General features: G+C 49.0%; 2 protein-coding genes across 3 annotated transcripts; one reads left to right on the top strand and one right to left on the bottom strand.

Moving 5' to 3' along the window:
* The first annotated feature begins 52433 nt into the window (after window positions 1-52433).
* On the top strand, window positions 52434-56223 carry LOC100273121 (uncharacterized). Its single transcript, NM_001147569.1, has 9 exons — window positions 52434-52923; window positions 53012-53180; window positions 53345-53464; window positions 54136-54279; window positions 54370-54520; window positions 54747-54835; window positions 54913-55171; window positions 55539-55672; window positions 55879-56223. The coding sequence occupies exons 1-9, from the start codon at window positions 52541-52543 to the stop codon at window positions 56005-56007; spliced, it is 1578 nt and encodes a 525-aa protein (NP_001141041.1). The 5' UTR covers window positions 52434-52540; the 3' UTR covers window positions 56008-56223.
* A 3800-nt stretch (window positions 56224-60023) lies between these two features.
* On the bottom strand, window positions 60024-63100 carry LOC100284483 (RING-H2 finger protein ATL2B). 2 transcript variants are annotated; one of them, NM_001157378.1, is given in 5 exon segments: window positions 60024-60410; window positions 60520-60687; window positions 61483-61566; window positions 61894-62072; window positions 62660-63100. In NM_001157378.1, coding segments are annotated over 5 exon segments (741 nt in total). In that variant the 5' UTR covers window positions 62826-63100; the 3' UTR covers window positions 60024-60266.
* Between the last annotated feature and the right edge of the window lie 8989 nt (window positions 63101-72089).

The raw sequence follows: 72089 nt of genomic DNA, 5'->3' as shown, positions 1-72089 counted from the left end.
GAGGGAAGGGTTGAAAGAGACCCGGCCTTTGTGGCCTCCTCAACGGGGAGTAGGTTTGCAAGAACCGAACCTCGGTAAAACAAATCTCCGTGTCTCACTTGCTTATTCGCTTGGGATTTGTTTTGCGCCCTCTCTCTCGGACTCGTTTATATTTCTAACGCTAACCCGGCTTGTAGTTGTGTTTATATTTGTAAATTTCAGTTTCGCCCTATTCACCCCCCCCCTCTAGGCGACTATCAGTTTTCTTTTCGTTTTTCTTAAAAAGGTTTTCTCTAAAAACATAGATCACAAATTAGATCTAATCCTCACCTTATGCTTCCATTCTCATCTTAACCCATCTCAAGAGAAAAGTGCCTTACCCAAGAAGATACCGAGAAGCTTACCCTTGAAGCCTGGAATAAGGTACAGAAGGAACATGTCCAACCGCTCAGTCAAAGGACCGACCACGAGAATCAAAGCACTACCCCTAAGTCAAAGTGAGCAGGAAAGAGGACAGAAGGAGTTATTACCATACAGAGAGGCAAAGATTCTTGGAACCAGAGACCACAAACATCAGGGTCATTGACCCCACCACTCACCTGTGCCCCTCGCACGCGTGCCTGCCTCCATGCGCACTACCACCGCCCACACCCCCTTTGCAGCGCACTACCGCCGCCCACCCCCCTTTTTGCAGCGCACCCACCGCCATTACCGCCAGAAACACCATCCCCCTCCATCGCACCTGCTGCCTCGTGTCATCTGCTCCGTCACTGCCACTCCACACCCGAGCACCACCTCGCATACCACTCGCCTATAAAACCCCCCACCAGCTCCCTCAATCCCCACGTAGCTCAAAGCAAAGCACACTCCAGATAAATCCCCTCTGCCAGTTCGCAAGCAACTCCATTTTCCACTCCCTCGCCCCTAAGATCACAATGCTTGGTGATTCTTGGGTTGAAGACTGTTGCACATGGTTCATAGTCTTTGGTTTCCTCCTCTGTATGATGGTAATACTCATCGATAGAATCCTTCAGTGGGAAGAGCAAAGAGAAAGAAAGAGGCAGTGAAAAGTGAAAAGTGAGAAGAAGATAAGTGAAGAGAAGATAAGAAGAAGGTTCTCCCAGAATCAACCGTGTGCCAGTCATCTCTCCGCATCCTGGTGAGAGCACCTAGAGGGGGGGGGGTGAATAGGTGATCCTGTAAAACTTCAAAACTTAAGCCACAAAAACTTGGTTAAGTGTTAGCACAATAATTGCCAAGTGGCTAGAGAGAAGTCTCAACAAAACACAATAACCACAAGAAATCAATCACAGAGATGGCACGGTGGTTATCCCGTGGTTCGGCCAAGACCAACGCTTGCCTACTCCACGTTGTGGCGTCCCAACGGACGAGGGTTGCAATCAACCCCTCTCAAGCGGTCCAAAGACTCACTTGAATACCACGGTGTTTTGCTTGCTTTTCTCAATCCCGTTTGCGAGGAATCTCCACAACTTGGAGCCTCTCGCCCTTACACTTGAAATTCACAAAGAAAGCACAGAGCAAGGGGGATTAGCAACGCACACAAGACACAAGAATCAAAGTGTCAACACGCACACAAGTCGCAACAAGAGCTCGCAACACAACCCAATGAGTTCACAACTCCACTAGAGCTCTATATGCTATCACAATGAAACAAATGCGCGGAATCGAGGTCTTGGTGCTTAGGAATGTTGTAGGAATGCTTGGTGTGCTCCTCCATGCGCCTAGGGGTCCCTTTTATAGCCCCAAGGCAGTTAGGAGTCGTTGAGAGCAATCTAGGAAGGCTGATCTTGCCTTCTGTCGACTGGCGCACCGGACAGTCCGGTGCACACCGGACACTGTCCGGTGCCCGATTTCCTTCCAAAAATGGCGCAGTCGACCGTTGGCAGCCTGAGAGCCGTTGGCGCACCGGACATGTCCGGTGCACACCAGACAGTCCGGTGCCCCCTTCTAGCCGTTGGCTCGGCCACGTGTCCCGCGCAGATCGCGCGGCCGACCGTTGGCCCTGCCGACCGTTGGCTCACCGGACAGTCCGGTGCACACCGGACAGTCCGGTGAATTATAGTCGTACGCCGCTAGTGAATTCCCGAGAGCGACCACTTCGCTCGAGCCAGCCTGGCGCACCGGACATCGTCCGGTGCACTACCGGACAGTCCGGTGCTCCCAGACTCAGCAGAGTCTTGGTTGCTCGAGCCAAGACATTTCCAATTGGATTTTTCCTGTTTCCAGCACTTAGACACAATACATTAGTCCATAAAACAATGTACTAAGTCTGAGAAACATACCTTTATCCTTGATTTGTACTTTGTCCACCTTTTTACACTTAGACACTTGTGTTGGACACTAAATCACCAACATACTTAGAAATGGCCCAAGGGCACATTTCCCTTTCAATCTCCCCCTTTTTGGTGTTTTATGCCAACACAACATAAAGCAAGTAGAACAAGTGCAAAATCAATTCAAATAAGAACTCAAAATTGTTTTGAATCAAATTTGACATATATGGATCATTCTATGCCACCACTTGGTTTGTTTTTGCAAATCAAACTCAAATTCCTATCTCTAAGTCAAACACACATGTTAAGACATAAAGAGAGTCATTCCAAGAGAAATTGATTCAAGATTTCAAAAACTCCCCTTTTTCCCATAATCAATACTTCTCCCCACAAGAAGCCAACTTTTGACAAGAGAGACACTAAAAGAGTTTTGACAAACCAAAAGCTCTATTCTACTATTTTCAAAATCTCTCAAGTGGTAGCTGATCCATTTATCGCTTTGGCCTTTATTTTCTCCCCCTTTGGCATCAAGCACCAAAACGGGATCAATCTTGGCCCTTTAACCCCATTGCCTCACCAAAATCTTCAAATAAGAGTACAAAGGCAATAAGAGGACGTGAGATGAACTTGGAATTAGTTACCCTCTCATCGGAGTGCAGTGGAAGTCTTTCATGGTCCAAGTCCACCTTTTCCCTTTCAAAACTCCTTTGAGACTAAATCAAGCAAACTCAAGCAAACGGTTAGTCTCAAAGGGTCAAGTTGTAGCACAACCCCCCCCCTAAATATGTGCATCACTTGCACAAGGACTTGTGAGGTCCGGGGAGTGTTTGTACAACTTGAGCACCACAATAAGCAACAAAATGCAGAATGAACATGATCAAAGGCATAAACACATGTATGCTACAATTCAATCCAAGTTCCGCGAATCTAAGACATTTAGCTCACTACGCAGCCTGCAAAAGGTCTTTTCATCTAAAGGCTTAGTGAAGATATCGGCTAGCTGGTTCTCGGTGCTAACATGAAACACTTCGATATCTCCCTTTTGCTGGTGGTCTCTCAAAAAGTGATGCCGGATGTCAATGTGCTTTGTGCGGCTGTGCTCAACAGGATTTTCCGCTATTCGGATAGCACTCTCATTATCACATAGGAGTGGGACTTTGCTCAGATTGTAGCCAAAGTCCCTGAGGGTTTGCCTCATCCAAAGTAGTTGTGCGCAACACTGTCCTGCGGCAACATACTCGGCCTCAGCGGTGGATAGGGCAACAGAAGTTTGTTTCTTAGAGTTCCACGATGTAGCATCCCAAAAATTCAAATCTTGAAATTTTCTCAAACTTGCTCTAAATTCAAAATGAATTTCAAATTTCGTTTCAAAATGTTTGTTTGCAAGTTGATATCAGCAAATAAAGTATAGTGGTCTATATTATCTCCAAAATCCCCCTCAAAATATCCTACAAATATTTCTCGAGTGATCCCCCTCAAATTCTTTCCAGAAATACTGCCCAAATATTCCACCGATATATCTTCGGATATTTTCCTCTTGAGAAATACCTTCAGAATCATTTTTCAAGGCCCTACAAATATTTTCTTCATAACTTTCATCATGCCCATACGTATACGTATGCCTCCAGTGTCATACGGTGAGCTCTACAAGCTAATCTCACTTATACAAGACAAATACATGCTAATCTCTCACTAATCCTCTCATCCTCCCACTAATCCTCTCATCCCTCCCCCTAATCCCCCCACCATGGCTATAAATAGAGGGGCAAGGGCCTCCTCTCATCCCACCCCAAGCCATTTCATGGCAACTCTCTTCCCCCCCCACACACACCCACTCCATGTTCCACACAAGCACACACTAGCACAAGGATCGTTCGATCGTTCTTCGATCGTTCGTCCCCCTGTTCTTAGTTTGTTCGTTCGTTCGTCCGATCGTTCGATCGTTCGTCCGATCGTTCATGGTTCGTTCGTCCGATCGTTCGATCGTTCATCCGTTCGTTCGTCCAAATAATCATTTTCCTACCGTTATGCTGCCGAAATTCCGATCGTTCGTTTGTTCGATCATTCGATCGTTCATCGTTCGTTCATAGTCCCTATTCATCGTTCTTCTAGATAATCTTTGTCCTGCCGTTATGCTGCCGAAATTCCGATCGTTCGTTCGATCATTCGATCGTTCATCGTTCGTTCATAGTCCCTATTCATCATTCATTGTTCGTTCATAGTCCCTATTCATCGTTCTTCCAGATAATCTTTGTCCTGCCGTTATGCTGCCGAAATTCCGATCGTTCGTTCGTCCGATCATTCGATCGTTCGTCCGTTCGTTCGTTCAAGTAATCTTCTTCTTGTCGTTATGCTGCCGAAATTCCGATCGTTCGTTCGTCCGATCATTCGATCGTTCGTCCGTTCGTTCGTTCAAGTAATCTTCTTCTTGTCGTTATGCTGCCGAAATTCCGATCGTTCGTTCGTCCGATCATTCGATCGTTCGTCCGTTCGTTCATAGTTCCTATTCATCGTTCATCGTTCGTTCATACGACTATTCACTATCACTATTCACCATTACTATTCACCATTACTATTCATCGTTACTATTCACATACACTATTCATCATCGTTACTATTTATCATTACTATTCATCATCGTTACTATTCATCAATGATATCTATAATTACTTTTCCATCGCCACTATTCATCGTTACTAATCATCGTTACTATTCATCGGTCATCTAGTCATCCCAAATTTCAACTACTCATCCATCATGTTGTCCAGTCCACCTAAGACCAGCCAGACCCATATTCCAGTCATACAAACTTCGGTGACTGTGATTTTCCTTCCAGTGGGAACTTCCCATCTGGTCACCCATCCCAGGTTTCTCCGAGTTGAACACGCTTAACTTTGAGATTCTTTCGAACCAGGCTTCCAAACTCAGATTCCAATAATTCTTGTTTCTAAATTCTTATCAAATTATTCCCTATCCAACCATGTCATCCCTTAAGCATGGTTCATGTTCAAAAAGACTCCCAAAATACTCTCGTCCCATATTCTGCCTATAACTCTCCTGTTCATACTAAGTCAGACGATTCATTCGTCACTATTCTCACCTACAGTGAACTTCACTGTGCTACACCACACACACCCAGCTATAAATACACCCAGCTACCCTCTCCCTCTCCACACACTCCACACCCTCAGCCAAGGAAAACTCCCACCCACACAGTTACTCCGCTGTGCCGGCTACACGCATAGTGTCGCTTCGCCTCCAGTCCACCCTCCTGGTAAGCACCTCCGCTCCACCACTAGTAATATCACAACACCACATGACACAGATTCTACTCAAGACTCTACCCATCCATATATCGCTATTCTGACCACTATACTAAATATTTGTTGGCATACTTGCTTGTTTGTATGTTTGTTTGTTCATGTTGCATAGTTATCGGAGCGTTCGTGCCGTCTCGTGGAGGCCAGATCTGCAAGTCTACGCCAGGCAGTGGAGCTAGAAGCCAGTTCTGCGAGCTCTCCTTCCCCCTTCGCCGAATAAGCACGGCAAGCTCACTGGATCCCTTTGATGCATAAATTACCTATGATTTTTCAACCACAACCCTCAGCCTGTTATTTTATGCATGATATGATTTTGAGACAAGTTATTATGGCCACCCAGCCGCTTGCCGCAATCAATCCCTGATATATATGTTCCAAATGATTTGAGAACAGGTGTGAGTTTTCAAAAGAAAATGCTTTTCAAAATGTGTGTGATGAAGGGTTTTCACCCTTATCACCTTGTGAGTGGGATAATCAGGGACTCCCTGGTTTAGGGGAGGGCCTAAGGTGTTGGCTCAGCTGGTTTAGGCGTGAGCAGAAGGATTGTCCCCTCATATAAGGACCGGTTTGTCATCTTCACTACCTGTACTCTTTAATAGTACAACCACTCGAGACTGTGTGGGCAGTCACTCAATCTGAACTCGTACGGTCCAACCCAGGGTTATGAAGGCTGGGGAGCACCGGGAGGATAAGGAGGGGGAAAGTTTTGTCCGGTTTGGACATGGTGGTGGCCTGACTCCTTCCGGATAACCGTTAAGGTTAGGACGTGCGGAGAAAGAAAGAGATTCGGATTCGGATCTCATTGATCATGAGATCGCAAAGCCGGACTAGTGGGTAAAGTGTACACCTCTGCGCAGAGTTTGAAAACCTATTCGAATAGTCTGTGTCCACAGGAATGGACGAGTCTGGTATGGTATGGCAATTAATGTTTTGTTTTCCAAAAAAAAGAGATGGTTTTGAGAAAAGTGGTTTTTAAAAAGGTTCGGCGGTTGAGCCGTGAGCTATGGTGGACGGGAAGTCCAGTAGCAGTTTTTGAAAAGGAAAACCAGTGGGAAACTGCTGAGATGCCTAGATGGTTTAGTCCAGGGGATTTTGTTATAATACTGAAAAACTTCCTGCTCCTTTTGGAGAGGATGCGCTTTGCAAAAATACAAAATGTTTTTCAAAACAACTCTGCATTAAATATTGTTGTTTCTGCAAAATATCCTGAGCTCCACATATTCCATGCATTATATCTGATTTCCCCATTCCGCGGGTGAAGGTGGGCTGCTGAGTACGTTTGTACTCACCCTTGCTTATTTGTTGTTTTTCAGAAAAAGGAGATCGGGTAAGAGTTACGACTGTTCCCAACCTTGCCTGTGGCTGTTGGACCGCTGACTTGCTTCGCTGCGTATATCGGGCTGCTTCAGCCCCACTCTGATGATATGTCTCGAGTTGTGGACCAACTCTTAAAGTTGACCGCCACCTTTATAGGTTTGTCTCGTTTAAGCAGATTTGGTATCATCTGATGTATAAATGTGTTTGCTAGCCTCCTGGGACTAGTAATTGTATCACATTTGAGTCCCAGAGGATTGGGGACGCTTCACACGACACCAGGGACCTTCCTAAGAATTGGCACGTCCCCGATGTACTCTTCCTATCGACCTTACATCCAGCATAGTCGGAATCTGAGTACCCAATCAAGTCAAAGTTAGACCCCTTTGGATACCAGATCCCGAAGCAAGGCGTAGCGACTAAATATTGAAGAATTCGCTTCACAGCCACTAAGTGACACTCCTTAGGATCGGATTGAAATCTAGCACACATGCATACGCTAAGCATAATATCCGGTCTACTAGCACACAAATAAAGTAAAGACCCTATCATAGACCGGTATACTTTTTGATCAACGGACTTACCTCCTTTGTTGAGGTCGGTGTGTCCGTCAGTTCCCATCGGCGTCTTTGCGGGCTTGGCGTCCTTCATCCCAAACCGCTTTAGCAAGTCTTGCGTGTACTTCGTTTGGGAGATGAAAGTGTCGTCCTTGAATTGCTTCACTTGGAACCCAAGGAAGTAGTTCAACTCGCCCATCATCGACATCTCGAATTTCTGCGTCATAACCCTGCTAAACTCTTCACAAGACTTTTGGTTAGTAGAACCAAATATTATGTCATCGACATAAATTTGGCACACAAAAAGATCACCATCGCAAGTCTTAGTAAAAAGAGTTGGATCGGCTTTCCCAACCTTGAAAGCATTAGCAATTAAAAAGTCTCTTAAGGCATTCATACCATGCTCTTGGGGCTTGCTTAAGTCCATAGAGCGCCTTAGAGAGCTTACACACGTGGTCGGGGTACCGTTCATCCTCGAAGCCAGGGGGTTGCTCCACGTACACCTCCTCTTTGATTGGCCCGTTGAGGAAAGCGCTCTTCACATCCATTTGGTACAACCTGAAAGAATGGTGAGCGGCATATGCTAGCAAGATACGGATTGATTCTAGCCTAGCCACAGGAGCAAAAGTCTCCTCAAAGTCCAAACCTGTGACTTGGACATAACCTTTTGCCACAAGTCGAGCCTTGTTCCTCGTCACCACCCTGTGCTCGTCCTGTTTGTTGCGGAACACCCACTTGGTTCCCACAACATTTTGCTTGGGGCGAGGCACCAGTGTCCAAACTTCATTGCGCTTGAAATTATTGAGTTCCTCCTGCATGGCCAACACCTAGTCCGGATCTAGCAAGGCCTCTTCTACCCTGAAAGGCTCAATAGAAGAGACAAAGGAGTAATGCTCACAGAAATTAACTAATCTTGAACGAGTAGTTACTCCCTTGCTAATATCACCCAGTATTTGGTCGACGGGATGATCCCTTTGGATCGTCGCTCGAACTTGGGTTGGAGGTGCCTGAGGTGCTTCTTCCTCTTCAACTTGATCATCCTGTGCTCCCCTTTGATCATGCGCCTCCACTTGAGGTACCTGTTCGTCATCTTGGGTTGGGGGATGCACCATAGTTGAGGAAGACGGTTGATCTTGCTCCAATTGTTCCTGAGGCCGTACATCTCCAATCACCATGGTGCGTATCGCGGCCGTTGGAACGTCTTCTTCATCTACATCATCAAGATCAACAACTTGCTCTCTTGGAGAGCCATTAGTCTCATCAAATACAACGTCGCTAGAGACTTCAACCAAACCCGATGATTTGTTGAAGACCCTATACGCCTTTGTATTTGAATCATAACCTAATAAAAACCCTTCTACAGCTTTGGGAGCAAATTTAGAGGTTCTACCTTTCTTCACAAGAATATAACACTTGCTCCCAAATACACGAAAATAAGATACATTGGGTTTGTTACCAGCCAGCAGCTCATATGAAGTCTTCTTGAGGAGGCGGTGAAGATAGACCCTGTTGATGGCGTGGCAAGCCGTGTTCACGGCTTCCGACCAAAAACGCTCGGGGGTCTTGAACTCTCCAAGCATAGTCCTCGCCATATCAATGAGCGTCCTGTTCTTCCTCTCTACCACACCATTTTGCTGAGGTGTGTAGGGGGCGGAGAACTCGTGCTTGATCCCCTCCTCCTCAAGGAACTCCTCCACTTGAAGATTCTTGAATTCGGACCCGTTGTCGCTTCTTATCTTCTTTACCTTGAGCTCAAACTCATTTTGAGCTCTCCTTAGGAAGCACTTGAGGGTCCCTTGGGTTTCAGACTTATCCTGCAAAAAGAACACCCAAGTGAAGCGGGAAAAGTCATCAACAATAACTAGACCATACTTACTTCCTCCTATGCTCAGATAGGCGACGGGTCCGAAGAGGTCCATATGCATCAGCTCCAGAGGTCTTGAAGTGGTCATCACATTCTTGCTGTGATGAGCTCCTCCCACCTGTTTACCTGCTTGACAAGCTGCACAAGGTCTATCTTTTTCGAAATGTACATTGGTTAGACCTATCACGTGTTCTCCCTTTAGAAGCTTGTGGAGGTTCTTCATCCCCACATGTGCTAAGCAGCGATGCCACAACCAGCCCATGCAAGTCTTAGCCATTAAGCATGCATCTAGACCGGCCTTTTCTTTTGCAAAATCAACTAAATAAAGTTTGCCGTCTAGTACACCCTTAAAAGCTAGTGAACCATCACATCTTCTAAAGACAGACACATCTACATTTGTAAATAGACAATTATATCCCATATTACATAATTGACTGACAGATAGTAAATTATATCCAAGAGACTCAACTAAAAACACATTAGAGATAGAGTGCTCATTAGATATTGCAATCTTGTCTAAACCTTTCACCTTGCCTTGGTTCCCATCACTGAATATGATTGAATCTTGGGAATCCTTATTCTTGACGTAGGAGGTGAACATCTTCTTCTCCCCTGTCATATGGTTTGTGCATCCGCTGTCGATAATCCAGCTTGAACCCCCGGATGCATAAACCTGCAAGGCAAATTTAGGCTTGGGTCTTAGGTACCCAACTCTTGTTGGGTCCTACAAGGTTAGTTACAATTTCCTTAGGGACCCAAATGCAAGTTTTATCACCCTTGCATTTTGCCCCTAATTTCCTAGCAACTATCTTCCTATCCTTTCTACAAATAGCAAAGGAAGTATTTAAAGCATGATAAATTGTAGAGGGACCATTCATAACTTTTCTAGGAACATGAACAATATTCTTCCTAGGCACATGATGAATATTTTTCCTAGGCATATGATGAATATTTTTCCTAGGCATATCTCTATCATGCATATAGGAGGAACTAGGAGCAAACATAGCATAAGAATCATAGGCATGTGAATCGAAAGCATTACAACTCCTATGAGACTCTCTTCTATCATTGTACATAAAAGCATGGTTCTTTTTAGTACTACTTGCCATAGGGGCCTTCCCTTTCTCCTTGGCGGAGATGGGAGCCTTATGGCTTGTTAAGTTCTTGGCTTCCCTCTTGAAGCCAAGCCCATCCTTAATTGAGGGGTGTCTACCAATCGTGTAGGCATCCCTAGCAAATTTTAGTTTATCAAAATCACTTTTGATAGCCTTAAGTTGGGCATTAAGACTAGCCATTTCATCATTTAACTTTGCAATAGAAGCTATGTGTTCACTACAAGCATCAATATCAAAATCTTTACATCTATTGCAAATAACAACATTTTCTACACAAGTTGTTGATTTACTAGCTATTTCTAACTTAGCATTCAAATCATCATTAATGCTCCTTAAGCTAGAAATCTTCTCATGGCAAGAAGATAATTCACAAGAAAGCATTTCATTTCTCTTAACTTCTAAGGCATGAGATTTTTGAGCTTCTACAAATTTGTCATGTTCTTCATACAACAAGTCCTCTTGTTTTTCTAAAAGCCTATTCTTATCATTCAAGGCATCAATCAATTCATTAATTTTATCTACCTTGGTTCTATCTAGGCCCTTAAATAAGCATGAATAATCTATTTCATCCTCATCACTAGATTCGTCCTCACTTGAAGAAGCATAAGTAGAGTTTCGAGTACATACCTTCTTCTCCCTTGCCATAAGGCATGTGTGACGCTCGTTGGGGAAGAGGGATGACTTGTTGAAGGCGGTGGCGGCGAGTCCTTCATTGTCGGAGTCGGACGAGGAGCAATCCGAATCTCACTCCTTGCCAAGATGTGCCTCGCCCTTTGCCTTCTTATAGTTCTTCTTCTTCTCCCTCTTGTTCCCTTGATCCTGATCACTATCATTGTCGGGACAGTTAGCAATAAAATGACCAATCTTACCGCATTTGAAGCATGAGCGCTTCCCCTTGGCTTTGGTCTTGCTTGGCTGTCCCTTGCGACCCTTTAGCGTCGTCTTGAATCTTTTGATGATGAGGGCCATCTCTTCATCATTAAGTCCGGCCGCCTCAATTTGTGCCACCTTGCTAGGTAGCGCCTCCTTGCTTCTTGTTGCCTTGAGAGCAAGGGGTTGAGGCTCGTTGATTGGACCATTCAATGCGTCGTCCACATACCTCGCCTCCTTGATCATCATTCGCCCGCTTACGAATTTTCCAAGGACTTCTTCGGGCGACATTTTGGTGTACCTGGGATTCTCACGAATATTATTCACCAAATGAGGATCAAGAACGGTAAAGGACCTTAGCATCAGTCGGACGACGTCGTGGTCCGTCCATCGCGTGCTTCCGTAGCTCCTTATTTTGTTGATAAGGGTCTTGAGCCGGTTGTATGTTTGGGTTGGCTCCTCGCCCCTTATCATCGCGAACCGTCCAAGCTCGCCCTCCACTAACTCCATCTTGGTGAGCAAGGTGACGTCGTTCCCCTCATGAGAAATCTTGAGGGTGTCCCAGATCTGCTTGGCGTTATCCAAGCCGCTCACTTTGTGGTATTCATCCCTGCACAATGAAGCTAGAAGAACAGTAGTAGCTTGTGCATTCTTATGAATTTGCTCATTAATGAACATGGGACTATCCGTACTATCAAAGTGCATTCCACTCTCTACAATCTCCCATATACTAGGATGGAGAGAGAATAGGTGACTACGCATTTTGTGGCTCCAAAATCCATAGTCCTCCCCATCAAAGTGTGGAGGCTTGCCGAGAGGAATGGAGAGCAAATGTGAATTTGAACTTTGCGGAATACGAGAGTAGTCAAAAGAAAAGTTCGAATTAACCGGTTTCCTTCTCTCGTAGTCGTTGTGGTCGTCGTCCTTTTGGGAAGAAGTAGACTCATCGCTGTCGTCGTAGTAGACGATCTCCTTGATGCGCCTCGTCTTCTTCTTCTTCCCATCTTTCCGTCTATGGCCCGAGCCCGAGTCGGTAGGCTTGTCATCCTTCGGCTCGTTGACGAAAGACTCCTTCTCTTTGTCGTTGATCACGATTCCCTTCCCCTTAGGATCCATCTCTTTGGGCGATTAGTCCCTTTGTGAAGAGAATGGCTCTGATACCAATTGAGAGCACCTAGAGGGGGGGTGAATAGGTGATCCTGTAAAACTTCAAAACTTAAGCCACAAAAACTTGGTTAAGTGTTAGCACAATAATTGCCAAGTGGCTAGAGAGAAGTCTCAACAAAACACAATAACCACAAGAAATCAATCACAGAGATGGCACGGTGGTTATCCCGTGGTTCGGCCAAGACCAACGCTTGCCTACTCCACGTTGTGGCGTCCCAACGGACGAGGGTTGCAATCAACCCCTCTCAAGCAGTCCAAAGACCCACTTGAATACCACGGTGTTTTGCTTGCTTTTCTCAATCCCGTTTGCGAGGAATCTCCACAACTTGGAGCCTCTCGCCCTTACACTTGAAATTCACAAAGAAAGCACAGAGCAAGGGGGGATTAGCAACGCACACAAGACACAAAAATCAAAGTGTCAACACGCACACAAGTCGCAACAAGAGCTCGCAACACAACCCAATGAGTTCACAACTCCACTAGAGCTCTATATGCTATCACAATGAAACAAATGCGCGGAATCGAGGTCTTGGTGCTTAGGAATGTTGTAGGAATGCTTGGTGTGCTCCTCCATGCGCCTAGGGGTCCCTTTTATAGCCCCAAGGCAGTTAGGAGCCGTTGAGAGCAATCTAGGAAGGCTGATCTTGCCTTCTGTCGACTGGCGCACCGGACAGTCCGGTGCACACCGGACACTGTCCGGTGCCCGATTTCCTTCCAAAAATGGCGCAGTCGACCGTTGGCAGCCTGAGAGCCGTTGGCGCACCGGACAGTCCGGTGCCCCCTTCTAGCCGTTGGCTCGGCCACGTGTCCCGCGCAGATCACGCGGCCGACCGTTGGCCCTACCGACCGTTGGCTCACCGGACAGTCCGGTGAATTATAGCCGTACGCCGCTGGTGAATTCTCGAGAGCGACCACTTCGCTCGAGCCAGCCTGGCGCACCGGACATCGTCCGGTGCACCACCGGACAGTCCGGTGCTCCCAGACTCAGCAGAGTCTTGGCTGCTCGAGCCAAGACATTTCCAATTGGATTTTTCCTATTTCGAGCACTTAGACACAATACATTAGTCCATAAAACAATGTACTAAGTCTGAGAAACATACCTTTATCCTTGATTTGTACTTTGTCCACCTTTTTACACTTAGACACTTGTGTTGGACACTAAATCACCAAAATACTTAGAAATGGCCCAAGGGCACATTTCCCTTTCACCTGGTCAAGCAGCAACAGCAGAAGAAGGCCCCGTAACACCCTTGTTATGAGGTACTTCAAGGAGTTCAAATCCCCAAGATTAAAGAGTTCTACCCTCATTCTTTTTAAGTGGGGTAGTGTTCCAGTAAAGTTCCTGCTGTGGAGAAAAAGAAGAAGGCCTGTAGCAAGCTTGTCGAGGACCAGATCATCGAAGCATATAAGTTTCTGGATGAGAAGTGATCACCCAAGTTCCATTGATGAAGCACCAGAAGACTAATCAAGGAAGGAATCCATGTGGGAGTTCGCAAGAGAAAGGTTTGCGTGTTGGCATCGATGCTTCTTCAATAAGCTAGCTGCCAAGCGAAACCTAGAAGCCTGAAGATGATCTTGAGTAGTCAGAATCAGCGTTTGCAATCGGTAACCAGATGCTCCTCAAGGCCAGATCTTGTTGAAGTTCCATCTCCTCGAAGATTTGCAAAGTGAAGATATGTAGCTGAAGTAAAGCTATACCCATAACCCTTCTAAGTCGAATCTCGAGGACGAGATTCATTTTAAGTGGGGTAGATTTGTAGCATCCCAAAAATTCAAATCCTAAAATTTTCTCAAACTCGCTCTAAATTCAAAATGAATTTCAAATTTCATTTCAAAATGTTTGTTCACGAGTTGATATCAGCAAATAAAATATAGTGGTCTATAATCTCTCCAAAATCCTCCTCAAAATATCCTACAAATATTTCCCCAGTGATCCCCCTCAAATTCTTCCAGAAATACCGCCCAGATATTTCCCGAGTAATCCCCTTCAAGTTCTTTCCAGAAATATTGCCCAAATATTCCACCAATATATCTCCAAGTATTTTCCTCTCGAGAAATACCTTCAGAATCATTTTTCAAGTCCCTATAAATATTTTCTTCATAACTTTCCTCATGCTCATACGTATACGTATGCCTCCAGTGTCATACGGTGAGCTCTACAAGCTAATCTCACTTATACAAGACAAATACATGCTAATCTCCCACTAATCCTCTCATCCCTCCCCCTAATCCCCCCACCATGGCTATAAATAGAGGGGCAAGGGCCTCCTCTCATCCCACCCCAAGCCATTTCATGGCAACTCTCTCCCCCCCACACACACCCACTCCATGTTCCACACAAGCACACACTAGCACAAGGATCGTTCGATCATTCTTCGATCGTTCGACCCCTGTTCTTAGTTTGTTCGTTCGTTCGTCCGATCGTTTGATCGTTCATCCGATCGTTCATGGTTCGTTCGTCCGTTCGTCCGATCGTTCGATCGTTCGTCCGTTCGTTCGTCCAAATAATCTTTTTCCTGCCGTTATGCTGCCGAAATTCCAATACCGATCATTCGATCGTTCGTTCGTTCGTTCGTCCAAATAATCTTTTTCCTGCCGTTATGCTGCCGAAATTCCAATCGTTCGTTCGACCGATCATTCGATCGTTCGTCCGTTCGTCCATCCAAATAATCTTTTTCCTGTCGTTATGCTGCCAAAACTCCGATCGTTCGTTCGTTCGATCGTTCATCGTTCGTTCATAGTTCCTATTCATCGTTCGTTCATAGTCCCTATTCATCGTTCTTCCAGATAATCTTTGTCCTGCCGTTATGCTGCCGAAATTCCGATCGTTCGTTCGTCCGATCATTCGATCGTTCATTCGTTCATAGTTCCTATTCATCGTTCGTTCATTGTTCCTATTCATCGTTCATCGGTCGTTCATACGAACTATTCACCATCACTATTCACCGTTACTATTCATGGTCACTATTCACCGACACTATTCACCATCGTTACTATTCATCATCGTTACTATTTATCATCGTTACTGCTCATCGATGATATCTATAGTAACTTTTTCGTCGTCACTATTCATCGTTACTATTCATCGATTAGCCGATCACCCCAAATTTCAACTACTCATACATCATGCTGTCTAGTCCACCTATGACCAGCCAGACCCATATTCCAGCCATACGAACTCCGGTGACTGTGATTTCCCTTCCAGTGGGAACTTCCCATCTGGTCACCCATCCCAGATTTCTCCAAGTTGAGCACGCTTAACTTTGAGATTCCTTCGAACCAGGCTCCCAAACTCAGATTCCAATAATTCTCGTTTCTAAATTCTTATCAAACTATTCCCTATCCAACCATGTCATCCCTTAAGCATGGTCCATATTCCAGAAAACTCCCAAAATACTCTTGTCCCATATTCTGCCTATAACTCTCCTGTTCATACTAAGTCAGACGATTCATTCGTCACTATTCTCACCAACAGTGAACTTCACTGTGCTACACCACATACACCCAGCTACCCTCTCCCTCTCCACACACACTCAACACCCTCAACCAAGGCAAACACCCCACCCACTCAGTTACTTTGCTCTGCCGGCTACACGCATAGTGTCGCTTCGCCTCCAGTCCACCCTCCTGGTAAGCACCTCCGCTCCACCACCAGTAATATCACAACACCACATGACACAGATTCTACTCAAGACTCTACCCATCCATATATCACTATTCTGACCACTATACTAAATATTTGTTGGTATACTTGCTTGTTTGTATGTTTGCTTATTCATGTTGCATAGTTATCGGAGCGTTCGTGCCGTCTCGTGGAGGCCAGATCTGCAAGTCTACGCCAGGCGATGGAGCCAGAAGCCAGTTCCGCAAGCTCTCCTTCCCCCTTCGCCGGATAAGCACGGCAAGCTCACTGGATCCCTTTGATGCATAAATTACCTATGATTTTTCAATCACAACCCTCAGCCTGTTATTTTATGCATGATATGATTTTGAGACAAGTTATTATGGCCACCCAGCCGCTTGCCGCAATCAATCCCTGATATATATGTTCCAAATGATTTGAGAAAGGGTGTGAGTTTTCAAAAGAAAATGCTTTTCAAAATGTGTATGATGAAGGGTTTTCACCCTTATCACCTTGTGAGTGGGATAATCAGGGACTCCCTGGTTTAGGGGAGGGCCTAAGGTGTTGGCTCAGCTGGTTTAGGCGTGAGCAGAAGGATTGTCCCCTCATATAAGGACCGGTTTGTCATCTTCACTACCTGTACTCTTTAATAGTACAACCACTTGAGACTGTGTGGGCAGTCACTCAATCTGAACCCGTGCGGTCCGACCCTAGGGTTATGAAGGCTGGGGAGCACCGGGAGGATAAGGAGGGGGAAAGTTTTGTCCGGTTTGGACATGGTGGTGGCCTGACTCCTTCCGGTATAACCGTTAAGGTTAGGACGTGCGAGGAAAGAAAGAGATTCGGATTCGGGTCTCATTGGCCATGAGATCGTAGAGCCGGACTAGTGGGTAAAGTGTACCCCTCTGCGCAGAGTTCAAACCTATTCGAATAGTCTATGTCCACAGGAATGGACGAGTCTGGTGTGGTATGGCAATTAGTGTTTTGTTTTCCAAAAAAGAAGAGGTGCTTTTGAGAAAAGTGGTTTTTAAAAGGTTTGGCGGTTGAGCCGTGAGCTATGGTGGACGGGAAGTCCAGTAGCTGTTTTTGAAAATGAAAACCAGTGGGAAACTGCTGAGATACCTGGATGGTTTAGTCCGGGGGATTTTGTTATAATACTGAAAAACTTCCTGCTCCTTTTGGAGAGGATGCACTTTGCAAAAATCCAAAATGTTTTTCAAAACAACTCTGCATAAAATATTGTTGTTTCTGCAAAATATCCTGAGCTCCACATATTCCATGCATTATATCTGATTTCCCCATTCCGCGGGTGAAGGTGGGCTGCTGAGTACGTTTGTACTCACCCTTGCTTATTTGTTGTTTTTCAGAAAAAGGAGATCGGGTAAGAGTTACGACTGTTCCCAACCTTGCCTGTGGCTGTTGGACCGCTGATTTGCTTCGCTGCGTATATCGGGCTGCTTCATCCCCACTCTGATGATATGTCCCGAGTTGTGGACCAACTCTTAAAGTTGTTCGCCACCTTTATAGGTTTGTCTCGTTTAAGCAGATCTGGAATCATCTGATGTATAAATGTGTTTACTAGCCTCTTGGGACTAGTAATTGTATCACATTTGAGTCCCAGAGGATTGGGACGCTTCAATTACGCACGTGGATTGGACATGAACTATGTAATGCATGAACCTAGGTATTTGGTATATGTTGGTATGCATGTTAATGGTCTGGCGAGGGTTGGTAATGGATCGTGATCCAAATGACTCTTCACAAAATAATAGGGTACTAAATAAACTTTAGTTCAAAAATGAATAAAAGTAAGGTTCGATCATACTCCAATCCGATTCTTAAATATTATAATATAAAATTTAGAGCCCATTGTCATCCCTGGTCATGACATGTTTTATATCGGTAAGCAGTTGAATTGTGTAAGAAAAATATACCAAAGTCCATTTGATAATAGAGTTTTAATGTTCAATGATCCATAATTATCATAACTATTTGGACTAACATTATTTGTTAGTGTCTTTGATTATAGTTCAAGTGATGCTACTGCCAGGGAGAATGTCGAACCTCGACCAAACATCTAGTTGACTACAACTAATCACATGCTAGTCTTCGATGCGATGAACGTAGGGTTCGAAGGCTCTGAGGAACGAGGGGGCTTCACCTCGAGCGTGTTCACTCTTTAGCGTGGAGCAGCATCTCTATCGTCATCCTCCTCAGGGGCGGATTTCCGACCGGGGCTGCCTTGGCTGCAGCCCCGGTCGCGGCCCAATAACGCGAGTAGAGAGGAATAGGCCCATGCCCAGCTCTGCGTGCGCACTGTCCAGTCGCCAGCCCCGCTTCTAACCTAAGCAACCGCCAGGCGCCAGCACCGCGCACGCACCGGCCACCGCGGCACGCCGGCACGGCACCGCGCCACCGCCCAGGCGCAGGCCCCGGAGATAGGTGGTCGTCTATTTGCAGTGCTCATTGATGAGGCTCGGGATGCATCAATTAAGGAACAAATTGTTGTGGTTGTAAGGTATGTAACAACTTTTACTTTACATTTTGTTGTTTTTAGTTCTTTACTAATTACATTTTGATGTAGGTATGTCAATGATAAAGGCCATGTAATTGAGAGGTTTCTTGGTGTTCAACATGTTCCTGATACTACATCATCTTCATAAGACATTGGTGTGTATTCTTTTCATGTGGTCAGCTGTGTTAGAGGTGCTAGAGAATATTAGTGAAGATGCAAGTGACGGGGAAAAGAAAACACAAGCATTGGGTTTGATAGAAAGAATGGAACTTTTGAGTTTGTGTTCATATTACATCGTATGATAAGAGTATTGGGGAGGACTCAAGATTTATCACAATGTTTGCAAAGAAAGAATCAAAATATTGTTCGTGCAATAGGATTGATTGGATCTATGCTAAGGAATATGAATGACATGAGGGAAAATGGTTGGGATCCCTTATTTGAGGAAGTGAAGAGTTTTTGTACCAAAATGAACATAGTAATCCCAAATATGGATGACATAATACCAACTAGAGGCAGATCAAGGTGCCGTGGAGCTAAGTTGGTGAGTTACTACCATCATTTTCATAATGGAATTTTCATTGTTGTCATTGATCAAGTTCTTGTTGAGTTCAACAACCGCTTCCCTGAAAGATCAACTCAGTTACTTGGATCTATTGCTTGCCTTGATCCAAGGGATTCTTTTGCCAATTTTGATTTAGAGAAGTTAATTGAGCTATCAAAGATTTATGATGCTGATTTTAGTGATTATGAACGTACATGCCTTATGGACCAACTTCTCTTATTCATTGATGAGGTTAGAAATGATGATGGATTTAGAGATTGTAATGATCTTGGACACCTTGCTACAAATATGGTTAAAACAGATAGACACATATGTTTCAGTTTAGTGTATCGTCTTGTTGAGCTTGCATTAATCTTGCCAGTGGCAACTGCAACTGTTGAGAGGGCCTTTTCTGCTATGAACATTATCAAGATTGAAAGAAGAAATAAAATGGGTGATGAATGGATGAATAACAGCATGCTATGCTATATTGAGCGGGATATGTTTGTAGAAATTCAAGATGAAAAGATTTTGAAGCATTTTCAAGGCTTAAGAACTCGGAAGATAAATTTACCTCGCAGCATCAACTCATGAACGGTATGTGCAAAATTATTGTATTTATAAAATTTGTATCGACTTATTTTTAGACTACATATTTCTTGAATGTTTAAATTATATCTTGCTTCTTATGTCATATTAAACATCAATTATATTTTTTTTGTTTGGTTTAATTTTTTTGTTAGTCTTAACTTAGTAGCCCCTCTTGGATCAATCCTGGATCCGCCACTAATCCTCCTCGCCCAAGACCAGAATGACTTCATAGTCGAACCCAGCTAGGTCTACGACATGGATTGCAGAGGCCACAACAAAGACCTTATCTTGGGTGAAGTATGTCGTTTGCTGATCGACCACGCGAAAGCTGGGTGTAGATAGCAGAGGCAATAACCAAGACCTCGTCACGGAGACTGACCGCACTTGGACAACACCAAAAGTAGTGTGGACAAGGTGGGCCATCTATTATTTGCAGGAGGCTCATCAGCATTATCGTGCACTCTATAATCTCAGTGTGTGTTGTGTTGGGGGGGAGGTACAAGAATGAGCGCGCATAATATTTGGGCTGTAATGAGCTCCATTTACATCGTTGTACAACATATCCTTAGAATATAACAAGTAACCAATGGTAGACATGTACTTTGAGGGCCTAACCCTTGGTAACACTATAAATATCCTCACCCGAATAGAGTGAGGGTACAATTAATAAGACATTTGAGAGTCATTGTTTCCTATTTGTCTCATTATTATGTCTTGGTTGCTCTGATAAGGATATCCTCCACTATTACCCGTTGACAAGATGCAATTGGTCCAGTTGGCACAATTGTAGTCGGACAGTGACCGTGTGAGCCTCAGAATTATCCCATCTCGCTGAACTTGGGAGGAGGAAGCCACCTTAAAAGAAAGACTCACCCTTCCCCCATTGGACTAGTCTTTTGGGGTGATTGGGCATCTCCCTGAGTTGGGTATGCTTAATGAACAATTGGGCTCTGAGCAACCCTAATTTGTTGGGACTTGGCCAACCCCACCTGGGTTGGATGTATCATGCTCTTCTTATTCGATTCCCACCTAGCAGAATCTCTGCCAACAATGCAAAAAAGCAAAGGTTACCTTTTTCGAAAACACAGGAGAGCTGCTAGAGCATTAAGATGTTAGATAATCCACGAGCTTTAGCCCTACACCAAAGGTGGGACTCTTCCTTGACCCAATTGATGACCATCCTAGTACTAGGATGGATACCATTGAAAACAAAGCGGTTGCGGTGATTCCAGATGGCCCAACTCCAAGAATGATTAGAGAATTCAAACCCTTGTTCATCCCTTTATACGCTGAGCCAACAGGAACTGTGTTAACTCTTTCCCACCAATTCTCAAAGGAAGAATTCTCATGGCTAGGAGCCAGGTTTTGCAACCCGACACATCTCAGAATATTAAACCAAACTTTCCATGAGAAAACACATGAGACTAATAGATGGTTCAAGGTCTCCTCCTCTCGATCACATAACAAGCAGTTTTGAGGGTGAGGCATCCCTTTCTTCACTAGACGGTCAGCTGTCCAGCAGCGACCGTGAGCCATAAGCCACATGAAGAACTTGCATTTTCTAGGTGCCCATCTTTTCCAAATCCTCTCCATGGTTTAAAAGTTGTTGATCCAAGGAAGAAACTAGCATATGCTGATTTGGTAGAGTAAATTCATGAGCTTAAGAGCAGCCATATATGCTTATCCTCCTGATCCGAATGTAGGACCCAGTCTACAGTGAGGTCCCAAACTTTAAGAAACTCAGACAAAACACTTACAATGATTGCTCCTCTTATGTCATGCACCTAGTTCCTTATTGTGAGAGCATCGTGGACACTCCTCTTTTTGGCTCTAGAAGAGACCAACTTGATTAGAGCAAAGGTTACCTTTGCTAACGATAGTCCAACAACCAAGGCGAAGGCCACCTCCATCGTCCAAAATGAACCATCATGATCGAGGTATCCATCCTCTAATCGTAAATTAACCACCAAACCACCCCATCCCCAAGGGGAGTGTACACATAAACAGTTTAGAGATTCCTTGCCATACTTCATAGAGCCACCCTTACAAATCCAAAGTTTGGCCTGACTTGAAGTCTCGAGGTTAGCCTTCCAACCCCCAACCTAATAAAGACCAATTTGTGTCTCCATTCAGGCCCACAGTAGCGACCCAAGAACGAAACAAAATGCCAATGCCTTCACAGCCCAGCATCAAAGATGACCTTGCAAGTTACCAAGAGAAAGAGGAATTCGAGGTCAACAACGGAGAGCATCTACTACTCAGGAGCCTTCACATGAGAAATAAAAATCTGCAAACACAGAAAGAGACTCTATCACTAAAGAGACGTCACGGTATAGTCCAAGCGGAGCTCCAATGCCTTACTCAAAAAGAAAAAGAAAATCTATACTCATGTAGCAAGAAATAGCAGACCTGCAACATCACTAAGGCCACATCCCACAACTCTCATTTAGAGGGTTTCATCAAGGGGACTTCAAGGACCATGATAGTCAAGCGTGATAACACGACAACTTTCAGATTTTCAATTTCATATATGAAAGGCACCCACTCCTCGATAGATCATAGTCCACATCCTAGCCATAGAATTACCGCTCTTGCAATTGACCCAAATACAATGGTAGCTCGGACCCTTTGCAATACATCATGAGTTACCAAGTGATAGTGGCTTTGTCAGGAGGGGATGATAAATGCGATGGCGAAGTTTTCCATCATAGCACTGGAGGGTCCAACATTAACATGTTATTCAAGATTGCCACCCTTGTCCATCAACTCATGGCGAACCCTTGTAGACCAATTTCTAGTCAACTTTCAAGGCTACTAGTTTAACACTGACACCCTTACAGAATTAACCCTTTGCAAGCAACAAGAGAAAGAGAAACTTCATGATTACTACAACAAATTTCTTCTACTCAAGTCTTAGTTACAATCCATTACACCATCATCGACCTTCGAGCAAGGCATTTGTATAGTCACTACAAAAGGGATCCATACAAGTTACTTCAAGAGTTGTTTGAGCTCTTCAAAAAAATTGCATGCTCCGAGAAGCTACACTATAAAAACCTAGAAATGTAGCAAAGGCCAAAGGACACTCCACAAGACAACAATCGATCCTAGGCATGAAACCAATAGCATTCATATCACTAGCAGCCCCAGATAAACAACATCAATCTTCAATAGCCACCTAGTGAAGGACCCCCTTGCACCCAAGAGCACACTCAACACATGACAAGGGAGTGAGGGCCAATAGAGGCCACATTCATGGCAGAGGTGGGAAGGACTGTAAGCCATACTACATTTTTCATGGCAAGGATATCAAACATTTAACCAAGGATTTCCCCATCACTAATGAGACTAAGGAGAGAATGACAAATTCAATCAAGACCAGGTACCGGAGACCATTGCACACACCTCATACTAGGAATACCCCCTCACTACCAAAATATTTAGCTGCTCTACCCACATTTCCCCCAAACTACCTTCCACAACCACCCTACCAAGAAAGGCTACAACTACCCCTCCCCACAAATCATACCCCTGCTCACCAACCGTCCCCTCCACCTTCCAAAGACAAAGATCAATATCCACAACTATCTGTCCATGGAATAATAAACATGATATCTAGCAACTCCAGCTTAGACTTCAAAAATAAAAGGCAACACAAAGATTATTAATGCCAAGTCAATCACGTTGTAGCCACCGGGCCAATCATATAAACTAAGTGGTCTCACATCCCATTAACCTTCGACACAAGAGACATAAGTCTCCAAAGTGTTCACACGTAGATGCCATGTCCATCAACTGAACGTAGCTAGTTAGGATATGCACACGGTCCTCATTGACGATGGAAGCAAGACAAACATTATTTTTCTACATGCCTTCAATCTATGGGGATCAACTTTAATGAGCTTCAACATGCCAATAACCCACAATACGGTTTTGATGGAAGGGCCACCCTTCCCATGGGTAAATAACTTTATCATTATCCTTTGGAGTCACTCCCAATGCTAGGTTTGAGCAGATAACTTTCAACATGGTCAATATGGCTTATTCGTACAATGCCATCCTTGGGAGGGGCTCAATCAACAAGTTTGAGGTGGTCATTCATGTTCTCTCTCTCTCTTTGCGTGAGAGTCCCGCCCCACTTTGCACAATCACAATCTACAGGGACCAGCAGGTGGCCCATAATATCGAGAGAGACTTTACCCCGGCCAGCACAATGCCCATTACCTCACCAAGGAGGGCGAGGAACCTACTTTTTCTCGCTCTGACACACCAAAACCAAACAAGGAGACTAAGCCCATACAACACAATGAAGAAGGGAAAAGGGTCCCACTGGACTCTGTAGTATCAAACAAGATAGTTATAATAAGCTAGGACCTCATTAGTCAGGAAGAAGGCAAGTTGTTAGCTTACTTGGACAAGAATAAGGACGTCTTCTCCTGGTCCTCTTCGGGCCTTGTCTGCATAAGTCACGACATCATCGATCATAACCTCAACATCTACCCTTCGATTAGGCCTAAGAAGCAAAGACTAGCCAAGATGTTTGATGAGAAAATAGAGGCAACAAGGGCTAAAGTCCAATAACTCCTCGACGACCAATTTGTTGAGCCAATTTATTATCCAACTTGGCTCACCAACATCATCGTGGTTAAAATAGAAAAATAGCAAGTGGAGAATGTATGTAGACTTCACCAGCCCCAATAAGGTCTATCCTAAGTATGACTTTCCACTACCAAGGATAGACAAGATTCTCGACTCTGCCACGGGTTGCAAAGGTCATGTCCCTCATCGATTGTTTCTCTAGCTACCATGAAATCTACATGAGGGAGGATGACAATGCCAAAACAAGCTTCATTACACCCTTCTTCAGTTACTACTTCATTTGCATGCCAAAGACCTTGTGAATATTTCAGATTAGCCACAACATATTCATGTACGTTGATGGCCTAGTCGTCATCAGCAAGAAGAAGGAAGACCATTTAGCTGACCTCGTAGAAACATTTGCAACTATACGAGAGTCCAAACTACATTTGAACCCAAATAAGTGCATCTTTGGAGTCCGCAAGGGAAAAGGTCTAGGATATCTAGTCTCGCATAGGGGCATTGAGGTCAACCTCAATAAAATAAGCAACACCAGACATGAAGACCCCTAGACAGTTAGAGACATCTAGAGGTTTACTAGATGAACAATGTATTTCAATAGGTTCATCTCACATTCAGCAGTGTGAAGCCTCCCTTTCCTTAGAGTCTCATGTGGAGCAAAAGACTTCGCTTGGGGCCAAGAACAAGAAACAACATTTGATTCATTAAAGGCATATCTAACAGAATTGATAACTATGGTTTACCCAGATGCAAAGGTTACACTATTTCTCTATGTTTTCGAGTCACATAACATCTTAAGCGCGACACTAGTCCAAAAGAAAGAAGTGGACCATAAGGCACAATAGTACCTAGTGTACATTGTCTCCGAAGTCCTCATCTACTCAAGATCACACATGTCAGAGATGGAGAAATAGCTTATGCAGTCGTTATGGCCTCTCACAAGCTCTGTCACTACTTTGAGGCACACAAAATAAGGGTCCTCATAGATTGAAATCTAAATGACATATTTAATAACCCTAAAGCCTCCGCAAGAATTAGCGAATGGGCAATGGATCTTTTAAAGTATGTTTCATGAAGCTCAAGAGCTGAAGACGCGACTGAAAGGGAGCGATGGAAAGCTAGTATGTTCATAGATGGCCTGGTGAAGCCCCAAAGCCGCAAGGCAGCACTACATGAAAGCTGAAAAAAAACGTCGAGCTGATTAAGAACGTCGGTCCCGACCTAGGCTGACGAACATAACATTAATAATGTCGGTCCCAACCTAGGCCGACGAACTTAACATTAAGAACATCGGTCAGCCAGAACCAACATTCTTACTTGAATTAGGAAAATGCGCTCACTCCTTTTCCTCTTCTCCTTTCTCTCTCCTGCTCTCATGCACTTGCTCTCTACTTCTCTACGCCCCAACCATCACCGCCGCCAAATTCCGCTGCCGATCGTACTCTCCTTGCCCCAGTGCCCACGTCCGCGTGCTTGTACGTGGTGCCCGCCGGCACACTGGCCCTCCGCCACCGCGCCACCGGTTCACCCACGCGCCACCGCCACAAGCTCGCCCCACGCCTCGGTGACCATGCTGCTCCAACCTTGGCCCCGCCCCCGACAACGCCAAGCGCCACGCCTCTGGTGTCCTACGCGGTTGAACTTCAAGGTTGATTAAAAATTTATTCCTTCTACATGTTGCAGTAGTAGTTATATTTTTTGATGTCTTTATAGATGTAGTATTGAAAACATTCTACTTGTTGCAAAAGTATTAATGTATACTGTCTATACATAGATGTAGTATTGAGAACGTGTAAATGCAACTACATGTTGCTTAGATTGAAAACGATGCCTATTAATTTCTATGAGCTCTAGGTTGCAATAATATAAGTTTTGTGGGTGTACGACAAGAGGGTGGGACTTCGATGAGTTAATCGATAATGCATTATAATAGAAATTGTTTGTAAGTTGAACACAACTCCACATCATCATTCCCATCTTATACTTAGCCATTCTAGTATAATGTGGGTTAGAAATATGCCCTAGAGATAATCATAGAGATGAGCATATTTTTTTGTATCCATTATATATATATATGCTGTTGGTAATGGAAGCCCAGGGCTTCTGATAGGTATGGGAAGCCCCAGCCAGGGTAGTGGTCATGCGCGTGGTCAGATCGGGCCAGTGGGGCGCGTGCGTCCGCGTGATGGTGGGGCACGTTTATTCATGTGTAAACATGTGTTATGTTTTGCGTAAACAGAAGGTGCGCACGTGGTGGAGTCGAGTTGGGATGGACGAAGGTGGGCCAACATCGTATTCGCTGGTCGGGTAGTTAGTTCCTACTCGTGTTTATGCTAGCATATTTGATGGTTCAGACTTACATAAAATGAGAGCGGCAACGAACCATTCATTGGTTCGTTCAGATGGGTCCACACACCACCGTGATTAGCGCGCCCACGAAGCTGAAATTTACTGTATATATTGGAACAGAAGATATGAAGTCGATCGTGCGTGGGAGCTCAAGCGGATTTCAGCATAAAACGTGAACCAAACCAACGTAAACGTGTATGAATTTTAGTATAAATCATCGATCTATTTCATAACGAAAACATGTATGGAAACAAAAAAAAATCAGATTTGAATGTTTTATTTCCTCCATAAATATAAGATCTGTCCAACATCCATGCGTCAAGGCTCGTTAGAACGAGTTTAATTATGATATATACTGATACTAATTATACTACACGATGAAGTTATTTATGCACTACAGTAGACTGCGTAAAAATCTATTTTCTACTGCATGTGCACAAATTTAGGATGACAAGAATGTGAGTTGAAAAGGAAATAGATCGGCATACGCGAGATTTATGGAATTGTGGCAAATGACTTTATTTCTTAGAGCGGTTACCTTTTTCTAAATTTCTATTTTGTTACGTAAATTTGTAGGTCGTAAATATATCTTATACATATGGCATAAATGGTAGGAACCCAATACACACTGGATTAAGTAAACGAGATAATGCATAAAATCAATAAATCGTTTGCGTAAATTGTGAATAGAAATATCATAAACATACCAATAGATGAAAGCGAAGCCATGAACTGAAATATAGGTCATAAAAACCTATTGAAATTGGCATAAATATGTATACATAATAGCATAAAATAGGACCGTCGCCCTGTGGAACCGTCGCCTCGCATCTGGGATGCGCCACCACTACATGTCTAGGGGAGGCTGTCGTCGTCGCTCGCGCCTAGGGAAGTCTACTATCGCCGCTCCCACCTTGGATAACATCACAGTCGTACGCGCTCAGGGGTTGAACCTCGCGTGTGTGCATCCTGAGATCCATCGCACCAGCTACTCCCACCTCGCCGTCATGCACGCCTTAGGGGTGTCGTCGTTGCTCACGTGTCCCCGAGATCCGCCGCTGCACCGTCGCTCCCACCTCACCGACATGCGCACCCCAAGGGGCCGCTGCCGCGTGCACCTCAGGGAGACGCTGTCGCGCTCGTGCCCCGAGGATTCGGCACCGCGGCCGCTGCCACCTCGCCATCGCGCGCACCTCATGGGGCCGCCGCCGCGTGCGTGCCCTCGGGATCCGATGTCGCCGCCGCTCCAACCTCGCCATCGTGCGCGCCTCAAGGGGGCCATCACCGCGCGCTGGCCTTAGGGATCCGCCGCCGCAAGCGTGTCCCCAGGATCCGTCATCGCGCGCTTCCTCCCAGGATCCGTCATCGCGCGCTTGCTCCCAGGATCCGTCGTCGCGCGCTTGCTCCCTGGATCCGTCGTCGCGTGCGCCTCTCGGGGGTGGGGGTGTAACTGTCGACTTCGCTAAAAATGGACCCTAGCGATCTAGAGCTTCTTTTATAAATGCTTCAGACCTGGTGCGACCGAACCAGTTGGCAACATCGGGTCAGGGCTTTCGCCCAGCTATTGGAAGCCTAGGGCTCCATATACATATACTATATATATTGCTTTATTGAATATTCATGAATGACACCTTCTATTGATTAGTAATTCTATGAATTGTTTGTGAGATTCTTTACTTGTATGGTTATTCTAAATGATGTCCCTAGTCAGAGTCGATGATTGGCACATGTATTAGTTGATGACTACGTTTCACAAGTCATGGACATGGAGATGTTAAACTAATAATGTGGGCACATGTATGACATGATGCTGGACCGACCCAACGTGAGATATTGTAATATAGTTCTCTTTTGCAACATGTATATTGTACCCTTAGACCTAAGATTGTCGCATGTTCTCAAGATGTGAATTGACTTACTTAGGGACTATCAAACGCTACTTCGTAACTAGGTAGTTATAAATGTAGTTTTGGATTTGCCAGGAAGCAAGCTGTCGGTACCCTAAATCAGGGGTACCCTCTCCTACAGCACGAAGACGCCGCACCCATGCGACATCTCATAACCACGCGGGGATGGCGCCTGACCCCCCCCCCCCCCCCCCCCGCATGGGCAGGCCAAAGGGTGCCACGTGGCAAGGAAAGACAACACATTCCAGTAAGTCTGGACCACCACCGAAGGACACCGAACCCCTATACATATAAGTACGGAGCCTTCGGGCAGGTTCGACCCTCAGCGGGGTCCCGAAACGAGGAGGACCCTGGTATGAGCAGGGGTCCAGTGCTGACACGTGTCTGGGCCTTGCCCTTCACGTCCCGCTCAGGCGGAGACCCGCTGCTTGTGGCCCATGACATAAGCTATCGGGCCGAACCTGGCGTGAAGTCATGCAACCCCTGCATTTATTGGAGAAAGGATGCGCCGCCTGCCACTGTGCTGATGGGCGACGTGCCCTCTCAGCATTTAATGTGTCCTGTCCCATCCGCTGGCAGGCGGCATCAAGGTCATCCAGCAGGTGGCGCGCCTGCTGGGTCTGCTGGCAAAACAGTGCACCCGTGCCGAGCGGCGCGCTATACTCGTCCACCCTTCTATAAGAAGCTTCCCCAGCACGCCAAGGATACACAGATCTCGGGCGCCAGGGCAAAAGAAGATTGTCTCGGCAACAGACATTAGTAGGCTCCAAGCATTATATTCTTTATGCCCCTGGGCCCACATGTCAGGGCCCAGTCCCTTTGTGCATGCCCCCCTTCAGCTATAAAAGGGGAGGCATGCGACGTTACACACACACACAATCTGAGGACACGCAATCTTAGGTCACGCCTTAGACTCGCAAGCTCACAAGCAATACATCTCACAGTGGAGTAGGGTATTACGCTCCGGCGGCCCGAACCACTCTAAATCCTTGTGTGTTCTTGAGTTCTTCCCGTTCATTCTAACGATCAAGCAAAATGCCTAAGCCCCTCCTCATCTCAGGATTTAGGGCGGGTGCACTCCGCCACCCGGCCGGAGATTTACTCTCCGACATTTGGCGCGCCAGGTAGGGGCCTAGGCATTAGGTTTTTGTTTGATCCCTTGCCCAAGCATGATGGTGCAGATCATTGAGCACCGCGCCGAGACTTCGGTTGACTTTGCAGTGGAGGGAGAAGTTGCTTCCTCCACACCGCAGGTTCCTAGTCGCCTAGCACCAGCCACTCTTGTTGTGCACGCCGCACGGCAGCACACGGTAGCGCAAACGTCCCGGACTCCATCAAGGGCGTCTCTGGGGGCGTTGTCAGCAGCCAGGGAGTTGTTGCGACACCCTCCAAGCTCCACGACTTCACTAGGAGCCATGAAGCAATAGCGGGACGACGTCGACCGACTGCTCAGTATGGCGCATTCTACCTCGACCAGGTCGAAGACGCGGTCATCCCAGCGCCAACACGAGGCATCAACATCTGTGCGCTCGCCCTCAGTGAGGGGCGCACAGACCAACGACCTCCGAGTAGAGCTCAACCGCAGGCGTGCGGGAGAGGACGCCCGGGTATCCTTGAAAAGGGCACGCGAGCGCCGCCAAAACATCGATGGTCGCGACCTCGATCAAGACTTTGTTGCGGTTGCGCCACAAACACCAGTGGCCACCCGGTCCCAAACGAGTGTCCCCTTTGTCGGTGTGGGCTATGCCGCTCTTGCGGATCATCTCCGTGCGGCGTCCTGGCCACCCAAGTTCTGGTCGCACCTGCCGAAAAAATACGACGGAACAACGAACCCATCGAAGTTCCTGCAGGTGTACGTTACCGCCATCACGGCAGCAGGTGGAAACACCGCTGTGATGGCAACATATTTTCATGTGGCCTTGTCTGGACCAGCCCGGACCTGGCTCATGAACCTCACCCCGGGATCAGTCTACTCCTGGGAAGAACTCTATGTGCGGTTCGTGGCGAACTTCGCCAGTGCTTACCAACAGCATGGTGTGGAGGCCCACCTCCATGCAGTGAGGCAGGAGCCAGGGGAGACCCTCCGGAAGTTCATCTCCCGCTTCACCAAGGTGCAAGGTACGATACCTCGTATTTCTGATGCTTCTATCATCACTGCCTTCCGATAGGGAGTATGTGATGAAAAAATGTTGGAGAAGTTGGCCACACATGACGTGGAGACTGTCCCCACGCTCTTCGCTCTGGCCGACAAGTGCGCCAGAGCCACCGAGGGCCGTGCGTGGCACTCGGCCCCACAAACTGGAGCTGCCCAGTCGGGTGGCTCGGGGCCGTCCTCCAGGACAGAAAGAAGAAAAAGAAGAAGGACTGCGACTACCAGAAGTCGCGGTCCACCGCTCTAGTGGTCGCAGCAGCGACCGGAGGCCAGAGTGACCGCAACAAACGCTTGCGGCCGCAGAGAGGTGGCAACGGTTCATGCCCTGTGCACCCGAACGGTCGCCACAGCGTCGCGGAGTGCTGCGAGATCATTGACCTCACAAAACGCGTCAGCGAGCGGCGCGAGCAGTCTTCCAAAGACGGCTCCCCGCCTCACCACCGCCCCGGCAAGGAAAAGGTGGACGACGGCGAGGTGGCCGCGGCTGAACGGGACCTTGGGTATCAGTCGCCCGAGGGGGACCTGAAGGATATCTTCGCCGGAGGCTCCTACTCCGATGAAGACAACTAGACGGACCTCGGAGGGACCCCGTGTTCCCCGGTCTACGGAGCTGAAGCACGTCGTCCTCCGGAGGCCCTTCCGGATCCCCCACGGGTCCGGGTTGCAGACAGGTACATGCAAAAGTGGCCACATCCAGAGACAAGGGCTCCCGTGTCAAATGCAGACGGGAACTCTGAGTCGGGGCCCAGCCCCACGGCAAGTGTCATACCAAGAGGGGCTCCGCAACTCTCCCCTAGCTGGGAAGGACCCTTCGAGGTAACGGGAATGCACCGACCCAGGGGCAACCATCTAGCTACGACTAGAGGAGCACCTTACCCCGATGCCAAACATCTCTGTAAGTTCTATCCATAGAGCAAGACTAAGGGGTCGAGTCTGTTTCCCTTTTTTTGAACTAGATAACGCATACGTGTATGACAACCTGGTGGGGTCTGCCCCCATGAACCCGGACTATTGGTCTGCACACATGCACGACAAGTTATAAAGAGAAACTACCCCCCTCAGCTGTGCTCTTGTGATAGTTCCATCTTGCTGCTCCATGGTCCTACCTTGCAGTCTTTCAAATAATACTTTTTAGCTAACCCACCCGTACGGTCTCCATCTGTCTGACATGGCGACATCCAAATTGAACAGCCAGGCTTGCAGATTAGGGCCCCTGATACGAAAGTAGGGAGGCCCGACAGCCTGGGGCGGCTCTAGAGAACGGGACCCCGTTCCATAGGGTGGTCCGGAGCCCATGTAGCCGCTCAGCCAGGTCCTGTACCATGGGCCTACATGCTCTGCCACCCCGTGATGGGAACTTAGTATCTAGAGTTATAAGTCCTGTGGGTCCGACAACCTCGGGACCAGAGCTAGAGAATGGACATAAGTCTCCTGGGGTGGTCCGGAGCCCGTGCAGCCGCTCAGCCTGGTCCCGTACCGTGGGCCTGCACGCTCCACCGCCCTGCGACAAGTGTCCTAGTATCTAGAACCGCGACCCAAGGGGGTCCGGACACGCAACTTGGCCACCCGGACTAAAACTTGCAGGTCCCGAGCATGTATCAAAGGGCAACTAATATCAGACGGAGAACCCTATGAGGTGTACTACTAATGCTTCCTAACTAAAAGTTGTGTACAGATCTAGATCCCGGCGAGCTTGCCTCCCGAGGATTGTTGACAACCTTTTCAGGAACGCTGGTATCCAACCTCAACACATCAAGACTGCATCCCAGGCGGGGGGCCAGGTACTAAGGAGGAGTCAACAACATCGCACACAGCAGGAACAGGCGTTACACAGATAAGTGTTAAATGCTGCTTAGAAGACAATATTTATTTCTTTACAAAAACATGGGAAGCCTGGGGGCCGGTTCTAAAGAACGGATGCCCGTTCCATAAGGTGGTCCGGAGCCTGTGTGGCCGGTTAGCCTGGTTCCGTACCCAAAATCCTGCACACTCCACCACTCCGTGGCGGGTGTCCTAGTATTTAAAACTAAAGTCCTGTGCGTCCAACAACCTGGAGGTTCGGCTCTAAAGAACGGGCACTTGTCTCCTGGGGGGTCCAGAAACCATGCAGCCGCTCAGCCTGGTCCCGTATCGTGAGCCTGCATACTCCATCACCCTGCGGCAGGTGTCTTAGTACTTGAAGCCACCATCTAGGGGGTTCGGACACACAATTGGGCTTCCCAGGCTAAAATCATGTGTACATATGTTATTACATTTTGCTCTCAAGCAAATGTCATTACATTCCCTTACAAGCGGGACCCCAGCTCCATTTCTGCAGGAATGAACTACCTCCACACCAGTAAGGGCCGCGGGATAACAAGCCCCGAGCGGCTCGCCAGCGGAGACGACCGCATCAGCACCGACGGTGACGGCCGCCTCTGCACTGATGACTCGCTAGCAGCGGCGATCATCTCAGCATGAACGCCGCTGCGGGTAGGACCTCGCCCCCATCTTCCTACGGGGGGCGACAACAGGCCATTAAAGCCAAAGAGTTGGAGGCCCGGCGACAGGCAGCACTGATGGCCTCACCAGCGACAACAACCACCCCTGCACCGGTGGGCGATGGCTGCCTCAGCGCGCTTGTAGGTCCTCACTCCCGTCTCTGCTAAGGGAGTGAGGACATCCAATAACACGGCCGCCGCTTCCGCAATGTACGACGCCATGTACGACCCACCAGTACGACCGGCGACGCGAGAGAAGCCGTGGGTGTGGCGGACCTGCACACGGCGCGACCATCGCCCGTGCGGTGAACGGGCAGCCGCGCCCCGACCCAGCAGCAGAAGGCAGCGTCGGAGGCAGCGCCGAAGCCATCCATGCCAAGGCATCGAGCACGCGGTGGCTGGCGACACCCGCAGTCAGCCAGCCCCACGTACCCGAAGTTCGCCTCCTCCGCATGAATAGCGAACGTCCTTCTCCCCCGAACACTGAGGGAAGAAGCGGGCCGCTACCCACGCGGAGGTGGGGCCCCAACTCGGCACACCCTCCTCCCTAGCACGGATGATGAACATCCTTGAAGCTGAGGGCAGGAGGGAGGCCGCAGCCCGTCTTGCTTCTCCCCACCACAAGGCTGGTAGTCATCCTTCTGGATGACCACCGGCGGGGGACTGCAGCCGGGCTGTATGATGAAAATCCTTGAAGCCGAATGATGGTGGAAGGATGACAACTCCCATGGGGTTGCACCCCTCCAACAGCAACAAGAAGAAGACAAGACCAGTGACACCACCACGAGCACACGCTCTCCGACGGTGAAGTCGCCGGAAAATACGGCCTTGACGCGGATCCCTCCAGAGAACACCAGCGCACCCCATCTGGAGGCCCGGAAGGCGAAAGGGTGCGGTGGTCGCAAGAGGAGCGAGGCATGTCTACTGCCTGGGAGATCGACCCCTTTTTAAAGGCAGATCCCCCCACTCGCGCCCCTGAAGCGTCATGGGTGAAGTCTCCCCCGGCGTGCACCAAGGATCCCACCTTATGACACGGGGGCCAGGCCCCGCATGTCATACAGACCAACCCTAAGAAGGAGCGTGCAACTGCCCTGTGGTTACGTGCCCCTTCATTTTCGGGGCAGCCAGCGATCAGGAAGGCGAACCGCCGCACAAGGGGCATCCAACCGCCCTACGGTTAAGCGCCCCTTCATCTTCGTTGTATCCAGCGGTCAAAGAGGCGAACCGCCACGCAAGAAGCGTACAACTGTCCCACGGCTGTGCGCCCCCTCAGCTCCGCCGCAACTGGCGGTCCAACTCAGGGGCCCAGGCCCACATGTCATGTAACCGGCGCGCCGGTTACCGTGTGCGAAGAAACCGCACCGCCGCTTGCGCCAATGCCACGTCTTCTCCAGGCTGTCACGAGAGTCTGAAAAGGTAAATTTTTCAAAACCAGTGCAGCGACTCGAGGCAGCCCCATGCATGGCCCAACAGTGCCATTAAGTACGATGGTCACGGGCCAGTCAGCCGTGGGAATAGGCACGACAGTTGGCATGGCCATAGGCGGGCCGACAGTAATTGCAGCAACAGGCACGCAGAAGCAGCGGTCCAACCGCCAATCAGACTCTGGTCCCACCTGCAGGCTCGCATCCTCCCCTGAGGCAGGACCGGGGGCCACTATCGGTACCCTAAATCAGGGGTACCCTCTCCTAAAGCACGAAGACGCCGCACCAATGCGACGTCTCATAACCACGCGGGGACGGCGCCTGACCCCCCCCCCCCCCGCATGGGCAGGCCAAAGGGTGTCACGTGGCAAGGAAAGACAACACATCCCAGTAAGTCCGGACCCCCACCGAAGGACACCGGACCCCTATACATATAAGTCTAGAGCCTCCGGGCACGTCCGAACCTCAGCGGGGTCCCGGAACGAGGAGGACCCTGGTATGAGCAGGGGTTCAGTGCTGACATGTGTCTGGGCCTTGCCCTTCACGTCCCGCTCAGGCGGAGACCCGCTGCTTGTGGCCCATGACATAAGCTATCGGACCGAACCTGACGTGAAGTCATGCAACCCCTGCATTTATTGGAGAAAGAACGCGCCGCCTGCCACTGCGCTGACGGGCGACGTGCCCTCTCAATATTTAATGCGTCCCATCCCATCCGCTGGCAGGCGGCGTCAAGGTCATCCAGCAGGCGGCGCGCCTGCTGGGTCTACTGGCAAAACAGTGTGCCCATGCCGAGCGGCGCGCTATACTCGTCCACCCTGCTACAAGAAGCTTCCCCTGCACGCCAAGGATACGCAGATCTCGGGCGCCAGGGCACAAGAAGATTGTCTCGGTAACAGACATTAGTAGGCTCCAAGCACTATATTCTTTATGCCCCTGGGCCAACATGTCGGGGCCTAGTCCCTTTGTGCATGCCCCCCTTCAGTTATAAAAGGGGAGGCATGCGACGTTACACACACACGCAATCTGAGGACACACAATCTTAGGTCACGCCTTAGACTCGCAAGCTCACAAGCAATACATCTCACAGTGGAGTAGGGTATTATGCTCCGGCGGCCCGAACCACTCTAAATCCTTATGTGTTCTTGAGTTCTTCCCGTTCATTCTAACGATCAAGCAAAACGCCTAAGCCCCTCCTCATCTCAGGATTTAGGGCGGGTGCACTCCGCCACCCGGCCGGAGATTTACTCTCCGACACAAGCTGTGAGGCATGGTCAGTTAAGACGGAATTTGTCCCTCTCTTCTTGAGAGAGATATCTCTGGGGCCCTCGAGTGATTGGATCAAGAAATGCATGGACGTGCTAGGGTTAAGTGTTAGCCAATGAAAGGATTCCAATTCACAGTATCGAGAAAGAGAGGTCAGCTTAGAGCCAGACCAAATATCGTGAGACAAAGGGAACAACATGTACGTAATGTTGCAATGGTTCGTCTGATATGATCTTTACGTGCGCATAGGAGTTGACATGTTTTGCTAGAGGCCGCTCTCAATTATTGGGATAAGTAAGAGTACTTGGGCCATGTTTATATGTACATGAACTTATAGGGTCACACACTTAAGGCCTTTAGGGTTACTGATGGGCCTCGGAGTTAGAAGCCCACCTGAACGTCTATATAATGAGGGGCTGTCACACCCGGTTTTGGAGGCAAACCGAATGCGAACTATGTACGTGCCAGGATCAGAACTCACGTACACAGCGATTACATAAATGAACATCATCACACAATGCTCGAATAATAACATAAAAGAGTACTTATTACATCATCGAGTCATAGACATCCACATAGTCATTGTCTTAACAAGTAAATCAAAGTGCTAAACGAAACGCAGTAAAGCTAAGGCCTTCACAGGCAGCTGACTGGGGGTTGCCGCCAACCCACACCTAGAATTCGTCGTAGTCTTGGAACTCCTGGAAGTCTCCTTCCACGGCTTCACCTTCTCCTGAGCAGTGGTTACAATGCGGACAACCTGGTGTTTTGTGGGAAAGCAAGGATGAGTACACATCAACGTACTCAGCAAATGTCCCGTTTGGCTGAAGTGGACTAGCTTTATGTGGAGTTAGGCTCAAGCAGTTGCTTTTAGTTGGTCAAGTATTTATCATTAGTAGAAGCCAGATTTTAGCATTAACCAACCCGTAAACCATTTCCTCATCGAGGAACATCATCATCATAGTCGAACCAAAACCATATCATAATCATTGTATCTCGAACCATCTATATCTCTAATCAAAGAGGATCCCAAGACTGCTCTTAACCGTGAGCACGGCTGATATATCAGTTTCTAATCCTCTGCAGAGGTTGCACACTTTACCCATGAGTCATGATTCCCTTTCTACCCGGGGAGAGCTAATCCCCATTGACCACTACCTAGGTGGTCCGGCAGGGCATCACTACGTAGCTTTTACAAAGATTCCCTAGAGATCATAGCTGCCCGTTAGGTTTCTCCAGTTTGATAAACACAGTACCCCTCCCCGCAGGAGAGTGGCTAACAAAGAGCAAAACGAAAGAACCTCGGCACTCAGCCTCGGCAGAGCAAGCACTGTGCCTGGACCCCATTGACGGCACGACGGCTAAGCAACTACACCTCTAGTTCATCTAGTTAATCAACTAAGGGCACCCCATTTCACCCTCATGGTTGCACTGTTATCTCGGGTGGTCTCTCAACGAACCAGTCCTTACGGAGAGGTACTCAGGAAACAGCCTGAGCCCCCTAGAGTATCACAAGATCATCAACATCATCAGGATAACAGTATCATAAATAGTCACATCATGTTCATTGATTATGTTAAAGCAATAGCAAAGTGCTAACCATAATAGTCCATAAGGTCATCAAGGATAAAGTAAAATGTAAAGCTAGTCAATCCTTAGGTTTCAAGTAAGTAGTGCGGGGTAGTAAGTTATAAATGAATAGGACATAATGGGACAGAGGACACTTGCCTTCACCAAACTGCTGATCAGGGACTTCCTCTGCAACTTCCTCGGGAAACACAGACTGCTCGTTGTCTACGTAAAGTAATTATTCACACTATGCACTTGGGAAGATAACAAACAAAAAGCAACATTCCAAACATATGCAGCAGAAAGATCACAAGTTCATAGTTGAAAAGGGATGGGCACTCTGGTGTTCCCTAGGTCTGGAGTAGAGGACTATACAAAGTGATTCATTATCCACTAATCAAGTTCAAGTCAGTGGTGGGGTTAAATCCTTGCATGGTTTTAAGTTCCTAAACTTAGGTGTTTAAGTCCATAAACTTAAGTAACCCAACTTTTATTAAAGTCTACCAATTTCTAATTATCTCAAATAAGGTTCCAATAGCCTTAATCCTATCCTAGTGATTAACTATTAATTGGTACATGGAAACAGCAGGGAAACATTGTTTGAATAGATAGACAAAAACATAATGAGCATTTTGCAATTTGAAGCACCTCATTTGGAGTTCATATGACAAAGTTATGAATTTTACAAGTTTGGGGATTAAAAATATACCCTAAATACCTATTTTGAATTAAATAAAAGGTCCAGGGACTTAACTGCGAGAAACCAGGGACGGCGGGTTCAAATTCCAGAAAATCGGGGGTCTCTTTAAGAAAATGCGCAGGCGAAGGGGTATCGGGCTCCTACGGCCGTCGGATCTCAAGCGAACGGCCAGGATTAGATCCTGCGGGCAGGCGCGCGAGCGCGCGGCGGCCTGGGTGACTGACAGGCGGGACCAGGCGGGCAGAGCGCGCGCGGGCGGGCTGACAGGCGGGGCCGGCGGGCAGGGCGAGCGCGCGGGCGGGCTGACAGGCGGGGCCGGCGGGCAGGGCGAGCGCGCGGGCGAGCTAACAGGCGGGGCCCAACTGGCAGGGAGATGGGGTGAGGGGGAAGTGGGCCTGGGCCGCTGGATCTCCGGCGGACGGCCAGGATTAGGTCCGGGCGAGTTGAATCAGGGCCGCCCGATCTGGGATGAACGGCGGGGATCGGGTGGGCGGTCTGGGTCTTTCCTACGGCTAACTGGGGCGGCGGCGCTCGTCCCCGCGGCGGAGGGCTCGCCGGAGACGAGGGGCGCGGGCGTTTGGCGGGCCTCTGGGGCGACCTGAGTGGCCGGGAAGGTTGGGGAGGGCGCGGGGAGTTCTCTGGTGGGGTCTGGGTCGGGGCAGAGGCACCGGAGGGGGCGGTTCACGGCGGAGCGGCTCGGCGGCGGGATTACTCTACTCCGGCGAGGAATTACACGCGGCAGAGAGCAAAACAAAGGGCGATAGGGGCGGGAGAGGTCCCTTACCTCAAGACGGGCTCCGGGGACTCCTCCTCGGCGGCAATGGCACGACGGTGGTCCGAGGCGACGGTGGGGGACCTCCGCGGCTGCACGGGGAACGGCGGGTGAGCGCGGGCAGAGAGAAATAGGGAGGGGGAGAGGGAATTGGGGCGCGTCCCGGGTTGCGGACGCCGGGGCGAAGCTCACCGTGGCAACGGACACGGCGGAGCTCCAACGGCGGCCGGGAAACGAGCTCGGGACGGCGGGGGTTATGGCGGCGGCGCTCTGCGTGCGCGCAGCGAGGGGGAAAGAGGGTCTACTGGGGCGCAAATGGGGGAGGGGGTGAGGGCGAGTGGGGTTCAGGGCTCAAGTGGCCAGGGGCGGGTCATTTCCGAGCTCCACGCGCGACGTGGGCGCGGGGAAGGCGGACGCGCGCAGCTCGGCGGCGGTTACGCGGGGACGACGGGGCTGACAGCCCGGGCCCGCGAGCAGAGAGAGAGGGGAGAGCGGAGGCGGGCGCGCGGGAGGCGGCTGCGCTGACGGGCGGGCCCGCCGGGGCAGAGAGAGGAGGGGGAGGGAGAGGCGCGCGCGCGGGAATGGGCCGGCTGGGCCGAAAGGCCGAGGAGGGCGGGGGAGTTGAGCCTCTTTCTCTTTTCTTTTTATTCTGAATTGTTTTTCCCTTTTCTTTTTATTTTCCCTATTTGATCCAAATTCAAACAAGCCACAAATTCAAACCAAACCTTCCAAGAATTATGCACCAAGCAAAAGTGAAATCTAGGGTTCAACATGATGCAACAATTCATACTCCCTTAGGGTTTAACATAATAAACTATAATTACAAATAAAATAAGCACTTATCTCCTATAGAAATGAGAAAAAAAAGAATGAGGAAGGATGAGAAAAGGAAGTAACACCTGAATTTGTGAATATGAGCAAAGAAATTTTATACCCCCAAATTCAGGGTGTTACAAACCTATCCCCCTTAAAAGAATCTCGCCCCGAGATTCAAGGTTGGTCAGCAAAGAGTTCAGGGTATTTGGCCTTCAGATCATCTTCTCGTTCCCAGGTTGCTTCTTCCTCCGAGTGGTGACCTCATCTGACTTTGCACATTCTGATGGTGTTTCTCCGGGTGACTCTGTCTGCAAACTCCAGAATCTGCGTTGGCTTCTCTATGTATGTCAGATCCTCCTGGACTTCCAAACCCTCCACTGGCAACTGTTCTTCTGGTACTCGCAGACACTTCTTCAATTGCGACACATGGAACACATTGTGCACTGCTGACAAGCTCTCTGGTAGGTCTGGCTGGTAGGCCACTTCTCCACGCTTTGCTTGAATCTGATACGGTCCAACGTACCGGGGTGCTAGCTTGCCTTTGACTCCGAACCTTCTGACTCCTCGGATAGGTGACACCTTCAGATAGACGTAGTCTCCCACTTCAAAACTCAGTTCTCTTCTCCTTCTGTCAGCATAGCTTCGCTGTCTTGACTGGGCTGTCTTCAGGTTCTCCCGAACCATTTTGATATTCTCTTCGGCTTCAAGCAAGATGTCGGGGCCAAACACCTGTCTCTCTCCAGGCTGGTCCCAATGCAGCGGAGTCCTACAACTCCGTCCATAGAGCGCCTGAAACGGCGACATCTTCAAGCTGGCCTGGTAACTATTGTTGTAGGAGAATTCTGCATAAGGTAGCCTTTTGTCCCATCCTGACTTGTCTTGCAACGCACAGGCTCTCAACATATCTTCTAGGATCTGATTAGTTCTTTCAGTCTGACCGTCTGTCTGCGGGTGATAAGCCGAGCTGAAGTTCAAATGCGTGCCCAAAGCTTCTTGTAGCTGCTGCCAGAAATGAGAGGTGAATTGCGTTCCTCGATCTGACACTATCTTCTTCGGCACACCATGAAGGCAGACTATCCGTGACATATATAACTCAGCTAGCGTTGCTCCGGTGTATGTTGTCTTCACAGGTATGAAATGGGCCACCTTTGTTAAGCGGTCCACAACCACCCAGATGGAATCATAACCGGCCCGGGTACGAGGTAGGCCAACTATAAAATCCATCCCGATCTCATCCCACTTCCACTGAGGAATCCGCAAAGGCTGCAACAATCCGGCGGGCCTTTGATGCTCTGCTTTGGTTCTCTGACAGCTATCGCAGATGGCGACATATTCTGCGATCTCTCTTTTCATGCCATACCACCAAAACCTTCTTTTTAAATCCTGGTACATCTTCTCACTTCTAGGGTGTATCGAGTAAGCTGTCTCATGAGCTTCCTTGAGGATCAGTTCCCGAATAGGTTTGAGGTCGGGAACACACAATCGGTCCTTGAACCATATTACTCCCTCTTCGTCCTCTCGAAAGTCTTTGCCTCTTCCTTCTAAGATCAGCTGTCGGATCTTGTTGATGTTTTCATCATCCTTCTGCCCTTCTTTGATCTCCCGCTCTAGGGTGGGCTCTAATTCCACTGTTACTCCTTGCGTACTGTTCAGGAAACCGAGGCTCAGTCTGTCGAATTCTTTGGCTAACTCATACGGCATCGGGTACGAGGCCAACATATTGACTTGACTCTTCCTGCTCAGAGCATCTGCAACAACATTGGCTTTGCCTGGGTGGTAATGTATCTCTAGCTCATAGTCTTTGATCAATTCCAACCATCTTCGCTGCCTCATGTTTAACTCTGACTGGGTGAATATGTACTTCAGACTTTTATGATCTGTGTAGATGTCGCACTTCTGTCCATACAGGTAATGTCTCCAGGTCTTTAAGGCATGAACCACTGCTGCCAACTCCAGGTCATGTGTGGGATAATTTTTCTCATGGATCTTCAGCTGCCGAGACGAGTATGCTACAACTCTTCCTTCTTGCATTAGCACACATCCCAATCCGGTGTACGAAGCGTCGCAATACACTGAGAATGACTTGTGAACATCAGGCAGGACTAACACAGGAGCTGTAGTCAATCTATTCTTCAGTTCTTCAAATGCTTCCTGACACTTTTGAGTCCATTTAAACTCAACTTTCTTCGCTAGCAACGCTGTCATTGGCCTAGCAATCTTTGAGAAGCCTTCAATGAAACGCCGATAATATCCAGCCATTCCAATGAAGCTCTTGATCCCACGAACATCCTTCGGTGCTTTCCAGTTCAGGATATCTGCTACTTTCTTTGGATCCACTGCTAACCCATCTTGATTTATGATGTGGCCCAGAAATAAGACTTCATGAATCCAGAACTCGCATTTGCCCAGCTTGGCATACAACTGATGCTCTCGAAGTCTTTGCAATACCATCTTCAAATGCTCTACATGATCTTCCTCACTTTGAGAGTATATGAGAATGTCATCGATGAACACTACCACAAACTTGTCTAGATAGTCCATGAACACACTGTTCATCAGGTACATAAAGAAGGCTGGCGCATTTGTCAAACCAAAGGACATAACTGTGAACTCATATAACCCATACTTGGTGATGAATGCCGTCTTCGGTATATCTGAGGGTCGGATTCTGAGTTGATGGTAACCTGATCTCAGATCTATCTTCGAGAATACGCTGGCACCTCTGAGCTGGTCGAACAAATCTTCTATCCTTGGCAGGGGGTACTTGTTCTTGACAGTGACTTCATTCAAGGCTCTGTAGTCTATGCACATCCTTTTGGTACCATCTTTCTTCTCTACAAACAACACTGGAGCGGCCCAAGGCGAGGTGCTTGGTCTAATGTAACCCTTCTCTAACATCTCATCTATCTGCTTCTTGAGTTCCACCAATTCTGGTCCAGACACTCGATAGGCTCTTTTGGAAATGGGGGCGGTACCAGGGATAAGCTCTATGGCAAATTCGACTTTTCTCTCGGGTGGCATGCCCGTTAGTTCCTCGGGAAACACATCCGGAAAGTCTGACACAACCTTGATAGCCTCGAGCGGGTTGGGCTCCTTACTATCAACTGAAATCTGGTGATAGACTCCCTCTTCTGACTTAGGCATCCTTAGCTCGGCCACTACCCCTTCTCCTGACGGGGACTTCAAGGTTACGGTCCTCTTGTCACAACTAACATTTGCCTCATACTTCATTAACCAATTCATCCCTAGAATAACATCTATCCCAGGGGTGTCTATTACTATTAAGTCACTGGGGAATCCTATCCCCCTTATTTCCACCATTATATTTGAACATATTTTATCTGTTTGCACTTTGCCACCAACCGAATTAATCCTCATGGGCGGCATCATTGCCTCTACTGAGATGTTATGCAATTCTACCCAGGTTGCAGTGACAAATGAATGAGTTGCACCAGTATCAAATAGCACTTTCGCGGGATGAGATTCGACTGAGAACATACCTACTGCCACATCTGGTGCATCCTGGATCGCTTCGGCCTCCAAGTGGTTCACCTTTCCACGGTTGTACGCTTGGTTACGATTGCCTGCTGCCGGCTGCAGTACACCTTGCCTTGTTGGAGCATTGGGGTTGGTCTACTGCTGCGCCATCTTCTTCGGGCACTGCATCGCCCAGTGGCCTTGTTCTCCACAGTGGAAACATCCTCTGCCTCCTCCTTGTGCTGGGGCTGCTTGGTTGCTCTGATTTGCTGCTGGGGCAGGAAGGCGAGGTGCCTGGTTGTTCTGCTTCTGATACTGGTTACTTCCCTGCTGGCTGTGCTGACGATACTGCTGCTGCTGCTGCGGGTACTGCCTCTGAAACTGCTGCTGATGCGGACGCTGATTCTGATTCTGATATCCCTGTGGATGACCAGGTCTGCCTTGCTGAGACGAACTGCCTGAGAAACGTGGACGGCTGATGCCTCCGGTCTGGGGTCCACTCATCTTGCGCTTTCGATCTTCCATATCCTTACGCTTCTTCTCAGTCATAACTGCCCTATCGATCAGGTGCTGGAAGGTTGGGAAGGTGTGATTCATCAGCTGGTAATGCAGGGGATCCACCAAACCCCTCATGAACCTATACTGCCTCTTGGCATCAGTGTTGACATCCTCGGGTGCATAACGAGACAGCTGCAGAAACTTGTCTCTATACTCACTAACAGACAGGGGTCCCTGCTTCAGAGCCAGAAACTCCTCCTTCTTCACGATCATCAGTCCCTCTGGCACATGGTATCTGCGGAAACTCTCGCTGAATTCCTCCCACGTGATGGCTTCAGGGTCAGCATGGGTGGCGAGGTAGGACTCCCACCAGGACTGGGCTGCTCCCCTCAGCTGGCGGGGACCATACAGAACCTTCTCCCTGTCGTCGCATTGGGCGGTGCGCAGCTCCCTCTCCACTGCGCGCAGCCAGTCTTCTGCATCCATGGGGTCAGCAGAATGGGCGAAGGTAGGAGGGTGCCCTCTCATGAACTCACCACGCTTATCTCGTGGCATCTGGGGCATCTGCACTTGCAATTGGGGTTGGGGTTGCTGTTGAGCCTGCTGCATGGCTGCCAGAGTCTGCCCAATGGCCTGCACTGCCTGGGTCTGCATCAAGAACATCTGCTCCACTGACATCGGGGGTGGTGGGGGAGGCTGCCTCTGATTTTCCTCCTGCTGGTCATGCTGCTCTAGCTGAGCACGCCTGTTGCATCGGCGCCTGTTGTCAGACATCTGTGGAAGACATTCATACATCAGCATTGATCTTACAATCTTTCAGCATAAGAAAAGAGAATACAGAATTCTTCATGACACTGAGTGAACAAAGAGCCTCACTGATCCTCATTCATGATTCAACACAGCTTCTCAGATAAGAAAGGAAAGTAAGAGTAAATGGTTTCCCAACTAAACAACTGACTTCTTTAATATTACTAGCTAAGCCAAACTGCAGGGGAAACCCGCAGGTTGGCAACAGTCATTACAAAGATTCAAATCCAGTACAAGTTCATCATAACAAGCATGAAAGCGACTGATAAGCAAACTAAACTAAACGGAAGCAACTGATAAGCAAACTAAACTGACTACCTAAGATTGAGACATCCGACTTAAGAATTATTACAAACTCTGACGCTAACGATCTAAGGATCCAGATCTATCCTGGTCTTACAGACAGGGGAACCATAAGTGTGGTGACCACGTGGCGGGGAGCGGTATGGGTGCTGAGTCCCAACAGGAGCGGGAGAACCACCCTCCTGGTGATGGCGCTCTGCCAACTCAGCACGCAACTCCGCAATCTCCGTTCGAGCCCTGCTTAGCTCGTCCAGAGAGTGGTCCAGCTCAGTGTTAAGCACTGCGACTAGGTTGACTGTGCTGCTCAACCTAGGGTTACCCTCACCAACAGGTGAGACAACCACACTCTCTGTGCTGCCAGTAGGGCGGCGGGGGTAGTACCGAAGGTTAAGACCGTCGGCCACGCCACCGAACAAAGAACAGTACTGGGAGAGTGCACGTCGTGCTGCATCCTGCATAGCCGCCTCTGCAGTGTCCCTCTCGGAGATGGAATAGTGCTCCGAAACGGCCTCCGCACCCCGGAGGTCATCCTCCGGACGGCGAACTAGGCAGGTAGCCTCCCAGCGGTCCGGGTACCTCCCGCGACTGTGCTGGTAGACTACACAACGGTACTCGATCGACCAGGTGTGCCGGTCGAAAGCCTGGCGCAGCAAGGTGTCGAGTGCGTCATGGAAGTGACAACCGTGAGCGGCGTCACGGGTGATGGGTCGGGCGACCCATCCTTCCGCCTCCTGCGGCTCAGAAGACTCCGTGCTGTGGTCTGAGTCGTCGTCGTCGGGGTCTCCTCCAGTGGATCCTCCAGTAGCTCCTCCAACAGCCGGGACGTCCCGCGGTGGTGCAGGGGGCACCTCCAGCTGGGCAACAGAGGAACGGGGCCTCACGGACTCCACCTCTCGCTGGGGTGGGGAGGAAGAGCCCTGCTGCTCTCTGTGCTGGCGCCGGCGCTCCTGCTCCTCACGCAGGCGGTGGTGCAGCCTCTCCAGGTGACTCAACTGACCAGACACGGTGCGGTGCAGAGGACGCTCCGCAAGTCGAGACGGCAGGAAAGGAATCACCGTCTTACGTGCAGTGTGTCTAAGACGAGCCATCTACAAAGACACCGTAAGCACAAGAGTAAGAGCAGAACTAATATGACAAGTGAGTAAACCATAAACAGAATGAGATAAAATTTTTCAACAAGGTGTAGTATATATAGATAGTAAAACATAGGGTTGGTCGAGGTGACCGACTTTTGAAGTAACATCAGAGGTCAAGGTGAGGGGGAGGGTCAATAGTCCTTAGTACGACCAGTGCTACTCTAGGTCAGCGGTCCTACAGTCAGCACGGCTTTGATACCACTTATGTCACACCCGGTTTTGGAGGCAAACCGAATGCGAACTATGTACGTGCCAGGATCAGAACTCACGTACACAGCGATTACATAAATGAACATCATCACACAATGCTCGAATAATAACATAAAAGAGTACTTATTACATCATCGAGTCATAGACATCCACATAGTCATTGTCTTAACAAGTAAATCAAAGTGCTAAACGAAACGCAGTAAAGCTAAGGCCTTCACAGGCAGCTGACTGGGGGTTGCCGCCAACCCACACCTAGAATTCGTCGTAGTCTTGGAACTCCTGGAAGTCTCCTTCCACGGCTTCACCTTCTCCTGAGCAGTGGTTACAATGCGGACAACCTGGTGTTTTGTGGAAAGCAAGGATGAGTACACATCAACGTACTCAGCAAATGTCCCGTTTGGCTGAAGTGGACTAGCTTTATGTGGAGTTAGGCTCAAGCAGTTGCTTTTAGTTGGTCAAGTATTTATCATTAGTAGAAGCCAGATTTTAGCATTAACCAACCCGTAAACCATTTCCTCATCGAGGAACATCATCATCATAGTCGAACCAAAACCATATCATAATCATTGTATCTTGAACCATCTGTATCTCTAATCAAAGAGGATCCCAAGGCTGCTCTTAACCGTGAGCACGGCTGATATATCAGTTTCTAATCCTCTGCAGAGGTTGCACACTTTACCCATGAGTCATGATTCCCTTTCTACCCGGGGAGAGCTAATCCCCATTGACCACTACCTAGGTGGTCCGGCAGGGCATCACTACGTAGCTTTTACAAAGATTCCCTAGAGATCATAGCTGCCCGTTAGGTTTCTCCAGTTTGATAAACACAGTACCCCTCCCCGCAGGAGAGTGGCTAACAAAGAGCAAAACGAAAGAACCTCGGCACTCAGCCTCGGCAGAGCAAGCACTGTGCCTGGACCCCATTGACGGCACGACGGCTAAGCAACTACACCTCTAGTTCATCTAGTTAATCAGCTAAGGGCACCCCATTTCACCCTCATGGTTGCACTGTTATCTCGGGTGGTCTCTCAACGAACCAGTCCTTACGGAGAGGTACTCAGGAAACAGCCTGAGCCCCCTAGAGTATCACAAGATCATCAACATCATCAGGATAACAGTATCATAAATAGTCACATCATGTTCATTGATTATGTTAAAGCAATAGCAAAGTGCTAACCATAATAGTCCATAAGGTCATCAAGGATAAAGTAAAATGTAAAGCTAGTCAATCCTTAGGTTTCAAGTAAGTAGTGCGGGGTAGTAAGTTATAAATGAATAGGACATAATGGGACAGAGGACACTTGCCTTCACCAAACTGCTGATCAGGGACTTCCTCTGCAACTTCCTCGGGAAACACAGACTGCTCGTTGTCTACGTAAAGTAATTATTCACACTATGCACTTGGGAAGATAACAAACAAAAAGCAACATTCCAAACATATGCAGCAGAAAGATCACAAGTTCATAGTTGAAAAGGGATGGGCACTCTGGTGTTCCCTAGGTCTGGAGTAGAGGACTATACAAAGTGATTCATTATCCACTAATCAAGTTCAAGTCAGTGGTGGGGTTAAATCCTTGCATGGTTTTAAGTTCCTAAACTTAGGTGTTTAAGTCCATAAACTTAAGTAACCCAACTTTTATTAAAGTCTACCAATTTCTAATTATCTCAAATAAGGTTCCAATAGCCTTAATCCTATCCTAGTGATTAACTATTAATTGGTACATGGAAACAGCAGGGAAACATTGTTTGAATAGATAGACAAAAACATAATGAGCATTTTGCAATTTGAAGCACCTCATTTGGAGTTCATATGACAAAGTTATGAATTTTACAAGTTTGGGGATTAAAAATATACCCTAAATACCTATTTTGAATTAAATAAAAGGTCCAGGGACTTAACTGCGAGAAACCAGGGACGGCGGGTTCAAATTCCAGAAAACCGGGGGTCTCTTTAAGAAAATGCGCATGCGAAGGGGTATCGGGCTCCTACGGCCGTCGGATCTCAAGCGAACGGCCAGGATTAGATCCTGCGGGCGGGCGCGCGAGCGCGCGGCGGCCTGGGTGACTGACAGGCGGGACCGGGCGGGCAGAGCGCGCGCGGGCGGGCTGACAGGCGGGGCCGGCGGGCAGGGCGAGCGCGCGGGCGGGCTGACAGGCGGGGCCGGCGGGCAGGGCGAGCGCGCGGGCGAGCTAACAGGCGGGGCCCAACTGGCAGGGAGATGGGGTGAGGGGGAAGTGGGCCTGGGCCGCTGGATCTCCGGTGGACGGCCAGGATTAGGTCCGGGCGAGTTGAATCAGGGCCGCCCGATCTGGGATGAACGGCGGGGATCGGGTGGGCGGTCTGGGTCTTTCCTACGGCTAACTGGGGCGGCGGCGCTCGTCCCCGCGGCGGAGGGCTCGCCGGAGACGAGGGGCGCGGGCGTTTGGCGGGCCTTTGGGGCGACCTGAGTGGCCGGGAAGGTTGGGGAGGGCTCGGGGAGTTCTCTGGTGGGGTCTGAGTCGGGGCAGAGGCACCGGAGGGGGGCGGTTCACGGCGGAGCGGCTCGGCGGCGGGATTACTCTACTCCGGCGAGGAATTACACGCGGCAGAGAGCAAAACAAAGGGCGATAGGGGCGGGAGAGGTCCCTTACCTCAAGACGGGCTCCGGGGACTCCTCGGCGGCGGCAATGGCACGACGGTGGTCCGAGGCGACGGTGGGGGACCTCCGCGGCTGCACGGGGAACGGCGGGTGAGCGCGGGCAGAGAGAAATAGGGAGGGGGAGAGGGAATTGAGGCGCGTCCCGGGTTGCGGACGCCGGGGCGAAGCTCACCGTGGCAACGGACACGGCGGAGCTCCAACGGCGGCCGGGAAACGAGCTCGGGACGGCGGGGGTTATGGCGGCGGCGCTCTGCGTGCGCGCAGCGAGGGGGAAAGAGGGTCTACTGGGGCGCAAATGGGGGAGGGGGTGAGGGCGAGTGGGGTTCGGGGCTCAAGTGGCCAAGGACGGGTCAGTTCCGAACTCCACGCGCGACGTGGGCGCGGGGAAGGCGGACGCGCGCAGTTCGGCGGCGGTTACGCGGGGACGACGGGGCTGACAGCCCGGGCCCGCGAGCAGAGAGAGAGGGGAGAGCGGAGGCGGGCGCGCGGGAGGCGGCTGCGCTGACGGGCGGGCCCGCCGGGGCAGAGAGAGGAGGGGGAGGGAGAGGCGCGCGCGCGGGAATGGGCCGGCTGGGCCGAAAGGCCGAGGAGGGCGGGGGAGTTGAGCCTCTTTCTCTTTTCTTTTTATTCTGAATTGTTTTTCCCTTTTCTTTTTATTTTCCCTATTTGATCCAAATTCAAACAAGCCACAAATTCAAACCAAACCTTCCAAGAATTATGCACCAAGCAAAAGTGAAATCTAGGGTTCAACATGATGCAACAATTCATACTCCCTTAGGGTTTAACATAATAAACTATAATTACAAATAAAATAAGCACTTATCTCCTATAGAAATGAGAAAAAAAAGAATGAGGAAGGATGAGAAAAGGAAGTAACACCTGAATTTGTGAATATGAGCAAAGAAATTTTATACCCCCAAATTCAGGGTGTTACAGGGGCAGGGGTGCGGTTAACTGAACCCTAATTCGCCACGAGTAAATGAGCAGCCGCCCGCCCCTCGCCCTTGCCTAGCCGCCGTCGAGAACCTAGCAGTTCGGAACGCGACGCTTTCTCCCTGTACATGTGGATACCTCGAAGGTGATGCATCTAGAGCACTAGGACGAACTGCGCGAGGATGTGAAGGTTGCCGACGACTGCACAACACTGCTCGACACGTTCATCTACATCAAGACGTCTTCCTCTGCCCTGCGCATCTAGTGGTAATTCTATGATCTATAACCGCAGTAGTTTCTGGTTTTATGGGGTCGAAAATTTTGTTTTGCACTAGTGTAGCCTCTCCATAATCCTTCAATGTGGTGCAAGGGTTAAGCTTCTGTTGGAACCGTTGTTGAATTGTGCCTCTGACCGCTCTAAAATGTGTGTGTGTTCTCTTCCGTGTTAAACCCGTCGCATGTGATAGACAAAATAGTTGTTTAATGCATGTTTTTGAGTTAATGGCACATCAATGAGACTATGGACATCTAAAGTTTTTACTTTGTCATGATGCTTCAATTATTCATGCCATGACATATTCGTTCATATGCGATGTTTCTTTCTTTAATGCAACTAACGTAATTGTGGTGAGAGATTTTTGGAACAAAGGAAGTTGCACCTAAGTTTGAACAAGGTAAGTTTATGATATGTGTATCATTTGCATTTTTAATATCTTTATTTGGTTGTTAGTGACGTGTAAGTAGTTTCATTTACCTCAAGCACATCTACTTGAGGTAAATGGCAGTACCTACTTTTTTCACGCACACACTTAGGAAAACATATGAGTCACCCATTCGGGAACGACACATCTCACATTTACTTGTGAGATGCGTAGTCTGAATTGTCCAGCGTATTTTGGACAACCTGAGAATGACAATCGTTGCATATTATTTGGTATTTCACTCATGTACCTTTTGCCCGTGATTTGGACGGCATAACTTCGTTGTTCTCCGACATCTGGAGAACAACGAGGTTATGCTGCCGAAATCACGAGCGGAAGGTACACAAGTCAAAGACCAAATAACACGCAACGACTGATATTATTGGGTGGGTTTAGGACCTATCCTCTTCCTAATAGGGTTGGTAGTTATGAATTGGTTAATAACACTGCACACTGCATATGCTTGTCATGCATGATTATAATATATGTTTTCCATTAGCTTTGAAATGGGTGGTGATCGAAGAAGGGCTATGTATGATGGATTCAATAGTGACACTCTAGGGCACTATGATGCATGGGTTAAGGTTGCTGACAAATTTGTGGCGCACACATTTGCTAGGGAGCTTTGTGTGGCAAAATGCCCATCTACTAGGAGTTGTAAACTGATCAGATTGGACAAGTTCGACCTCTCCATTCATATTTGTAAACATAACTTTAAGAAAAACTATCTGGTGCGGCGCAAGCATGGAGAGGTGGATGCTCCTCCGGAGTCAAACACAGATGAGGACGTAGACCGAATGGAGGACATGCTCGATGACATCTGGCATGAGTATCCAGCACTGGAGACCGATCGACCCCCGCAGGAGGAAGTGCAACAGTTCTACAAGTTGCTAGAAGCTACAGATCCAAAAAGTGCACGAGGGCACCAACGTGACCGTACTTCAGGTCGTAACATGACTTATGGCGATGAAGTCCAAGTACAATTTCTCAAATAACTGCTACAACGATATCGTGAAGCTGATTATTGATCTCCTCCCGCTGAACTATAAGATGCTAGAGAACTTGTATCAGACTAAAAAGATTGTATCGGGCCTTGGCATGAACTATGAGAAGATTGATGGTAACAAACAATATTTTGTCTATATGTAGGAACAATATCGCTTGCCCGATGATATAAGCCTTGATGATCAGCACGTGCGACAATTTTTTAACATCACTGCCCAAAGAGTTGTGAAGGGCATGATGTATGATGCACGAGTCAAGGCAGCGGTCGTCTGGCATAAGTGCCAGAAGACAAACATGAGTAGAGAGGCGGCTAAGAAGACACACTTGACAAATGTGCAGTACAGGGACACAACTATAAGTTGACGTTGACACGACATTGTATTTGCCTCCTAAAAGTTGATGTTGACACGACTGGAGATGTCAATTTAACCCTAAGACCTAAAACCTGATGGGTACCCGACCCAAGGCCAAGTGGGTACGAGTGGAGATTTTGACTCGCCGATTCACGAGTGTAGATGTGAGTTTCTATTTCAAACCGCGGGTGACCCGTCCGACCTAAAATTTGTTTATTCTTTATTCTACACAAAAATGATTAAAATATAATAGTAATTATTTCAAATAAGTAAGTTAACAAATGATTCATGAAAAGTTTTGTTGCTACTCAGCTGAGAAGACTTAAAATCTATAGATATAACTCAATTATTATCGGTTTGGTTATTGTTGAACTATTGTTTAAAAGTATACATTGGGTAAAAATCCGTGGATGACTTGAAATCCATTTGAAATTCGACGAGTTTAAGTGCGGGTTTAAAATTGTACTCGTAGATGCGATTGCAAATAGTTTTAGATAGATTTCCGATTCGGATCCAACTGGTTGCCATTCTTTGGCAACCTAAGCTATTTGGTTTAGTTCTCAAACCACTATCTGACATGTGGACCCAGCACAACAAGAAAAATCTAGTAACGCGGCGGCTGGCTCTTCTCGCGCTACCGCTCTCTTGAAGGAAGTCTCCGTCCCCGCTTCTGATTCACTCCCCCACATCGCCATATGTCGCCGGAGGCCGGACCAATCATGCGGCCCGCCGACCAGCTACTCCTCCCGTTCCTCCTCCTGGCCGTTGCCTCCGTCGCTGCCGCCGGCGGCTCGTGGGAGAATGGATATGGGAGCATCCTCCGCCTCCCCTCCTCGTCTCCGCGCCGGTTCCCCCGCTCCGCGGCCGTCGACCTGATCCACGCGCTCAACCTCCACCCCGCCGACGCGTCCCCTCCCCTCTCCACCGCCGGCGTAGAGGGCGCCCTCGCCCCCGCGGGGACCCTCGTCGAGAGGCCCATCCGCATCGCGTCCTTCGCGAACGGAGGCGCCGCCACGTCGGTGGAGGACCTCGGCCACCACGCGGGGTATTACCGCCTCGCCAACACCCACGACGCCAGGTGAGCTCTCTGCCGCGTTACCTGCGAGAGGACCCCCTCCCTTGTTGACGCAGCGACCCATATCACTTTGCTCGCTCGTCCCGTGTAGGATGTTCTACTTCTTCTTCGAGTCGAGGGGCCACAAGGACGACCCCGTGGTGATCTGGCTCACGGGCGGGCCCGGCTGCAGCAGCGAGCTCGCGCTCTTCTACGAGAACGGCCCCTTCAACATAGCGGACAACTTGTCGCTCGTCTGGAATGATTTTGGTTGGGACAAGGTACACGTCGTATTGCTCCTCCTGCGCTCCCCGATTCGTCGACGAAATTTCCAGGGGAAAAAATCAGGATCTGGAAAGACTTCAGATGTGTTTTTTTTGTATGTTTTCCCTTTGGAAGTTCGGTAAAACATTGCTTCTGTTTGTGTGTTGGCTGGCCTCCGCAGGCATCAAATCTTATCTATGTCGACCAGCCCACTGGAACTGGGTTTAGTTACAGCTCGGATTCGCGTGACACTCGCCACAACGAAGCTACTATTAGCAATGATCTATATGATTTCCTGCAGGTAATGTTTATCAATCCTGTTCTGGACATGATGCATTCAGTTATACTTCCGGCCCCCCAAGTTGTCGTATGTGCTTTAATTTATGGCTAAATATAGTAGAAGTTAGCCAGCTTCTACCTTCTAGTAAGAGCATCTCCAACAAGTCACCAAAATTAAAATACTACATCATTTAAAGTGTTTAGGGCACTAAAAACAAATTGAGCTCCAACATTTAAACCCTAAATCATGTATTTTAGGAAATAAATTACATTATTAGGAAAGAAAATGTTGAGGACGATGTAGAAAACAAGTATAGAGCACTAACCCGGGGTGTATTATATTTAGGTCACTCCATGATCTGCCCTATATTTTTTTATAAAAAATTATAAAATAGGGCACTGTTGGAGCTGTTTTTTTATAAGTTGAACCCTATATTTTCAAGATAGGGTAATGATTTAAGGCCCTATTGGAGATGCTCTAAGATATTAGTGACATGAATTGCAATGGTGCCTTTCACATGTGCTGTGTGCCTAGACAAAAAAAAAGTAGAATTCCTATAGTAATAAGGCATGCAGTTTATTTGGACTAGAGTGTGAATCTAACTTTAGCAGCAATCTACAAGCGGTTGTGTATTTTTTTTGCATTCTTATCATGAATTTCTTTTCTTGCTTCTAATCATGTGATACTGCCAGGCCTTTTTTGCTGAGCACCCAAAGTATGCTAAAAATGATTTCTTCATAACTGGGGAATCATATGCTGGGCATTACATTCCTGCCTTTGCAAGTCGTGTGCACCAGGGAAACAAGAACAATGAGGGCATTCACATTAACTTGAAGGTTTTTCTCTTTCTTGGTTGAAGTACTATGTTTTTTCTTTGTTGAAGATAGTATTTTCATGGTGTGGTCCTCACTTTATATGATTTACAGGGTTTTGCTATTGGCAACGGACTAACAGATCCAGCAATACAGTACAAGGCATACCCTGATTACGCATTGGATATGGGATTAATTACAAAAACACAATTTAACAGGATCAATAAAATAGTTCCAACTTGTGAATTCGCGGTCAAGCTTTGTGGTAAATCCTGCTTCGATTGTGTGTAAATCTCTTCTAGTATTTGCCTCTTGGCCTTGCAGAATTATCAGCAAACATCAATGTTTCTTCTGCAATTAGTTCATAGCACATATTTGCTCTTTGGTCCCAGTTGGTTTTCTTTTTCAAAGGAAAAAAACTTCCACCTCCAGTCCCACCCTGATCCCCTGTAATATGAATTGATGAAACTTCATTGCATCTTCTTTTGCAGGTACTTCTGGAACTGTATCTTGCCTTGCTGCGTACTTTGTCTGCAATACAATATTCAGTGCCATCAGGACAATCATAGGCAATAAAAATGTAGGGGCCAAAATACAGATCTATTTTTGGCACCATGTTTTGGAACATTCTAATCAGTCCTCATCTTGGCTTTGCAGTATTACGACATCAGGAAACCATGCATCGGAAGCCTATGCTATGATTTCTCTAATTTGGAGAAATTTCTCAACCTCAAATCTGTCAGAGAGAGCCTAGGGGTTGGAGATATAGAGTTTGTTTCATGCAGCCCAACTGTCTATGAGGCCATGCTATTAGATTGGATGAGGAACCTTGAAGTTGGAATCCCTGAACTCCTTGAGAGCGACATCAAAGTGTTGATTTATGCTGGAGAGTATGACCTCATATGTAACTGGCTTGGTTAGTATCTTGCGACTTATTAATGATAAATACCTCTAGCTCGCTATTTCATACAGCACTAGGTCTTACTCGACAGATAATCATGAATTCACCATAACATTTTCCATCCAAGGCTTATTATTTGCTCCTTCATGATTAGGTTTTGTGTGACTTCTTTACTAGGAAGTTGGTAGCATGAGTATGTGTACACAAACTGGTGGTATTGTTATCTCAGAGAAGGACAGTTTTCGTTGCATAACAGCAGGAAGACAATACTGCTGAATTGCTGATACTGACCATCTATTCTTCCCCATTACTGTTTCTATATATTGTATTCTTGCACCTTGCTTTGCCTGATGTGTACATAATCTTGTCTTGATTTGGGCAGGGAACTCAAGGTGGGTAAACTCTATGGAATGGTCTGGAAAGGAAGCTTTTGTGTCCTCATCCGAGAAGCCCTTCACAGTCGACGGGAAAGAAGCTGGCGTTCTAAAGAGCCACGGTCCTTTGAGTTTCTTGAAGGTTAGATCTGGATCTTTTCATAAATCTTTAGTTTATAAAAGCAGACATGGAAACTTGGAATTCATAGAAATACAAGAAACTGAATGCATGCGACAATCTGTTTGATGGTGCTACCATGCTTTGCTATCCCCACGGGATGTCACGTCATATTAAGTTAATGGTATCTACTCTCTTTTGAAACTTACTCGAGGCGCTTTGTGCAACAGGTTCACGATGCTGGTCACATGGTACCTATGGATCAACCGAAGGCTGCTCTGGAGATGCTGAAGAGGTGGACTTCTGGAAACCTTTCGGAGCCATCTTCAAGCTCCCAGAGGCTTGATTTTACAATGTAACAAAACACACATGCTGCTCATGACATTTCGAGCATGTACCTCTGGATGTTTGTAGGCTCAGAAAAGGTCCTGGTCTTAGGCTCTGAAAACCTCATCTGGCGACCATACGTTATTTACCTTGTATGGGCGCTCCGCTTGCTGGTGAGACACGGTGTTACGAGTTACGACTCGATGAACATGTAATAAAGCTTTTCAGAGAATTGCTAGGCCAGGCATAGATCTGAAGTACCTTTTGTGATGACTTGCGTCGATACGTATGGACCGTACAATTCATGGTATGCTACTAAGGCTCCGTTTGGTTAGAGAGACTAAAGATTAGTCTCGTTTAGTCTTTATTTTGCCAAACGGAAGGACTAAAGTAGGGACTAATTGGTTTTAGTCTCAGTCCTTTACATGGGTGCTAAAAAGGATTAAAGGGCAATATTTACTTTAATTACTCTTGCTAGAAATTGGTGTCAAACAAAAAAAAAGGGACATTTTGGTCTTTATGTGAATCTGTTTAATCACTACAACCAAACAGGATAGAGACTAAAATTTAGTTCCTGGACTAAACTTTAGTCACTAAATTTTAGTCTAGAACTAATGGAACCAAACAGGGCCTAAGTGCAAAAGGCAACAGCACAGAAATGTCGATATAACAAGTCTGTAATCTGACTACGTTGAGACTTGTGTACCATTATATTGAGAAAGAAAGGTCAAGACACATGAAAGCCACCTTATGGTGGCCGTAACTTAGAATGCATGAAAGCATCCACGAGAAAACACCTAATAAGGCCACAAACTACACAGATCTGATGCACCGGCTCTGCACTAGACAGTAGCTTCATCTTTGATATTCTGGAGCACCACTGCACCGGCTCTGCACTAGACAGCAGCTTCATCGTTGATGTTCTAGAGCACCACTGAGACATTTGGGGAGATGCCATCAAAGACACAAGCATTTCTATATGTCCAAATCCACCAAGCAACCAGGGCGACAAGGGAATTGAACCCCTTCTTGTAATGATTCAACACCTTTTGCTCCACCACTCTTGCAATGTGCTATCCAAAGGGCTTGGAGCGAACTGTTGTAAATTCACCAAGTGTAGAACAGTGTACCATATACTTCGGGCAAACATACACTGGATCAACAGGTGATGAATGTTTTCTTCTTAGTCACAAAGGGGCAGTGAACCGGATGCTCCAGCCCCCTTTTTAGCCAATCTGTTTCAAAGAAAATTAATTTATTTTCCTTGGAAAAATGAGAATCACTTGAAAAATGAAGTAGCCAAACTAGCCCTAACCAACATGCAAGGGACAACAGGAAATTCTTCCTAGCGGTTTATATTTCTGTTCCAACACTTAACATCCGAGCAAAAGGCAGCAATATACGAACTTGTTGGCAACTCATAATGATCTAGTGTTGCCAACATAAATCTGAAGGAGTAGCTACCTTTTAGCCATTCTGTTTCGGTGACTACATTTTTAATCATTATGAGTTGCCAACAAGTTCGTATACTGCTTTTTGCTCAGATGTTAAGTGTTAGAACATAAATATAAACCACAGGAAGAACTTCCTGCGTCTCTTGTATGTTGCTTAGGGCTAGTTTGGCAACTCCATTTTTCAAGAGATTCTTATTTTCCAAAAAAAATGAATTAATTTTCTTTGAAAAAATGAAAATTCCTTAAAAAAATGGGGTTGCCAAACTAGCCATAAATCTTCTTCCTTTTGTTCCTTCCAAGCCGTGGAGGGGGGTTGGTAATGGATCACGATCTAAATGTGTTTTTTACAATTTATTTGAGCCTTTAACTAATTTTAGTTCGAAAGTGAATAAAAATAGAGTCGTGGAGGGATTGGTAATGAATGGATCACGATCCAAATGTTTCTTTACAATTTGTTTGAGCCCTTAACTAATTTTAGTTAAAAATAAATAAAAACAATGTCAATTTCTAATTGATCCGATATTTAAGTTTTATAATATGAAATTTAGAATCTATTATCACCTCTAGGTATAATAGTATCTGACCCAAGAATGTACCATTCATGATGTTGCCGAATGGGGAGCCCATGATCACTTTTCAGGAGTCAAGGGTCAAGATAATCTTATCGAATTTTTCTACAAGAGTATTGAGATAAGCAGCTACAAAATCAAACCTTGACTATAAGGCTATCTCCAGCAACTTACTCATCTTCAAGCCATATTTAAACTAAACTCTGTGAACAGTGCAGTCTAAATTACAAAACAATGTTTTGTGGGTAGCCATATAGATAAACTGTCGGACACCATATGAGGATATTAGCCTAATATGTGTTTGGGCAAATAGAGTTACTCTATCAAGTTCTCTTCTAATTAACTATCTCTACTGAGCACATGGTACATCTAAAACTACAAGGAATCATATCACTGGGAGTACTCTCCTGGATGTTGATAAAAACTTTAGGTCTAGTTTGGAAACTCTATTTTCCCAAAGGCTTTTTATTTTCCAAGAGAAATTAATTCATTTCTCTTGGAAAATTGGAAATCCCATGAAAAATGAAGTTGCCAAACTAGCCCTTATTGCAGGAGAAATTACATCAAATATTAGTGAGCTTTCAACAAGTCCTAGTTTGGTTACTCTTGGATTAAAGTGGTATAGAGGGATCAAAGAGTGTTTAAATCTTCAATAGATCAAAAACTTTTATAATACATCCCAATTTGCTCCAATATCTCTTATTACTAGAGTATCCAAACTAGGCCTAACCGCCTAAGGGAAGATGCAGGTGACCAATTAAACATGTGATTAGTTTAAACCATGCTAAATATTTTCCAAATACGAACTCCATAAAGTGTCAAATGCATAAACTGTTTAATTTGAAAATAGTGTTGTAGAACAGTAATGTCAGCAAAGAAGATGAGCCAGCAAAGTTCATGAAACAGGTAAGGAAGCAGAACTCGCCGGTGCCTTTATTCTGCAAACTACGTTGCATGTCCATGATATATATTATATTTCAAATAATCACTTCATATTCACCAAGGTTCTGAAATAGTGTTAAAGATAAAAGGTTCTAAGGAAGTGCCTAAGAACATCCAATTCAAGTAGCCCAATCCAAAATACTGCAAAACAAAGACAATAAAATCATGTCCACGAGTTTTAGGCTGTCTCTAGCAGCTACCCTATCTTATCCTCTATTTTAAACTTCACTGTATAAACAGTGTCATTTATAGTTAAATCCCTTATTTTACATGATACGTGTGAACAACCTTACAGCGTGTGGATGCCTGAGTTTTTTGTTTGCATCCCTAAAGGGTGAAAAAAATCTATACATATGGGATGCAAAGCCACCTATTTGCAGCCCCTCACGTGACATCGTCTGCAGGCACATATAAACAGAAATCGAAGTCTACCACTTGACTGCTTGGTAATTTTTTTTTCTGTTTATGTGGGTCTATAGGTGATGAATGTGAGGGGCTGCAAATAGATGGCTATACATCCCGGATGCATAGAATTTTTTTTCCGTAAAGGACACTCAGTACTAAAGTGTTTATTAAAAGTTAGTTAATGGTGGTAGCAATGTAGTAGCTATCTTGTACCCATCAGTCTCAGGCTCATATCGCATCCTCCCTTCTTCTGCAACAAGCCTATCTCTACGATAGAGAGCGTGACAAGAGCTTCCATTTGGTGTATGGCACACTGCTTGGGTAACCATTTCGTCCATGGCTCCATGCTGTGACTAGCCATCGAACGTGACAGGACCACCAGTCACCGTCTTTCCCAAATCATACTTGAGGGCGAAGCTTTTGCTCCCTCTTCGATTTCTCATAAGATTTCGACATCTGAAAATCAGTGGTACCAGGTGGTGATTGGAAACCCTGCTATCTGAACAAAAAGCAAAACGTTCAGCATTTCAATTTCCACCATCCAACCTTCAATTGCAAGGTTATGCTCCAATGGTCCTGCCATTAGTTGCCTAGTAGCAAACAACTGCATTAGCGTGTCAGCATCAGCAGTTAACACCAGCAGTGACACACAGTTTTCTTTTTGAAAGCAGTTTTTGAAGCACACAGGACCATAATTCAGGGAGCTTGTTAGTCAATCCGTTCTCAAGATGTACATATCCAGCCAATCCAGGTATTACTTCGACAAAAACGTGCAGCTGAAAGCATAGCCCCACATAAGACCGGAGAAGTAACAAAAAAAAAGGAGAAAACCTATGTATACATCCAGCTATACTTGTGATATCCAACAGGAGCACGGGTATTCACTATGAAAATACACCAGGTGCCACCCTGCGAGTTTATTTACATATGTATATGGTCAATATGAACGCCGGCCCGGCATAGTGGGCAGGATGCGTGCCGAAGGAGCCAATTGTCGATGCACCGCACATGGAATATGTGTTGGCACTGAGGCAGGGCCCTCACAAATTGCTGTGCTCCAAAATCCTGGTATACATCAATGGTTTACCGTGTCATCACTCATCAGTACAAGACAAGGAGCTAATTGCTCTTGTGTACCAACAGATAGAGTACAGCATGTCAAAACCAAACTAACCTGCAGGCAGACTGAGCAGCAGCTGCTATCAGTTTCCTTGTCACAATTGCTTGCAGCACTGAACCTCATCTTTGGGATCCTATCAATCAGAGCCCTTGACATGCCTCCTGTACTGCCAGTTTCAAAAAGGTCATTGTTGTCGATGAACGGTGTGCTCATTAGACTCATCTACATAACACAGACCAAGTATTAGCAGAAGCAAATCAAGTTGCAATCACATAAACTTGCAATGCTGCAAATCAACACGAAATGAAATATGGATGCTGTAGCTTCTAGTTATTTCTGTTCAACTATCTGGTCCTATGAAAGCAGGTGGGGTACGTGCATAAGAGAATATTTATCTGGTTCTATGAAATCATAAGAGTGTGTGCACCAAAAGGAACACTTTCAGCTCCTACAAAAACATATGGTCTGTGTGCAACGACCACTTGCATGCAATAGAAAATAACGCAGCTGTGTATCACTTTTCTTGAAAGAAACAATTAAACTAACATCAGCCTGCAAGCATTCTCCTCACCGTATAAACTCTAACAAATTTTTTGTGTGTTACACCAGTTACAAGTTTTCAATATTTGAAAGTTAATAATAGTATCTTGAAAGATAGCCAAGCTGAAGTTGCAAAAAATAAAAAAACGATGGAACGCAACAATTGTTTTCAGATACTACCTCACAGATCTGTTTACACATCTACATTTTAGGTGCTGTAATTAAAATGTTTCCGGGGTTGATCTCTAGCACTGAAATGCAGATCTAGATATTTCTACGACTAGAAACTTCTTCTAGCAGGGAGTATGGAACACATTATTATCCACATAACCATTTAATGCAGGGATACCCATACACCATTAATCCTATGTCTGAAAGTGTTTCTTGCATTAATTGTTCACAAGATTCATTTTTTTCTAAAAAGAAACAGCTGCCAGTGGGGTATCTACAACTTGGGGGGTACTAAGCAGCCAGTACCTGGCTTTGCACTGCACGCTGTAGCGCTGGACTGACTTTCTCCCACACAATTCTTCCGCTGAAGAGGCTAGAGATGATGTCCAGCTGAGAAAACCAACGCAGAACAAAACTTAGAACAAATACACTTTAATATACACAGCAGACAAACATCCTGTTGGTATTTTCATTAGAGCATCAACTAGCTTAGCAGAAGAGATAATTTGGTCGAGCAGAAAAGGCTCCTGATCAGTGGAAACGGTCATCTTGAGTTGATGCCAGTTGCCTCTTTTTTTATTTTCAGAACAAAAAGTTTATACCAGTGGACAAACAGAAAAATATGTTTGACAAAGATTAGGTATGTATATGAAAATGATCTTTCACTTCCTCCCTCTCTGAATGGGAGAAAGTAGGTCACTAGATTATTCCACTCACCACATAGAGAATGCTGTATTTTCCCGAATGGCTGGACCTCCAAATCTCGATGCAGGACTCAACAGCCTCAATGGAGAAGACTGCTCCCGAGACTGCTCCGACACCAGCCCCGCGGAACATGCCGCTTTCTGTAGACATCCCCATGAAGGCACCAATGAAGATTCCGACGAGTGAGCCCACTGCAGCCATCACAAACGAATCACGATCAAAACAAGGAGTAGCTAAAATTCAAAATTTACGGTACAATTGTACTCCTAGCTAGTTAGGAGTGTTGCATACAAGATAAATTGGTCGGCATGGAACAATCCCGTGAAACAAACCGAGGAAGCAAGAAGAGGGATGAACTTTTATGAGACCTAGTGCGACAAAGACGTAGTGCTACAGGCTTGCTAACAAGGCAAGCATATGTCCCCGTGCGCTTGACGGGAGTGGCAAGGAACCTACAGGATTTTTGGTTGGATGATTGAATTCGTTTCCAATTTGAGGAAACAGAGACCACAAGGGCAAGATGCCCAGAGAGAGCGGCGGGTGTGAGCAGCAAGAGAAGAGTCCGGCGGTCCTGAAAGGCCTGAAATTAAGGCTACTCCATTGACCCCGGTTTTCCCGCGGACGGAACCCACGGATCCCGCAGCGACCAACTACCGAATTGAACCCAGAAGTAAGAAGGCAGCGGCCCGGCCGGTGACCGGAAACGAATCGAGGAAGAATGGCGAGGGAACTTCCCCCAAATTGATCAAGCGGGCCAGCGGGGGCTCGGGCAACGTACCGACGGCGAAGACGCAGGTGAGCAGCGCGCCGAGCGCCCACCCGGCGGCCCGCGCGGCGGCGGCGGCGTGCCTGGCGCACGCCCTCCGCAGCGCGTCAAAGCGGCAGCAGGGACCGGGAGCAGCGGTGGCCCGGGTAGAAGAGGAGGGGGAAGGCACCGAATCCATCGCGGCGACGGGCGAGCTCGATCAATCCGGGGTGCGAGCCGAGCATGCTAGGGAGTATGGAAGGGGGACGGTCGCGCGCGTATATATATAGGAGGCCCAGAACCGGAAGGTGCCGCGCCCGCCCAAGCGGGAAGAAGTAGGAGGAGGAGGGAGAATCTTGAAGGTTAAGCCGGAAGCGGGCGAGTGTCCTACTCCGAGAGCGAGACGAAAGGGGATAGGGAGAGAGCGGCCATTAATGCGAAGGGAAAGAGAAGAAGAGGGGTGGGGGTGGCGTCACGGCCACGGGAAAGCGGGCGGGGGCGAAGGAGCGGCCGCCGTTTCCTCAGCCGCGTGGACGGGCCGAGCACCGACCGTCGTAGCGGGTGGGCCGGGTCAGGGGCTGGCTCGGTCCGGTCGTGCGGTCGACTTTGGGTCCATGAGACCATGACCATGCATAATTTCTTCTCTTCTTTCTCCTTCTAGTAGTAGGATATTAACAGGTACATACCCATCGAGTAATATCATTTCATATCCGTATCAATTAAAAAAATTCTACAGTAGGGTTATCCATATATGTTTGTGGGTATAAAATCTTATCAATACCCTTACCCCGCACGGGTAATTTTAACTGTCGGGTAACCATACCCGCTAGGAAAGTCTTAAATTCCAATATATCAATCACTCAAAATATTAAATAAACATATAAAAACAAGTTCAACTTCTCATATAACAAATCATATGATTACAATAACTTGGTAGCTAGATAAATGATAGCTAGTTAGAGAAGGGTTATATTTTAGCTAAGATGACTCTATTAGATGGTTATAGTGATATTGCGGGTATATTTTAACCATGGTGTCGGCGTTTCGAAACCCGGGGGTCCCTGGACCGACGAGTAAATTGTCGCCGCGTGCCCCAGCCCAGATGGGTCGGCGCGAGACGGAGCGCGAAGGGGGGAGGCAGCCGGAGGGAGACGGGCGTGAGAGGTGGAATCCCGCGGCCTTCGTGTTTGTCCCGCGCCCAGGTCGGGTGCGCTTGCAGTAGGGGGTTACAAGCGTCCACGCGGGAGGGAGCGAGCGGCCTCACGCGAGCATCGTCCCGTCCTTCCCCGCGCGGCCAACCCTCTGTAAGAGGGCCCTGGTCCTTCCTTTTATAGGCGCAAGGAGAGGATCCAGGTGTACAATAGGGGGTGTAGCAGTGTGCTAACGTGTCTAGCGGAGGAGAGCTAGCGCCCTAAGTACATGCCATCATGGCAGCCGGAGAGGTTTTGGCACCCGGTTCGTGTGGTGTCGTGGTCGTCGGAGGAGCGCTGAAGCCTGGCGGAAGGACAGCTGTCGGGGCTGTCGAGTCCTTGCTGACGTCCTCTTGCTTCCGTAAGGAGGCTGAGAGCCGCCGTCGTCATAGGGCGTGCGGGGCGCCATCATTACTTGTCTGGCGGAGCGAGCCAGACGGGACGCCGGTCTTGTTCCCCGTAGCTTGAGTCAGTTTGGGGTAGGGTAATGATGGCGCCTCCTGTTGACGTGGTCGGTCCGTGCCCTGGGTTGGGCGATGTGGAGGCTCCTCCGAGGTCGAGGTCGAGTCTGTCTTCCGAGGCCGAGGTCGAGTCCGAGCCCCCGGGTCGGGCGAGGCAGAGACCGTCGGCTGAGGCCAGGGCTGAGTCCGAGCCCTGGGGTCGGGCGGAGCGGAGTTCGCCGTCTTCCGGGGCTGAGCCCGAGTCCGAGCCCTGGGGTCGGGCGGAGCGGAGTTCGCCGTCTTCCGGGGAAGGTTCTTCGCTTTGCATCGAATTAAACCACATGCTCCACCGCTTGTGCGGGCCCCCGTTAATTCCTTTGAGTTTCATTCTTGCGAACGTACTCCCCAGGCGGGATACTTAACGCGTTAGCTACAGCACTGCACGGGTCGAGTCGCACAGCACCTAGTATCCATCGTTTACGGCTAGGACTACTGGGGTCTCTAATCCCATTTGCTCCCCTAGCTTTCGTCTCTCAGTGTCAGTGTCGGCCCAGCAGAGTGCTCTGAGCCCGAGTCCGAGCCCTGGGGTCGGGCGGAGCGGAGTTCGTCGTCTTCCGAGGCTGAGCCCGAGTCCGAGCCCTGGGGTCGGGCGGAGCGGAGTTCGTCGTCTTCCGGGGCTGAGCCCGAGTCCGAGCCATGGGGTCGGGCGAAGCGGAGTTTCCCATGGCGCCTAGGGCCGGGCTTGGCCGATGTCAGCCTCACTCTGTCGAGTGGCACAACAGTCAGAGCAGCGCAGGCGCCGCTGTCCTTTTGTCAGACCGGTCAGTGGAGCGGCGAAGTGACTGCGGTCACTTCGGCTCTGTCGACTGGAGGGCGTGCGCTAGGATAAAGGTGTCAGGCCACCTTTGCATTAAATGCCCCTGCGATTTGGTCGGTTGGCGTGGCGATTTGGCCAAGGTTGCTTCTTGGTGAAGACTGGGCTTCGAGCGAGCCGAAGGTGTGTCTGTTGCTGGAGGGGGGCCTCGGGCGAGACGTAGATCCTCCGGGGTCGGCTGCCCTTGCCCGAGGCTGGGCTCGGGCGAGGCGTGATCGCGTCTCTCGAATGGACCGATCCTTGACTTAGTCGCACCCATCAGGCCTTTGCAGCTTTGTGCTGATGGGGGTTACCAGCTGAGATTTAGGAGCCTTGAGGGTACCCCTAATTATGGTCCCCGACAGTAGCCCCCGAACCTCGAAGGGAGTGTTAATACTCGCTTGGAGGCTTTTGTCGCACTTTTTTGCAAGGGGACCAGCCTTTCTCGGTTGCGTTTTGTTCCGGTGGGTGCGCGCGAGCGCACCCGCCGGGTGTAGCCCCCGAGGCCTCGGAGGAGTGGTTTGACTCCTCTGAGGTCTTAATGCCTCGCGCAATGCTTTGGCTGGTCTGGTCGTTCCCTCATGCAAGCTGGCCGTAGCCCGGGTGCACGGTCGGGTCCCAAGTTCTCGGGCTGGTATGTTGACGCTGTCAACGGTTTGGCCGGAGTCGGGTTTGCGAGAGCAGCCCCCGAGCCTCTGCATAGGGAGAGAGGACGGTCAAGGACAGACTCGACTTTTTTACATACGCCCCTGCATCGCCTTTCCGCAAGGAGGAGGGGGGAAAGCGCCATGTTGCCCTCGGAGGGCGCCGAACATGGTGTCTCCGGTGAGCTGCTGGCGGGTAATCCGAGTGGACGCCCGTGCCCCATTTGTTAGGGGTCGGCTAGAGACCCGGAGGCGCGCTCCAAAAGTACCTGCGGGTGATCTACCGGACCCGGTCCCCTTTCGACGGGGTCCGAGGGCTCGATGCCTCCCTCTGATGGGATTCCGTTACAAGATCGTTCCCGCCGGTCTCGGAAATGTCCTAGGGTACCTCGGGAGCGTAGCCCGAGCCTCGGTTATGTATCGAACGTATCCAGGGTCATCCCTCGCTCTGTGTCTGAGGCGGCTGTGAACCCTTCGAGAGCCAGCCTACGAACCCCTGATCAGTAGTGGGCGCGGAGCCCGAGTGGCCTGAGGCGGCCGTTGAACCCTTCCGAGGGGCCGGCCTTCGAACCTCTGACTAGTAGTGGGCGTGGAACCCAAGCGCTCTGAGGCGGCTGTTGAACCCCTCCGAGGGGCCAGCCTTTGAACCTCTGATCAGTAGGGAGGCTCGGGGCCTGTTTCCTTCACGGAGAAGGATCCTTTTCGGGGTATCCTCCTTTCCCGGTCCCTGTTGTAAGAGAGAGAAAGAGGAAAAGGAAAAGGATACGAAATCGAATGACGTGGCGTACCTTTTTTGACGCGGTCATTATGGCGAAGGCGAAGCGTCGCTCGCTTCTCCTGCCTGAGGCGCCGCCTGTCCCGCCGCGGAGTTAATGCGACGGGGCGAGTGGTTCGCGAGGTGGCCGTTGCGCGTGCGTGAGCCGTTCGAGGAACGGAACACGGGCGCGCCGTCTTCACGCCGTGAGAGAGGATTCTCTCGCTGTCCCTGGATGGGACGTAAGCTTGGCTTGACGACGTGACCGCTGCTCCTGCCCGCCTGCCACCGCCATTACCGTCGGCCCATTTTTGGCCGTATTGACCGTCGCGTCTGGCTGGCACTGCTGGGTGCCTGGGTCGTACGTAGGGTTGCCTCGAGTCGCGGCACTGGTTCCGCAGTCGAGGAGGCGTGGTAGTGGTGCGAGTGGCGGTGCAGTTGCTCGCACGTAGCAACCGGCGCGCCGGTTGCATGACGCGTGGGCCCGGGCCTCCATGCTGGGTGCGTTGGAAGTCGGAGGGGCGCGCCCACTTGGCGCGGTTGCATGCCGCCTGCACGGCTGTCCGCCCTTTCACCCGCTGGTCTGGGCGAAAGTGGAGGAATGCTTGTAACCGCTGGGCAGTTGCATGCACCGTGCGCAGCGGTTTGGCTTCTTCTGCCCTGGGCCAGTTTGCATGACGCGTGGGACCCAGCCCCCGTGCCGTAGGGGGAGGACCTTGGAGCGTGTTGGAGAAGACTCAGCCCACGACGGCTGGGGACGCAAGTAGGGAGAGTCACCTTTAAAAGGAGGGTGACCCCCTTGAAAGGCGACCATGTCTTCGCGCTCCCTTATGCACCGTGTCTTTCCAGCTTCCGAGCCCCAGATGGGGGACACCCGCAATCCTTCCGCCTTGTCGTTGGAGGAACGCAACTTCGTGGAAGTTGGTACCCTTCAGCCATCGCTCGACTTCAAGGATTTTCATCATGCAGCCCGGCTGCACCCCCTCGCCGGCGGTCACCCAAGACGGTGACCTCCAGTTCGATGGCGGGGAAAAGCAAGCTGGGCTACGGCCTCTGCCCCTCCCTCAGCTTCAAGGATTTTCATCATCAGTGCTGGGGAGGGGAGTGTGCCGAGTTGGGGTCGGTCCCTGCGCGGGCGGCGGCCCGCTCCTTCCCTCAGTGATCAGGGGGAAGGGCGTTCGCCGTTCGTGGCGCTGGCAGCTGCCGCGTGCCTGGCTCTCTGACCCGAGTGGCTTCGGAGCCGCTCCCGGCGCCGCCTTCTGCCACGGCAGCTGGAAGAGGTTCCTCCGCCGACGAGATAGCCGGTGCCGCCCACGGACTGACCTCCAACTCTACGGCCTTCTGCCCGTCCTTGCCTCTCGAGTGAGGGCATGGGCAAGGGCCTCATGGCAGCAGCATCCGCCCTGAGGTCATCGCTGCTGCTGTTCGGCCCCCTAGAGCAGAAGTCGAGTCGTCGCCGCTGCTGGAGCGGGCGACGGCGAGCCGTTCGTCGGTCTTCTGTTGCTCCGCAGGCCCCCCAATCGTGTGGGGTTGTTCGTACCTGCGGAGGTGGAACCGGGGTCCCGTTTGTAATGGCACCTTGAATGCCGGTCTTTTTGTTCATTGTGGCTGTCGGGGCCTGAACACGTGTGTATTTTTGGCACGGAGCCGTGTTTTTTCCTCATTTCGAGCACTAAGACTCGTCTGTCGGCTAACAGAACCGCTTCACCAAGCGTGAGCCGCCCCGTGCAAAGGTGACGAGTGAGGTATCCGTATCCCGGAGGCGTAGGAGTCCCTCAGCTCGGTCGGCCTTGCTGTCCGAGGCTTCTCTTGCTTAGTTAAAGGAACCCCTCGGCCGCTCTTCGATGAGCCGAAGCCAGGGGTAGCGGTGTCAGCACGGACAGAGGCAGAGTTGGCTCGAAAAGAAGACTTGGTCGGCCAGAGCCTGGCCGGGTCGTCCACTGGCGGGACCGACGCCGGAATTGAGTTGCCGAGGCCTCGAGCCGGGCTGATGTCTTCGGGGGACAGCTGGCCGAGGCCTCGGGGTGACCGGCCGAGCCGTCTTCTCGAGCCGGATTCCTGGAGAAGACCCTAGCGACGATGGCCCGGGCGTGGTGATGATGTCGTCCTTCAGAGTGGAGATTCTCCGACTGCTTCGCCGTCCGAGGCTAGGTCGGACCTCGCTGAAGGTGTAGTTGACGCCGAGGGTGCTGCTGCTCCCTTCAACTGTCAAGATCCGAGCCTGCAGGATCGGATTATCTTGTAGTGGGTGTATGTTTTCTGCGGCCGTCGAGGCCCAAACACACCATCGTCGTGTTGTAAAGCTGCGTTTCTTTTCCTCTTGTTTCGAGTATCTGGACTTTTTCGTCGGTAACAGAATTGTCTGTGCGAGCGAGAGTTGCTTTTCACGGAAGGCGATGAGTGAGGTATCCGTATCCCGGAGGCGTAGGAATCCCTCGGCTCGGTCGGCCTTGCCGCTTACGCGCACTCTTGCCCATCCATAGGGTTCTGTCACCGACGCAGTCGAGAAGGCCCAAAGAATCGCTTCGGCAGAGGAGCTTTCGAGCGTGAAGACTTGTTCGGTCTGCGGAATCACTTATCCAAACACGAGTTACTTATCCCAGAAGGTGATGAGTGAGGTATCCGTATCCTAGAAGCGTAGGAGTCCCTCGGCTCGGTCAGCCTTGGCCGCTTACGTGTACTCCATCGTTTTTAGGATCCCCTTTCGAACTAGTCGAAAAAGCACGAAAGACATTCTGGCAGAAAGGGTCTTCCCAGGGAAGCAAGGCTGACCCTTCCTTGATGACTAAACTTTGTGTGGGAACGAGGCATACGAACAACTTGAAAGCATCTTAAGGGTAGAAGCGACGTAGCTGTTGGATGTTCCAAGCGTTGCTGTAGACCTCGCCTTGACGGTTGGCCAGCTTGTACGTTGCGTGCTTCAGAACTTTGGCGATGACGAACGGCCCTTCCCAGGGAGGCGTGAGCTTGTGCCGCCCTCGGGCGTCTTATCGCAGCCGAAGCACCAGGTCGCCCTCCTGGAGGTCTCGGGACCGAACCCCTCGGGCGTGGTAGCGTCGCAGGGACTGCTGGTACCGCGCCGAGTGTAGTAAGGCCATGTCCCAAGCCTCCTCCAGCTGGTCCAATGAGTCTTCTCGATTAACTTGATTGCTTTGGTCGGCGTAGGCCCTCGTCCTCGGGGAACCGTATTCTAAGTCTGTGGGCAAGATGGCCTCGGCCCCATAGACTAGAAAGAACGGCGTGAAGCCCGTGGCTCGGCTCGGCGTTGTCCTCAGACTCCAGACCACCGAGGGGAGTTCCTTCATCCATCGCTTGCCGAACTTGTTGAGGTCGTTGTAGATCCAAGGCTTGAGTCCTTGTAGAATCATGCCGTTGGCACGCTCTACTTGCCCATTCGTCATGGGGTGAGCCACGGCGGCCCAGTCCACCCGGATGTGGTGATCCTCGCAGAAGTCCAGGAACTTTCTTCCGGTGAACTGGGTGTCATTGTCGGTGATGATGGAGTTCGGGACCCCAAAGCGATGGATGATGTTGGTGAAGAACGCCACCGCCTGTTCGGACCTGATGCTGTTTAGGGGTCGGACCTCGATCCACTTGGAGAATTTGTCGATGGCGACCAACAGGTGCGTATAGCCCCCGGGTGCCTTCTGCAAGGGGCCGACGAGGTCCAGACCCCACACAGCAAAAGGCCAGGTGATGGGTATTGTCTGCAGGGCCTGAGCGGGCAGGTGGGTCTGCCTTGCGTAGAACTGACACCCTTCGCAGGTGCGGACAATTCTAGTGGCGTCGGCCACCGCTGTCGGCCAGTAGAAACCTTGTCGGAAGGCGTTTCCAACAAGGGCTCGAGGTGCTGCGTGATGGCCGCAAGCCCCCGAGTGTATCTCTTGTAGGAGCTCCTGGCCTTCGGCGATGGAAATGCATCGCTGGAGGATGCCTGAGGGGCTGCGGTGGTAGAGTTCCTTCCTGTCCCCCAGCAAGACAAACGACTTGGCGTGCCGCGCCAACCGCCGAGCTTCGGCTCGGTCGAGGGGTAGCTCTCCTCGGTGGAGATATTGCAGGTACGGGGTCTGCTAGTTTCGATTAGGCGTGACCCCGCCTCACTCCTCCTCGATGCATAGTGCCTCACCCTCGGGGGCTGAGGGTACCTCGGGCTGAGCTGAGGGTGCCTCGGGCCGAGCCGAGGGTACCTCGGACTGAGCCGAGGGTGCCTCAGGCTCGGCCGAGGCCTTCTCGGGTTCGGACGTGTCATCGGTCTTGATGGAGGGTTGATGCAGGTCTCGGGAGAAGACGTCCGGGGGAACCATTGTTCGCCCCGAGGCTATTTTAGCCAGCTCGTCCGCAGTCTCGTTGTAGCGTCGGGCGATGTGGTTGAGCTCGAGCCCGTAGAACTTGTCTTCCAGGCGCCGAACCTCATCGCAGTAGGCTTCCATCTTCGGGTCGCGGCAGTGGGAGTTCTTCATGACTTGGTCGATGACGAGCTGCGAGTCACCGCGAGCGTCGAGGCGTCGGACCCCTAGCTCGATGGCGATGCGCAAACCGTTGACCAGAGCCTCATACTCAGCCACATTGTTGGACGCCGGGAAATGGAGGCGTAGCACGTAGCGTAGGTGCTTCCCGAGGGGCGAGATGAAGAGCAGGCCTGCGCCTGCTCCTGTCTTCATCAGCGACCCGTCGAAGAACATGGTCCAGAGTTTCGGTTGGATCGGAGCTGTTGGGAGCTGGGTGTCGACCCATTCAGCCACGAAGTCCGCCAACACCTGGGACTTGATGGCCTTCCGAGGGCCGAACGAGATCGTTTCGCCCATGATTTCCACCGCCCACTTTGCAATTCTACCCGAGGCCTCTCGGCACTGGATGATCTCCCCCAGGGGGAAGGATGACACCATAGTTACCGGATGAGACTCGAAGTAGTGTCGCAACTTCCGCCGCGTCAGGATCACCGCGTATAGCAGCTTCTGAATTTGGGGGTAGTGGATCTTGGTCTCGGACAGTACCTCGCTGATGAAGTAGACTGGCCTCTGGAAGGGCTTCTCCGGCAGCGGGGGGCACCAAGATGGGCGCGTTTGTAAGGAGCGCCTTCAGGTTCCCGAGGGCTTCCTCGGCCTCAGGGGTCCAAGTGAAGCACTTGGCCTTCCTTAAGAGGCGGTACAGAGGCAGGCCTCTTTCGCCGAGGCGCGAGATGAAGCGGCTCAGAGCCGCAAGGCATCCCATGACTCTCTGTACGCCTTTCAAGTCCTTGATGGGCCCCATGCTGGTGATGGCTGCGATCTTCTCCGGGTTGGCCTCGATGCCCCGCTTGGAGACGATGAACCCCAAGAGCATGCCTCGGGGAACCCCGAAGACACACTTTTCGGGATTGAGCTTCACGCCTTTCGCCTTGAGACATCGAAATGTCACTTCAAGGTCGGAAAGGAGGTCGAAGGCTTTCCTCGTCTTGACTACGATGTCATCGACGTAGGCCTCGACCGTCCGGCCAATGTGTTCATCGAACACGTGGTTCATGCATCGTTGGTACGTTGCACCCGCATTCCTCAAGCCGAACGGCATGGTAACATAGCAGTACATGCCGAAGGGTGTGGTGA

This window comes from Zea mays, chromosome 7 (genome assembly GCF_902167145.1).
Source record: "Zea mays cultivar B73 chromosome 7, Zm-B73-REFERENCE-NAM-5.0, whole genome shotgun sequence".
NCBI lineage: Eukaryota > Viridiplantae > Streptophyta > Magnoliopsida > Poales > Poaceae > Zea > Zea mays.
This window is presented reverse-complemented; position numbering and strand designations above follow the sequence as displayed.

Excerpts from the sequence above, each read along its gene's own strand:
- LOC100284483 (XM_020540552.3), bottom strand. Across the intron at positions 61,567-61,893 it reads AATACAGCATTCTCTATGTG|CTGGACATCATCTCTAGCCT; the intron begins GTGAGTGGAATA and ends TGGTTTTCTCAG. Across the intron at positions 60,688-61,482 it reads AGCGTGCAGTGCAAAGCCAG|ATGAGTCTAATGAGCACACC; the intron begins GTACTGGCTGCT and ends TGTGTTATGTAG.
- LOC100273121 (NM_001147569.1), top strand. The coding sequence starts at position 52,541 with ATGTCGCCGGAGGCCGGACCAATCATGCGGCCCGCCGACCAGCTACTC. Across the intron at positions 55,172-55,538 it reads CCTCATATGTAACTGGCTTG|GGAACTCAAGGTGGGTAAAC; the intron begins GTTAGTATCTTG and ends TGATTTGGGCAG. Across the intron at positions 55,673-55,878 it reads GTCCTTTGAGTTTCTTGAAG|GTTCACGATGCTGGTCACAT; the intron begins GTTAGATCTGGA and ends TTTGTGCAACAG.